General features: G+C 37.6%; 1 long non-coding RNA gene across 1 annotated transcript; it reads left to right on the top strand.

Moving 5' to 3' along the window:
• The first annotated feature begins 28,747 nt into the window (after positions 1-28,747).
• Positions 28,748-58,984, top strand: LOC123950933. The gene is made up of 3 exons (XR_006820318.1): positions 28,748-28,859; positions 29,221-29,322; positions 58,815-58,984. It is a non-coding gene; the product is annotated as an uncharacterized LOC123950933 (long non-coding RNA).
• The last annotated feature ends 13,105 nt before the right edge of the window (positions 58,985-72,089 follow it).

Below are 72,089 nucleotides of genomic sequence, written 5' to 3'. Positions count from 1 at the left end.
TCTGCCTGCCTGTGATCTCTGTCTGTCAAATAAATAAAATCTTTAAAAAAAAAAAAAAAAGAAGTGAAGAGTAAATATCAAAACCAAATATTAGATTGAATAAACAGAAATATTGCCTTGAGCATAATCTAAACCAAGACATTATAAAAACATACACACACATAATTTCATGGTATCTTTCATACCCATTTCTTATAGATTAGATATGAATTTAATCTTTAAAAGCTTTTGTTTTCTCAGTATCTGCAAATTACTTTTAACTGGAGAAATATGAGAAGGCAGAAGTACTTCCCATTTTATTATATTGGGCCTTTTAGTAAACTCTGGCTTTTAAAATTATTTAAAATATTAATGAAATATTATTTTACTGGGACGCCTGGGTGGCTCAGTGGGTTAAGCCGCTGCCTTCGGCTCAGGTCATGATCTCAGGGTCCTGGGATCGAGTCCCGCATCGGGCTCTCTGCTCAGCAGCGAGCCTGCTTCCCTCTCTCTCTCTGCCTGCCTCTCTGTCTGCTTGTGATCTCTCTCTGTCAAGTAAATAAATGAAATCTTTAAAAAAAAAAAAGTTTAAAACAAATATTATTTTACTTCACTATTCCTACATATCTTTTGATTTAAGAAACAATTTTAACACAAATACACAATTTAGCTTTGTTCTTGAATCTAGGTTAAAATACAGTGCCACAAATATCTTTATGAATACACAGAATATTTAACAGATCTTTCCCAATTTGCCACTTTTATTAAAACACACACGCACCTACACACACACACACGCGCGCGCACCTACAAACACCCACACACACACACACACACACACACACACACATCTGATCTCAGCAAACTAATAGTTCCTTTTGAAAACTTCAATTTGGAGTGGAAATGAGATTAAGTGGCAGACCAGAGGAAAGCCTGGCTTGGGTAGTAGTCGACAAAGGGCAGATCTAAATATTAGGCATGTGGTCAACTTTAGGATGGAGAGTGGGGAAAAGAAAGGGAGACAACCATCCCTCCTCTTCCTTCTCTCTTCCCCAGTTCCTCCTCTACCATCCCCACCAGCTCCCATACTCTTTCCTTCACAGATCAAAGGACTCCCCTCACTGCCTAGGAAAGGCCAGAAAATACCTTCTTTACACTGTTCCCAGTAATTAGCCACTGGCAGATTATTAGGGACTATCCTTAAAGACAGAAATATCCAGTGGTCTCAGTTTTAAATTAATCATACCCACGTTCTCAACTGAGGACACAAAATCACAAGTTTGGTCTTAGTAGTTAAGAACCTCTCTGATATTAGAATATATATCTAACTTAATATGTTTGGTTCAGAAGTATAAGAACAACTTGGCATGGACCTGCCTAAACTTAAACTGTTTGAGAAAGGAAGATGCTGGAACAAGGCAGACCTCGGACAAAGAAATGAAACTAACTTCATCATGGTTCCAGAGGACAAGGGCAGAAGTCTAAGTGAGACTCCAAAAAGGACATGAGAGGCCCATGTTAGCATCCATAAGCAATGGGACTAAAACTGTAGTAGAAAGCAAGCAAGAGTTCCAAGCAGGCCAGTCCTTGAGGACAGCCAGGTGGTAGCATTCTTCTGAAATATTTTTCTTATTTTGGTAAGTGATTCTATTTTGGGAATTGGAGCATAGACATATGATCCTCTGATAATAGTTTCTCCCAAGAAACATTTGGCACCTTTCCTCCTTTTGCTTTTCTTATGCCAAAACGCTCTCAAATTTTAGTTTAAATTCTCTTCTCCAGTCCGAGATCATCTTGACAGCCCCGCGTGCTGCAATGAGATGTTTCCTCCTCTTGACGGAACCACGTGTTTTTCATCACAAAGAATGGTATCAAAAAATTTATGTTCTTCAACATTATTTGTGAAGTCAGTGTTTCTCTTCCCTTATTCACCTTTTTACTCCAAATGCCTGACTTTCAAAAGCAGGAAGACATTTTTTCTTTTTCAATTCTGTCTGTAAACCCAAACTGTTCAGTTTGTTTGAACTAAAATTTACAAAAAATACACTCTGCATATTTTTCTCAGTGGTATCATTTTCTTCTTGGTGTATTAGAAGCATGTAGAAGTTGCTGAGTTGTAAGAATCTTAACATATCTTGTGATTTGCCATGGAGACCACAATTTTTTTCCCTAAAGCTAATGTCAAAGACTGCTGTCATTTTGTAGAATGTGGGAAGGTTCTGCTTCATGAAAAGGTCAGAGTTCATACTTTATGACAAGACCCTCATCTGACTCCAGAAGTAGTTTCTTCTTCAACTTTTTCTCTTTGACATAACATGTGCATTCACTTGCCAAGATTTTAACCTTAATATTTGTTTTCCTTCACCTCCTCAAACTATTACTTATGTTGTTTTGGGGTTTTTTGGTGTCTTAGCATTTTATCTAGGAGCTCATCATCCCCTTAAATGAATTAGAGCAAACCCAGTTCACTCCTCAAGATGTTTTTGGACATTCTATTGTGTTTTCCTCAATCACATAATGCTAACATTTTTATATACTTTATCACGTCATATATTTTAAGCTTTCCATATATCATGAAGCTCTCCCCGCATCTCTCCCAAAAGATTATATTCTCTTTAGAATATATTATTTAACTTTAAACCACCATGACAACCAACACCTCTAGGGAGCCTAACACAGGTGACATCAAATTGAGAGCCAACAGGTGTTCACTGAATTAGAAAACAACCAAGAACTATTTATTTTGTGGCCATAATTCTTTTAGCTCCAAATAGGTTAAACACTCCAAACACTACTGTAAATTCCTGAGTAATAAGGGGTCCTTTTGAAATCTGACTGTTTACCTCCTGGGTCCAAAAGCTATTAATCTTCTGAGTATTAGAAATTAGCACTGGTAGGGCGCCTGGGTAGCTCAGTCGGTTGAGCGTCCAACTCTTGGTTTTGGCTCAGATCATGATATCATGGGTTGTGGGACTCAGCTCAGCAATTGGGCTCTGCACTCAGCAGGGAGTCTGTTGGAAGATTCTCTCCCACTGCTGACCCTGACCCTTTCTCTCTCTAGAAAAGAAGAGAAAAAGAAAAAGAAAAAGAAAGAGAAAGAGAAAAAGAAAGATTCTCTCCCACTGCCCCCCACCCTTTCTCTCTCTAGAAAAAAAAAAAGAAAAAGAAAAGAAAGAAAAGAAATTAGCACTGATGTGCACCATCCACTGAGCCCAAACTCCTTCAATAACCACAACAGCATCCCGACATGCTTACCAGCAATGAAACAAAATATTTCATTCACCTCTTCCTGCCATTACCTATAGCTCTTATTGCTTTGAGGAAGTCAGAGTTTCAGGAATGTTATTTTAAATACTTGTTTGACTATTTCACCATCCCTTGATTCCTCTTGTTAGAAATTTTCTATTTCTAACTTAATATTAGATTCCAAAGAATAAGTAAACTTACTTTACTTATAATTATAAATCCCTGTGTAACATTTGATAATTGCACCTAGCTTTTCAAATATCTTTAAAAGTCTTTTCATATGTAACAATGGGAGAAAAAGATTAACAGATCCTTAAATGGGGACAGAGAAATAAAGTGTAAACTGTTGCAATTAGAACTGAAAATCAGGGGCACCTGGGTGGCTCAGTGGGTTAAGCCTCTGCCTTCAGCTCGGGTCATGATCTCATGGTCCTGGGATCGAGCCCCGGATCGGGCTCTCTCCTCGGCAGGGAGCCTGCTTCTTCCTCTCTCTCTGCCTGCCTCTCTGCCTACTTGTGATCTCTCTGTCAAATAAATAAATAAAACCTTAAAAAAAAAAAAAAGAGAACTGAAAATCAAACTCCAAGTCTACCATAATAAAATAAATGCTAAATATCAGCAAAATACTATTCATTGAAAGCTACTTGTTATTCCATAAATCTTTACAAAAATTATCCATCTTTGAACTTTAGGACCTAACATGGTGTCTAGTTTATAATATGTGAGTTTAACTAAATTATACACAGTATTGAATCAGGTACTAAGGAGAGTTATGACAAAATTGAGAAGATTTATTTATTAAGAAATTTGCACTTTAACAAAGCTGCAGTATGTAACAAATGTAACATGAGTACTGGAGCATTTATAAATAATACCGAATACAAAATTAGTTTTTTTACTGGAAAACTTCTTAGAACATTTAATGCACTCAAGTGCACTGAAAAATGTAGATAGAGTGAGCGTAACTACCCAAATTTAGTTGACCACTAATTTCTTTCCCTACACCTCCAAAAGAATACTTTTTAAAATCTTTCAAGAAAACAATTCTCCATTAAAAAAAAACTTTCGGAAAGTGACGAACCAATATAATGGGAGTGACTAAAACAAGACATAATTAAGCAAGAAAAGATTCACATATAGAAGTACTGAATTGAGTTTTGACATGTTTGGAGATGATGGAAGACAAGACTGGCATGGGTTCTTTAACTCTCACATAGTAGAGGTATAAAGAGTGGAGTAGAGGTTAGCTTGACCACTGTAGTATCAGTAAACCAAAGCTAGCAGGAAAGGAGTGTTTAGGTAGAACTTACTAGAGGAGGTGAGGAATAGTAGAATCTCTAAAACAGAGGTTTGACAAAGATTGTGCTTGTGGATACATTTATATTGATGTGATTATGGGTACACATTCAAACTATAAAAACATGAAAATAAATGCAGTTTGTTACTTACCCTAAGTCATATTAATCTAGTACTGTGTCTTACTACTTCAAAAGTGATTTCCCTTACCTGTTTGAGAGACTAAAGTCATCTTCCACACTGAGGGCCCATTTGTACAAGTTGAAATGCATTAGAGCTTTTGTACTTTTTCACCAGAAGGAGGAAATATGAAGTATGTGGGAGCTGGGGATTGGAAGAACCTAGGGAAAATCAGAGAAAAAAATGATAAATAATATGGTGCCTTGGTGTCACGCTGCCAGACAGTCTTAAGGACAGGTCTTGTAATGCATATGGATGAAAAATTACATTCAGAGCTAACGCTGGGTATTTTCCAGTAAAGCTCTGAGATTATAGGCTCTGGCATCTAAATGAAAATTTGAAATTAGTATGGAAAAAGAAGCCACTCCATCACTGGTCTAAATGAGAGTAGCCACATCTGGTGAGGCCTGCAGAGCACTGGCCAAGCAGTGGTAGACACCCTTGAGGCCAGTAGAGAGCCCGAAAGCTGCTTTCCCAGAAAGGCTTCAACTGCAGTGGTTACAATGCAATCCCTACCTCAAGTGACTTGCTGGCAGGATGGTTAAAGAAATGAGTGGGCTTTCTTTTTTTTTTTTCCTCTTGGACATATGAGACATCGTGGAGATTTTTTCAGAAATAAGTGGTGCTGAAGATGGGGAGTCATGCATATAGAAGAGCCTTAATTATTTTTTTTCTTGTCAAATTTTTATTTAAATTCTAGTTACTTAACATATAGTGCAACACCGGTTTCAGGAGTAGAAATCAGTGATTCATCACTTACATAAAACACCCAGTGCTCATCATAACAAGTGCCCTTCTTACTTAATACCCATCACCCATGTAGGCCAGACCCCACTTGCCTCCCTCCATCAGCCCTTCATTTGGAAGAACCATAATTATTTAGCATTATTTCTATAAGGTAAAGATACAGTGTTTCTATACAGTGTTTGAGGACATACTTCTAGATCTGTGCAATAAACATAAATGTGGGTGCCAGGTATGACACAATAGGTACAAAACACCTTGTGGGGTGCCTGGGTGGCTCAGTGGGTTGAGCCTCTGCCTTCAGCTCAGCTCATGATCTGAGATGGAGCCCCACACTGGGCTTTCTGCTCAGAGGGGAGCCTGCTTCCTCCCCCACCCCCCGCGCCTGCCTCTCTGCCTACTTGTGATCTCTCTCTATATATCAAATAAATAAATAAAATCTTAAAAAACAAAACTACCTTGTATTCAACCCAGCATCACTCTTGCTGGACGTTATGTTTTAAAACACTATCCAGGCATAACATGAAGGCTGTATAAAGCTAACAGTCCTCTACTGTTTCATCTTTGCTCTCAATGTTTCTCTTAATCCTTCAATTATTCCCCACATCTTACAAATAAAATCTACTTTCATTAGCATGTCACTGAAGGGTCCATCATAATTTACTCTCATCACTTTGTCTTCATTTCTCATTGCCCCTCATTTATACTCTAGAATCCAGCTAAAAATACATGATAAATGAATACATAATAAATTTTCTTTCCAAAACACTACTAAAAGCATGGATGTGACAAAACGTACATAACTTCTCATCAAGAATTTGATCCAACATTTCTCTGTGAAAGGGGCAGCGATTATAGAACAAGAATATGAACTAATTAATGCTACAAAAAAAAGAACAGCTCTATTATTATGTACCAAAACATACAACAGATAAGTACCCAAATACATAAAACAATTAATAACATAAAAGAATTATCTGAAACTAATATGATAATAATAGGTGACATTAACATCAATGGACAAATCACCTAAAGAGAAGATAAATAAGGTAACAGCGGTCTTGAGTGACACATTGGACCAGATGGATTTAAGAGATATATTCAGAACATTTCATCCTAATACACTAGAATACACATTCTTTTCACATTGAACATTCTCCAGAATAAATCACATATTAGAACACAAAACAGGCCTCAGCAAGTAAAAAAGGACTGAAGTCCTACCATACACCTTTTCTGATCACAATGCTAAAAAATTCAAAGTTAACCACAAGAAAAAACGTGGAAAACCCGCAAGTACATGGGGGTTAAACAATATGCTACTAAACAATGAATGAGTCAACTGAGAAATCACAGAATAAATTAAAAAAATATATATGAAAATGAAACACAACAGTCCAAAACCTTTAGGATAGAGCAAAAGCCATCCTAAGAGGGAAGGATATAGCAATACAGGCCGAACTCAAGAAACAAGAAAAATCTCAAATATACAACCTAACCTTACACTTAAAGGAGCTAGAAAAAGAACAATAAGTAAAGCCTACAGTCAGCAGAAGGAAGGAAATAATAAAGATTAGAGCAGAAATAAATGATACAGAAACTAAAAAGAAAAACAAGAAACAAAAACAAAAAAACCAAAAACCCAAAACAATAGAAGAGATCAATGAAACCAGGAGCGGACTCTTTGAAAAAATTAGTAAAGTTGATACCTCTAGCCAGACTTAACAAAAAGAAAGGAGAAATGATCCAAGTAATCACAAATAAGAGAATAATAACCCAACCAACATCACAGAAATATAAGCAATTAATTGCGAGAATATTATGAAAAACTGTATGTCAACAAATTGGATAAGCTAGAAGAAATGTATAAGTTACTAAAACTGAAACAGGAAGAAATACAAAACTTGAACAGACCAATAACCAGCAAAGGAATTGAATCAGTAATCAAAAATCTCCTAACAAACAAAACTCCAGGATCAGATGGCTCCACAGGCAAATTCTACAAAACATTTAAAGAAGTATTGATACCTATTCTTCTCAAACTTTTCCAAAAAATAAAAAAGAAAGGAAAATTTCCAAAGTAATTCTAGGAGGCCAGCATTATCCTGATACCAAAACCAGATAAAGACACCACTAGAAAAGAGAACTAAAGACCAATATCCCTGATGAAAACAGATATCAAAAATTCCCAATAAAATAGTAGCAAACCACATCCAACAATACATTAAAAATATCATTCACCATAATCAAGTGGGATTTATTCCTGGGTTGCAAGGTTGTTTCAATATTCACAAATCAATCAACAATATACATTACATTAATGAAAGAAAGGATAACCATATGATCATTTCAATAGATGCAGAAGAAACACTGACCAAAATACAACATCCATACATGATAAAAGTTCTCAACAAAGTAGGTTTAGAGGGAAGATACCTCAATGTAATAAAGGTCATATATGAGGGGTGCCTGGGTGGCTCAGTAGGTTAAGGCCTCTGCCTTCGGCTCAGGTCATGATCCCAGGGTTCTGGGATCAAGCCCCACATCAGGCTCTCTGCTCAGCAGGGAGCCTGCTCTCCCCCCACCCCCCACACTCTCTCTCTGCCTACTTGTGATCTCTGTCTGTTAAATAAATAAATAAAATCTTTAAAAAATAAGCAGAAGACATGAATAGATATTTTTCCAATGAATACTTACATATGGTCAACAGACACATGAAAAGATGCTCAACATCACTTACCATCAGGAAAATGTAAATCAAAACTAAATGAGATATCACCTCACACCTGTCTGTATGTGAAAATCAACAACACAAGAAGAAATAGGTGTCAGTGAGTATGTGGAAAAAGGGAAACCTTCTTGCACTATTGGTGGGAATGCAAACTGGTGCAGCCACTCTGAAAAATGGTATGGTGTTTCCCTGAAAGGTTAAAAATAGAACTAGCCTATGATCCAGCAATCTCACTCTTAGGTATTAGTAATACACTAATTCAAAATGGATACATGCACCCTAATGTTTATCATAGCATTATCTACAATAGCTAAATTATAGAAACAGCCCATTAAGTCCATCAATTAATGAATGGATAAAGAAGATGTGGTACACACACACACACAGGAATATTATTCAGCCATAAAAAAAGAATGAAATCATGCTATTTGCAATTACATGGATGGAGCTAGAGGGTATAGTGCTAAAGGAAATAAGTCTTTCACGGAAAGACAAATACCATACCATTTCACTCATATGCTGAGTTTAAGTAACAAACCAAATAAGCAAAGGGAGAAAAAAGAGAGAGGCAAACCAAGAAACAGACTCTTAACTATAGAGAACAAATTGGTGTTTACCAGGAGGGAGGTGGATGGGGGGATGAGTTAAATAGATGATAGAGAAAAGGAATGTACCAGTGATGAGCACAGGGTGATGTATGGAAGTACTGAATCACTACATTGTACACTTGAAACTCATATTACACTGTTAGCTAACTGGAATTTAAATAAAAACTTTTAAAAATTAAAAATGGGCAAAGAACTTGAAAAAATAAAGAATTCCAAAGAATATTAGGATTATTTTATATTTCTTTACTTGCCTATAAATATGATTTACATAGGGATGTTCATGTCATGGTAATTTTGAACATAATATCATCATGAGATGTAAAGCACTATATTCTGAGAACCTCTTCTGCAATGTTTGAACTAGAGTGGCCGTGTTACTTCTGAGAGGAAAACGAAGTTTCTCTGTGAAGGTCCAGGTGCAGTTTTTTTCCTTTTTTTTTTCTTATCTTTTATTCTTTTTTTTTCTTATCTTTTAATGTACAGTGGTGGCATAAATTCTGGTCAATGAACATGTCCCAGACTGATATTAACTCTGCTCACTCCAGGATTCAAGCTTGAGTGGGCATATTAGGGATTTGTAGGAACCCTCCTTCCCGGCCGAGGGACTAAGAATCTTCTCAGTAAACAATCAAAGAGAAAAGACAGCACAGCTATGTTTTAAGAGCAGTATGTCAGTTCCAGAGGAGCAAAGTTTCAAAGTATAGCATTCATTCAATAATTGTTTACTCTTCCCTTATTTTGTATCAGATGTTATGAAAGATGCCAGACATGCAAAGGTAAACGGGAGCCATTTCTGCCCTAATAAGTTCACAGTCCAAAATACTGGGGAGGTTACAATATGTCATATCATCATACTTTTTGTGGGGTTTAGAAGTAAGCCAAATGTTCTGTGAGAACACTAGGAGCAGCATCTCCCCAACACTGGGGCAGTCAAGGATTCGTTCCAATAGGAAGTCACCTCTGATCTGAATCTTGAAACAGAATTAAGAGTTATCCAGGCAAAAATAAGTAGGAAGAGCATCTCCAGCAGAGAAAACAAAATATGGCAGAGAGAAGACAACAGTTTCTACCATGGGATTGCCCTCTGTGTTGGGGCCATCAATTCACATAAGAGATTAATAATCAGAAAAAAATATAATCAATAAAGAAAGCTGTTTCTTAGAAATCTTCATGGATTATTAAGAACACAAAGTGTTAGCTTCATCAGTCCAATCATTTCTGCAGTAACAAGAACACAGTGCCCTGAAAATCCTTGAAGGATTCATGGGTATCAATAGTTATCTTAATGTTTTTAGCTGCCATTAATAACAAGTATGTAAAGAATCTGGCCTTGCCCAGAGAGAAAGATTGGCTTTGGTAGGTAACCTCAGATTCTGGGAGACCATCTCTCCTGATAGGACTGTCTTTATTAACTTTGGGACATCAGATCATGCTGGATAGTATGACAAAGTGATTTAGAGTGAGAAGGGGCCACACCCAATAGCATTTAGGGTTGGGGGTGACCATGTCTGAACAACAAACAATGCAATCTAGGGTAGAAGGGGCTTTTGGTCATGCCCAGATGGCCTGGAGACTAGAGACTGAGATCAACCACATGGCCATCAATCATGGCCTCATGACAAGCCCACAGTAGACACTCTGAACACCAAGGCTCAGATGGGCTTCCCTGGTTTACAATACTCTCTGTATGTGGACACACACTGATAGCAAGAGGGAAAGGCATCCTGACTCCAGAGGGAGGGAAAAACAGAAACTCTGTGTTTGGTGCTTCGTCTAGATTCTGCCCTGTGGGCTTCTTCATTTGGCTGATTTTAATTGGTATCCTTTCCCTCTCTTACATAAGATATAACCATAATAGTTTGCAGTGAGTTCTTGTTGCCCTTCTAGTAAGTTATCAAACCTGAGGGAAACCCCTAAGTTTATAGTTTGTGCCGTAAGTGAGGGTAGCATCATGTGGGAACTGTTCCTCTAACTTACATTGGACCAAAATTCTCACAAAGGAAAGAGTTAAGCAAACCAGAGAAAGAGAAAAGAAAATGAAATACCATTTACTGAGAGTAAATGAAACATCTACTGAGGATTTCCAAATAATTTGGGAGAAAATTGAGGGCTAAATTGAGGGCTAAAATTCCCCTTGAGTAGGTAATGGTGTGGCTAGAAATTACTTTAAAATTATTGCCATGGCTGTATTTAAACCATTTATCTGGTCTAGTCTGAGAAATACAGCATGCACATAACTGTGTACATTCTACTTCCTGTCATGACCAAATAAGCTCCTCTCAGGTAAACCTTCCATAGATAAAACTATAAAAATCAGCATAAAACAAAAAATAAAATTACTCGAAGGCTCTGGAGAGTGAACAAAAATAAGATGGTGAAGAGGATTCAATACTTAGATGAAGGAAATGTCATGATATGCTTCCTATTTTTTTACACAGGTTTTTTGGTTTGGTTTTGTTTGCTTGTTTGTTGTTAACCCAAATGCAGGCTGCTATGAGGGGCATAATATATGGGATGGCTAGAACTCAGATAGAAAGGCATGGTCTTAAGACTTAAACCACTGGACAAACTTTGGGACAATTACAACTGCTGGAAAGTGGGGATGGATTAAGAGAGAAAGCCCTCACTTCATATAAGGGAGCCTACAATTCAAATGACGGCCTACATCTTAGCAGAGACACTAGGGGCTAGGAATACTGACATCCTTCCTCCTTCATGAGTTGAAGGGAAAATAATTGGTGACACTGGAATTCTATATCTAGTGAAAATATCTTTAAAGAATGAAGACAAGAGGTGCCTGGGTGGCTCAGTGGGTTAAAGCCTCTGCCTTGGGCTTGGGTCATGATCCTGGGTTCCTAGGATCGAGCCCCATGTGTAGGGCTCCCTGCTCAGTGGGGAGCCTGATTCTCCCTCTCTCTCTCCCTCTGCTCTTTTTGCCCTGCTTGTGCACTCTCGCTTTCTCTGTCAAATAAATAAATAAAATCTTAAGAAAGAAAAAAAAGAACGAAGACAAGATCTATACAGGTGGATGCATACAATGAATGCCATGTAAGTACAGAATTACTTGCTGCTTTACCCCAACTTGATTCCCACACAAAATCTGTTTCTGAACTTGCCTCAAAAACTGTCGATTTATAACTGTTTATATAAAGCATTCTCCATCCTCCACTCAGTATCGTAAGGTTTACCTGCTGGTTTATCCATTATGTCAACATGCTTATAGACCTTATGGGATTGGGGATCCACCTTTTATATCTTTTAAATACCTGCCATGATTATGCCATTGCCTTTATGAACGTGACACACGTCACTGCCCTCAGCAGTGTTCTAATATCCTACCAGCAAGAAAGCAGACGATACTTTCCCTTAAAGAGTAAGGCAAGAAAAGAAAGGTTTGGGATTTCTTCAATATCTTGAGAGCCTTATGCAGAAGGACATCAGAATGTTGTTTACAGCAATGTTAAAAAATTAAACTGTTTGGCACTCCGATATAAACATAGAGCTTTAAATTTATATCAAGTGTTCTGAATTTCTTCGACAAAATAATCATGCAAATCTAGCATATTTAGATAAAATGATACCCTAAATAATCTACATGTCCTAGACAAGTTCAATATGATGATAAAAATCAATATAAACCTCGCTATATCCATTTTTTTCTTTCCCTTTCCTAAGTCTACCGAATTAACATTTTTTTTTTGAGAAATCTGATACAGAGACATTTTTGTTTTCTCTTGGCACAAATATTAATCCTTTATGAAACAAATATACTAAGTGTCGTTTATGCTTGGAATATTTGCTAAGACTCTTGAAGACTATTTTCCTTTCTTAAACATCTGGTGGTCAAACCAGAAATGCTAACCCACTTCCAAGTTTGAGAAGCAAAGTAAGTAGAAATCTTTTCACAATGATGCTTGTTTCTGTTTCAGGGAATTTCCATTAGCATTTCTGGTGGGAGTTCTGACTGCGGGACTGAGAAAGCCCTGTGGAGAATTCTGTTAACTACAAAGGGCTCAGCCAAATACTGTTTGGGGAGCTTGGACTTTGTGGCTTGGTTTTCTACATCAACCTTCTCATGTTACGTTCACTAGTCTTAACCCTGTTGTGAACTCTGTAAAATTGAAGAGTCATTTGAAATCAGCATTTTCCCACCATGTAAGAATTCTGTAATCACAACCCACACAGTACAATTGCACTTGATCTTGGCCAAAAGGCCAAGAAACGATACACACACTACAATTGATGTGTTTGCAAAGCTTCCCTCATATTGGTCATTTTCATCCTCTTAAGTCTCACTGCCCTGAGTGATCCAAGAAAGAGCCCCTCACTACTGGTATGAGATCATCAAATTATTTTTTCTTATTTAAAAATTTTTAAATCCAGCTCTGTTTTTGAAACTCCAGTTATATATTATAAAGTAGTTCAGTGTGATCACTGGAATTGAAACAATGTATGTAAAGACAGTAGCACTTAAAAGCTGCTTCTTGCTGCTCTCATCTATACCCTCCCTTCTCTTCTGCTTCACCAGACAATGTGTTTTATGCTTATCCAGTACCAGCTACCCCAGTAAGTCTTCCATATACCTCAGACTCACAATTCTAACATGGTATTATTTTTCCCACTTAAAGTTTAAAAAATGAAGACTTAGAGAAATAAAGCACAGTTAGGTTGCAAAGCGACTAAGGGCAAACCTAAGATCTACAACATTCCATTACTTATACTACACTGTTCCCCCATTGTCTCTCCTTTAATAGAACGAGGTAATATAGAATATTCAAATTCTGTGTATATATGTCTGTGTAAACTATGTAAACTGTGTAAACTATGTATGTTTACACAATTATACATTATAATCATACATTAGAAGCATATAATTATATGTATAATATACTCCTATAACATATATAATATGTATGTTATACTGTGAACCACATTAGATAAATATTAGAAATTATATAAGATTAAATTAGAAATTATATAAAAGATATTTAACATTAGAAATTACATAAATTTAATCCAATACATACATTATATATGCAATGCTTATATAATTACAGCATCTGATATCTAAGAAATTTATATATTTAATAATCTGAAAGTGTGAAGTCTTGAGAATCAAGGTGTTCTTTAGATATAACTGAATGGGAGTCAGTACATTTTAGTCCTATCTTATACTTTGAAAACATCCTTGTACCAGATCTGTATAGCACCTCACATTATGATTGCTTCTCCCCACAAGTCTGTCTGACTAATAATGGTCCGGTTAATTATGCCACCCTAGAAGAACTACAACTATTTCCACCAATAGTAGATGTGGCAATAATTTTTGTTAAAGAAAATTGTATTAATTACAATGGAAAGATAGAATAAAATTTTACTTATAGGGGCGCCTGGGTGGCTCAGTCGGTTAAAGCCTCTGCCTTCGGCTCAGGTCATGATCCCAGCGTCCTGGGATCGAGCCCCGCATCGGGCTCTCTGCTCCACATGGAGCCTGCTTCCTCCTCACTCTCTGCCTGCCTCTCTGCCTAGTTGTGATTTCTCTCTGTCAAATAAATAAAATATAAAAAAAAATTTTACTTATAAGGCTAGTCATTTTACTGAAAAGAATATTAAGCTATGGTTTGGTAACAGAAATATGATCGGCGCCTGGGTGGCTCAGTTGGTTTGGCGACGCCTTCAGCTCAGGTCATGATCCTGGAGTCCTGGGATTGAGTCTCACGTCGGGCTCCCAGCACGGGGAGTCTGCTTCTCCCTCTGACCTTCTCCTCGTTCATGCTCTCTCACTGTCAATCTCTCAAATAAATAAAATGTTTAAAAAAAAAAAACAGGGGCGCCTGGGTGGCTCAGTGGGTTGAGCCGCTGCCTTCGGCTCGGGTCATGATCTCAGGGTCCTGGGATCAAGTCCCGCATCGGGCTCTCTGCTCAGCAGCGAGCCTGCTTCCCTCTCTCTCTCTCTGCCTGCCTCTCTGTCTACTTGTGATCTCTCTCTGTCAAATAAATAAATAAAATCTTTAAAAAAAAAAAAAGTCTGAAAAAAAAAAAACAGAAATATGGTAACTTGCTGGCAAACGTATTGTTAATTTTTTGATGTTGATGGAGCTCTAACAGTATCACCCAGAAGAGTACACAGCAAATAATATGTATTCGCTATGATTAGTTGTTTCCTGTGCTATACTGGTTGGTAAGTATTTTTACTAGTAACCCTGTCACATAATATATACAGCTCGAATTTCCTGTGCTTGTGTGGTAGAGATAAAGTTTTAATAAATGGCCCTAACACACTTATTTTAAGCATTTTGTTTAGAAATAATAGCATATCTTTTTTTTGTGGCACCTTTAATTCATTTTTAATCTACATCAGGTTAATTTAATATTTGGGCTGGATAAACTTGTTTCTGCCCAGATAAAAGTGCACAGTCTAATGGAACATAGTATTTAAATAAGGGAGACTGAAGGCTATTTTTATTCAAGAACTTTTTATTTCAAAGGACTGAGATCAGCGTTAAAAAGATCATTTGATTTTTAATAGGCATGCACCAGCTTGGATATCCAAATACCTGCTTTGACAAATAGGTTTCCATTTTCTCTGACAGCAAAGAAGACTTAAAATGTAAATTTGACAATTTGAAACTTTTATTGGATAAGCTGATGCTTGGTTTTGGTTTTTGTATTATTTATTTATTTATTTTTATTAACATACAATGTATTATTAGCCCCAGTGGTACACGTCTGTGAATCAACAGTCTTACACACTTCACAGGACTCACCATAGCACATACCCTCCCCAATGTCCATAACCCAACCACCCTCTCCCTGCCAACCCTCAGTTTGTTTTTTGAGATTAAGAGTCTCTTATGGTTTGTCTCCCTCCTGACAAGACGGTTTTGTATTTTTTAAGCTGAGATCTTAATTTGCCAGAAATGGGCTATTTTTTCTTATCTTTACCATTTCGTAATAGTATAGAATATATAGCAATGATTCCAAATGGAAATGTTGTTTTCTACTTTGCTTTTTTGTATAGCAGACTATTCCCTGGACATGAAAAAAGTGATCCAGGCAGAGTATAAAGGAAGTAAAACTAATAAGCTCTAGTATTAAAAAAAAAAAAAAAAAAAAAAAAAAAAAAGGTGTGAAGCTAAGTTAGAAGTGAGTGAGAAAAATGTATACAAAATAAATACAAGGGCAAGCATGAGAAGATATGCAGGCATTAGTTTACTAATAGGTGTGAATATAACTTAAAATGCTTGCAGAAAAAAGTGTAAAACAGGGTGTAAAATAAATTAAATGCATGTTTGCAGCTGTGATTCCTAAAAAACAAACAAAAAAAAACCCCAAAAACCAAAAACAAAAAAAACACAAAACTCTTACCAACCACACTAAGAATCATTGGGCCTTAAAAATACTGCCTACTCAGAAATAATGTAATTTCCATGGTGATACTAGTAATATTAGTCTTTGAAAGGCTATACACATCCACATTGGGTTACTGACTAAGAGCCGCCTGGAGCTTCCAGCTGGGCCGTTTTGATATCCCAGAACTCTGCTGTGTTTGACTTACAGTTGAACCACAAAGAATGACACTATGCATTTCATTCCCAAGAGATAGAAAGTATGTGTAAGTGGGAAGACACAACTTAATTTATAATCTGGAAGGAGTGTGGGACATAGAATTTTAAATGATGGGTAAATATTTGAAATTTTTTAGTTCTTTTCTTTAGATTTGCTTTAATTTCTAAAGTAAGCTACAGTTAGATAAATTTCCATAAAGATTTTAGGTGCTTGCCTTTGAGGTTCTTTTCTACCATGTTAATTGAAACATTTCTGATATATGTTCTTGGTAAAATAAAGATCATGGGATTTGAAATCAGGAAAAGTGTTTAGTTCTGGCCAAACTCTAACAAATCATTTATTTTATGTGAATCTAAGTTTCTTGGAGCTAATAAAATTTCTCAAAATTGTTGAATGAGTTAGTCAGATGATAATCACAATTTAATTTAAAAGAAAATTTTTAACATATTTTCTAAAAAATTTTTTAATTTGAGAGAGAGAGAGGAAAGAGAGTACACATGTGAGCAGGGGGAGGGGCCAAGGGAAAAAGAAACTCCTGAAGCAGATTTCCCTATGAGCACAGAGGGGCTAGATCCCAGGACCTGAGATCATGACCTGAGTCAAAATGAAGAGTCAGCCACTTACCCACTGAGCCACCCAGGTGCCCTGATAATTACTATTAAAAAAAAAAAAGAAAGAAAGAAAGAAAAGAATGGCACTAGGCTTGGTGTTTTACTCTTGTAATTCTTTTAAACCTCAAAATTCCCAGGGTAAGGGTTCTTCAGATTTCACTTTTCTGATGAGAAATGAAGGCACAAAGAGATAACTAATCAGCCGCAGCTCACATAGGTGGTGGGGGTGGGAGCCACAAATTAAACCCAAACCTATTTTATTTCAAAGACTATACTCTTTTCACTATGCCACCTTACCCAAAGAATATGACGGCATTTTGTAAATTAAAGAACTTTATTAAATGTTATAATTGAATACAAGGGTTAGTGATTAGAATTACTTATCACCTAATATAATCAAAGAACCCTTTGCTTCATATTGTGAGCATGATGTGGTAATGCACAGTAGCCATTTTTTCTTTCCACTTTCTATCCTGATTGACACGTAAAGGAAAGTTCAGGAAGAAATCTGTGACAGTTATTTCCTTCCCTTTTGGGCCAACAGTCAGACTATGTTTCCCAGCATCCAGATCAGTTATAGTGGGCAATGTATTTAAAGTTCCAGATGACGAACTGTGGGCAGAACTAATGCACAGACCCTTCAGAGCTGACCCACAACACCTTCCATTTTTCTTTTTTCCCTTAGGTTCCCTTAGCTGTTCCAATGCCAGAGATCCAGGAGAGGATTCCAAAGCCCTTGAGGGGGGTGGGGGGTGGGGGGGTAGAACTAGACAAAAAGAATTATGTCCTTAAATAACTACATGAATTAGATCTTCTGCTCTACTCAGACCATGCCATCCACACTGCGCTGGAACTTGAGCAACACACCTTTCCTGTGTGAAGCCACTCAGATCTGGGAGTCATTCATTAGCATAATTAGTCTGCGCAGACTCATACAAGAGTATACCTAAGAAATGGTTTATTAAACCAAATCAGTGACCCATTTAGCTCAGGTACCTATCTCGCTTTTGCGCAGGGGCTGTTACGTAAGGATAATGTAGTAATAATAACAGCAGCTACCATTCTATAAAGTACTTGTTCTGTGCTAAGCTTGTATTTAAGTGGTAAGTATAAGCCACTAACCTCAGCTTTACATATATTATTTTACTAAATCCTCACCCTATTGTATAGGAACTATTCATTATTTTCACTTTACAAGAAAAAGAAGATTCTAATTTAGTTTGAGTAACTTGCTCAAATATAATTAATTCTGACACTCAAACTGAAAGCCTATATCCATTGTACAGGAAGGTTCTATTGGTCTGGAGTCTTTAAACAGTCTACCACAATGTATCATTATAAGTTCACCTCAACATTTAAACAATGTTTTTTAATATTGTCTCAGTTTGGACCACCACCATTTGGACCATTCCAACATTGGCTAATTTCTTGAGGTCTTCAAGCTTCTTGCTTGGAGCTCTAAGAAGCAAGTTGATGCAGCCACTTTGGAGAACAGTGTAGAGATTCCTTAAGAAATTAAAAATAGAGCTTCCCTAAGACCCTGCAATTGCACTACTGGGTATTTACCCCAAAGATACAGATGGAGTGAAAAGAAGGGCCACCTGTACCCCAATGTTTATAGCAGCAATGGCCACGGTCGCCAAACTGTGGAAAGAACCAAGATGCCCTTCAACGGACGAATGGATAAGGAAGATGTGGTCCATATACACTATGGAGTATTATGCCTCCATCAGAAAGGATGAATACCCAACTTTTGTAGCAACATGGACAGGACTGGAAGAGATTATGCTGAGTGAAATAAGTGGAACAGAGAGACTCAATTATCATATGGTTTCACTTATTTGTGGAGAATAACAAATAACATGGCGGACATGGGGAGATGGAGAGGAGAAGGGAGTTGAGGGAAATTGGAAGAGGATGTGAACCATGAGAGACTATGGACTCTGAAAAACAACCTGAGGGTCTTGAAGGGGCGGGGGTGTGGGAGGTTGGGGAGTCAGGTGGTGGGCATTAAGGAGGGCAAGTATTGCATGGAGCACTGGGTGTGGTGCAAAAACAATGAATATTGTTATGCTGAAAAGAAATTAAAAAAAAAAAAAAAGAAAAAAAAAAAGAAGTGACCCCTCATTCTCTGTAATTCCTTGGCTTTCTTCACTTGATCTTAGCCAAAATGTCGAGAAGCGATATTCCTTGGCTTTCTTTTTTTTTTTTTTTTTTTTAAAGATTTTATTTATTTATTTGACAGAGAGAGATCACAAGTAGACAGAGAGGCAGGCAGAGAGAGAGAGAGGGAAGCAGGCTCGCTGCTGAGCAGAGAGCCCGATGCGGGACTTGATCCCAGGACCCTGAGATCATGACCCGAGCCGAAGGCAGCAGCTCAACCCACTGAGCCACCCAGGCGCCCCTTCCTTGGCTTTCTTGATGGAAACATCCAAAATATAGATAACGGAGGTTTCAAAATTTCATTTTTAGAATGCTTTCGTAAAAATACTTTGGTTGACTTCAAAGAGCTTTTCTAATAACTTCCAGGATTTCCTTTTGATCGTGAAAGAATATTGAGTCAATTTTGACCACCACCAACACCAACAACAAAAAAATCATCTACAAGATGTCCATTACTTCAGAAATCAAGTTCTAATTATTCTCCATAAAGACAGCCTAATACTTGTCTATATCAAAACCACTGGCCATATTCTGCTCACTCTCAGAGTCTGCAGTTTTTTCTTCTCTCAGATTTTCCTAGCCAGAAAAGACTATATCATATATAAATTCAAACATTTACTCTGCCTTCTTTACTCCAGTACTCAATAAAACAATATCACCATCACCAATCTATAATGGACACTAGTGGTAGTGCTTTATATTTAAAGTAAAATCATTTCTTCCTTTTTTAAAACCAATCACCAACCACTGACAAAACAGCTTCTCCAACATATGTAGAGAGTTTTCGTGCCCACACAAAACCAGAGGAATGATGGGGAGAGAGAATGAGACAGTTGGGGAATATTTTGGTATTACCATTGAAATGGGTAATGAGAAAGCTGCAGAATTTTAGAAGATGTTTATCTCATGTAATTTAGGGCTCTCTGTAAATTGGTTTGTTCATAATGAAAAACACTATTAGTAACAAGATTCATACTTGTTCTTAGGCAATTTATTTTATTTTACTATTATTATTATTATTATTATTATTAGCCATAGGATAGCTTACAATTCTTTATGGTCAATAAAAAAAGTTTATTAACTTAGACTCTTCTACCTTACTTTTATAACTCTGTACATTTATCCTTTTTAGGTCTTCAATATGAATGTTAGAAACATAAATGACAGGGGTTTCTGGATGGCTCAGTCTGCTGAGTGTCTCTTTTGGTTTTGGCTCAGATCATGATCTCAGGGTGATGAGATCAAGCCCTGTGTCAGGCTCTGGCCTGAGTGTGGAGCCTGCTTGAGATTCTCTCTCTCCCTCTCTCCTTCTGCCCCTCCCCCTACTTGAACTCTCTATCTCTAAAATAAAGAGTCTCAAAAAAAAAAAAAAAGACATCTGATAAAAAATAAAAACAGGATTACCAAATCAATTAAATTAGTGACCCTTAAATGAGTTCCCCAAATCAAGATTTAGCCTCTGAAACAGCCACTCTCCAACAATAATTGTTAAGCCATTTTTACCTATGTGGTCCCCAAGGAACACAGTGTCCATTTTTCCCTAACTACAGGTGAAGCCTGAGAGGAAAATCTCATTACCTTCCCTATGACTGTGTTCTCTCCCCACCCCATCCTCCATAAGCTTCTCTATCCACAGAGAAGAGCAAAATTATCACGCAAAAAGGACAGAGCCATTTTTCGATTCCTCCCTTAATTTTCTGAAGATCTGTGAGGAGATTCTAAATTGTCCTAGAAAATAAGAGTTCTCTCTGTTTTTCGCATCATTTCCCTCAATTCCATCCTCCACAGAGACGGCAGGATAACCTATCTGACATGTAAGTAAGTTGCAGGTTGAAAACTCTAAAAGGCTTTTCCCCTTCCCCTTCCAAACAAAGTCCCACATAACCCCCACGCTCTTCCACAATCTCCTCTTGGCCTACTGATCCAGTCTTCCCACCTCAGACTCTGCACTGACAATACAGAACTAACACAGTCTGTCCCTTCTGGGCTTGGTTTATGGGTCTTTCACCCTTCATGGTACCTAACTCTTCAAAGTCAGACAATTCAATGGCACCTCCCCAGGAATCCTTCTTTACATCCTCACCTCCCCCACCCCCACCAACACCCTCCCCCCACCCACCCCAGCCGCATGTGCCTACAATTTCTCTCCCTTGGATGTCATAATAACCTGTGCCTAACACCATCACTGCCTTTGCCACGTTACATTTTAATTATTTGTGTATGAATCTGATTTCATCATTACACTGTGATCTGGAGGGCAGACTTTGTCTTTTATTTTTAAATCTGAATGTCTTAGATGTTCTGGCACAGAGCAACTGATACTTCGCCAATGAAAAAAACTAAATGTATTCAGAGTAAACTCATCTGAACCATCCAGATTTAACTCAACTCCGCTAATATGTCTGTGGATGCTGCTGCCTCAAATCTGGTCTTACAGCTTTCCTTTTTACTGAGCATTTCTTTTAAGCTGTGTGGTTTGTTTTTGTTTTTAATTGTCTACTGTTCTGCTTCTTCGAGGGTTTGGGGTGGGTTTTTTTTTTTGTTGTTGGTTTTTTTTTTTTCTGTATTTTGTTTTTGTATCTTACCAAACATTGTTTGTGTTGTTTTTTTTCCTCATTTTTTTTCCCTCTAAGTTCTCATAGAGTATTATGCAGTTAGTTGGTAATAGAGTAGAGTGGTTGGCAAAAAATACACAACGTACTTTTTTTAACAATTTTCCTCAAATAGCTGTAAATGCTATGTGGTTTTAATAACTGTGATTTAATCAACTTAAAATTATTTCAAAGCATGTGCATCCACACCCATTTGACCACCTATAGATTCAAAATCGATGTCAGTTTACAAATCAGTTTTACTGATTATTGGTTTCAGATTGTTAGTCCATGGGTATTTCAAATTTCTGCATTCTTAAAGCTCAGAGTTTCATCAACTTCCCTTCCTCAACCTCAAATTTTCATAACAAATTTTGCAGCAATTAAGGCGTATAGACAAATACACTGAAGGGCAGAACATTTGGATTGTTTATAATGCAGCAGAGTAGAAAGGTACTTAATCTGATGATTAAATTAAAGCCAAATATGGCTTCTTATGAAAGTTTTTAGCATCTAAAATTCTTCATCTCCCAAAGATGAAGAATATGGCAATGAAGAATATATGGCAATATAAAAGCCATATATATATTACTCTACAAGGCATACAAAACATACAAATAAAACAGGAAAAAAAACTTACATTGTACATACACACTACATATAAATGCTATAAAAAGAAATTGACAGTAGTGTCTTAAAGAAATAGGGCCTCGATTACATTTTAATGGTACACTAGCAATATGCAAAAATCAAAGTAAGACGTGACAATACCAAATTATATTTCTATGGTATAACTTAATAATATAATAAAATGCACTACACTAAGATGTTGTCTCTTTGAGTGTAAGAAATATAGGTTTAAAAAAAAAGAAATGAAATAAAATATAGGCTTTTTTTCTTCTTCCTGATTTTCTGGATTTTCCAGTTTTCCAAAATAGAGATCTATTCAAATAGAAAAAATTACTTCTGCTCAAAAAAAAAGAAATGAATAAGGATAGTATTTTTACCTTTCTGTGGTTCACACCTCTAACTATAAGCTCTACTGATTTGTAGCTTTTAAAGCATTTTCTCCTTTAATATGTCTTTTGATCCTCTCAAGAAAAGAGAATCCAACAAATGAGAAAAGTTAGCCTCAGATATAAAGAGAAATATCTTAAGATTGCCCAGATGTTAAGTGGCAGGGACACTTTTTATTTATTTTTGAGAGAGAGAGAGAGAGCAAGCACATGAGCAGGGGGAGAGAGAATCCCAAGCTGCACACCCAGCTCAGTGCAGAGCCCAACACGGGGCTCCATCTCATGACCCTGAGGTCATGACCTGAGCTGAAACCAAGAGTCAGATGCTTAACCCACTGAGCCACCCAGGCACCCCAGACTGGCAGGGACACTTTTTAAACAAATTCTTGTTGTATTTTGAGTACTGACTATTTTTTGAAAGGGGCAATGACTTGCGAAGAAGGTCATAACAGGAGGGGTTATCAGGAAAAAAACTAAGAACTAACACTGACTGAGTGTGGACTGCATGTCCCACTGTATTAAAAGGGCCGCAGAGAGACTGGCCTTTAATCTTCTATGATGTACTTAATATTACCATCTCCATTCTACAAATGGGGAAACTGAAGCACAGAGAGGCCAAGTAAGTGGGTCAAAGTCACAGAGAGGCAAGTGGCAGAGCTGGGATTCAAACCCACGCATTCTGACACATTCTGGGTGGGCAGATTCTAACTAAAGCGCTTTTCTAGCCTGTTGCCAGCATAAGCACACCAGTCACCAACAGAACTCATCAAGTGTCAGGTTTCCTTGAGATACCTGAGTGTTTAGGAATTGACCCATTTTCAATCAGTTCATCAAACTACAATCTTTTAAAACTCATCATTTTAAAAAATCACATTTTTTAAAAGCAACTTTTAGTTGCTTTTTAACAGGTAAGGGGAAAGCAAAGGATTCAATAGCAAAATGTATGCGCTTCAACAACCTTCTTTAAACCCTGACCTTTTGGGAGAAAAACTGATTTTATTGCATGAAAATACAAATCAGCTGGCTATATTAATCATGAACCAGATTCAATAGCAGAATCAACAATAACAGAATAACTACCGGATTCTGAGATTACAACATAGGAACCACTTCATCCCTTCCCATCCACCTATACAGCTAACACCCAGGCTTTGGTTTTCTTCTCTCTCAGAGCTGTAGCTGTCACCATTTTAAATGGGAGAGCAGGGAAAGGTATAGATGTACATGTCTGTGTGTATGTGTGTGTGTGTGTGTGTGTGTGTTTAACAAATACACATTGACAGAAAGAGAGGGACTTTTCACAGGACTTGTCTTCTTGTACCAAACCCACAAATGGGAAGGTTTTACCTTGGACCTCACTAGACTTTGCTGAAAATAGATTTTCTGGCCCATGACACCCATTGAGTCAAAAAAAGATTTTTTTTTTTAATCTTCAAGTTCTTTAACATTAGATATGAATTTAACCACTTAGCCATTCCAGATTACATTTCTACGTTCCTACTGGGTATAAACCAAGTGAATATAAATCATTATCTACTGCATTCACACTTGACCACAGTACACCCAATAAGAACAAGCACGAAACAGTACAACCAGATTCTAATGCAAACAGTAAACCTCGGGTTTGTTTTATTTCCTTCAGACGTCTACATGGAATTTAGCGAATCAATTATTAAATATTAGTGTCCCTCATGGAGTGAGATAATCTACTAGCTTCACTGTTCTAAGTATTACCTATTCACTTCCTTTGTCTGCACTGATTTTTCAGATAGAGACACAAGATAAATTGCCTGGCTAGGTTTTAAACTCTTTACCTTGAGGCATTTTCTTTGCTGTTCCTTTTCTTTCTTTTTTTTTTTTAATCCTTGCAAATTTAGACACCATAGAAAACTGTTATTTGCCTCATAATGGCCTCTTCAGCGTGTTTCACAGTCTTTTTGTGGAGAATAATGACATAATGATAGTGTTCTCAGACCTATATTTTCTACTTGATAAACTAGCAATTATATGATTAAAGCATTTTTAGAAACTCACATTAAGTATATGATACCCTAGAAACCAGTCCATCATGTAATTACAGTCAGGAGAGAAATAATTTACATAACTAAAAACCATCTGAAACAGTATTCATGACCAGTATGTGATTTTTTTCCAGCAGATTAAATATTGTAAAAATATTAATTTAATTACAATATACTTTTAATATTAGTTAGGATTATCAATTATGAATTTTATAAATTGTGTTTTACACTTTCATTTTCTGTCCTTCGTGAAAGGAAGTTATGCCAAGCTTTGCCAAAAACATGTGCTCATGTGCTGGATACATTAAGACCAAGACAGAAAAACCTTACGCTTTCTCTTCACAGATCACATACCTACAGCAAACAGAGAAAGGCAGGCAATGCCTAGTTATTCAAGCTCTATGAGGAACATTAAATTTTGCCCAGGACCTGTCTTACATCTATCTTACAGGAACATTTGACTAGATCTTTCTGATTTTTTTTTTTTTGAATGTCAGATCATTACACCTACATGGTGATCAGTTAGAGGAGATACAAATATATCCATTACCATTTTCTTGGGCAACAGGAAAGATGTTTAGTGGGCACCCAAGAGATTCAAACACCATAAACTGGGAGGACCCATCATTAAAACAGAATGCTTCTTTTTACTTTTTTGATCAATTTCTGGAAGAACCAGTTACCTTGCTTTCCCCGATATCACTGAGGAAAATGACAAAAAATTATAGAGTATATCCTGAAACCTAACCCTTCAAGGGAAAAGTTTCACACACCCAAACACAGGAGGGAGTATTGCCGAAAAAGTAAGTTATTAAGTAAAAGTAAGGGTGCCAAACCATGTGTATTATGTTGACAATTGTGTGTTTAAGAAAAACAATATATATTATTATCACTGTAAATATGCACAAGAAACCTGTGACAGGATTACCTTATTTGTGTCCATGGCAGAAAAAGATGTGTGTGAATTAAGCGTGCAGGCAGGAGGCCAAGAATGACTTTTCATGTGTTTTTGTATGCCTTCTGATTTTTGAATCATTTGAATGTATTATGGACTAAAAAAGCATGTTAACCTTAAAAAAAAAAAAAAAGGAAGAAGAAAAGGTCTTCTTGATCCATGTGTGGAGTAGGTAAGAAATGTAAACCAAGTATGTTCTTAGCTGTGATGCCAGCTGAGTTTTAAGAGCAAAAAGATAGCAGAATTAGATGCCTCTACTTACTGGGTTATTCCACCACCACTGTCAGCCCTCAATGACACTGGGTTCTGGGATTTTTAACTCTCAGAAGTTAGAAAACACACCATGTTCTATGTTTGATTTTATTTATTTACTTGATAGAGAGAGCACAAGCAGGGCAGCGGCAGAGGGGGAAGGAGAAGCAGACTCCCACTCACAGATCAAAGACACAGGACTCCATCCTAGGACTCTGAGATCATGACCTGAGCTGAAAGCAAACACTTAATAGAGTCACACAGGTGCCCTCACATTTTATGTTAATAATGATAACAACATAGCCGAATCAGACCACCACAAGGCATCTGGGCATCCATGTTTGATGCTCAGCAAAATCATAAATACTATTGACAGTTTCTAAGAGACATAAGGAGGAAACCAGCCACGACCAACAAGTAATCACCACCATCCTATATAAAAGCTTAACCTTGACCCTCAGCAAGGTAATATGGATACCCATTCTTAAAAACTCTGCTACCTAAAGCACCGAAAAGGGCTGGAAGTAAAAACAAAGACAGCAATGAAGAACATATACCGTAACAACATTGCTGATTTGACCAAACTTACGTGCAGTTAGCTGGTTTTTCCAGATCTGCACTTCCTGAGACATTCACTTTGCAACTGAGAACTCATCAACTCTGATGTTAGGACATGCAAAAAAAGAACTGTTAATTTGTGTAAAGGGTAAAAATGATGAAGATACCATCTGACACTGGCATAAGGCTTCACAGAACTCTCACTTAGAAAACCTCACGGCCCTGTGATAACTCAGGGAATTCGGTAGGCTGGGGATCGTGAACTACGCAGCAGGTGAAGGGCTGGTTTCAAGGCTGTTAAGTGGCAGGCCTAGGACTCCCTGCCAGGTCTTCTGAGCTCCTGTTCACTGCTCTGGTACACCTCCAGGCTGTCTTCTCAGCCTCTGAGTTTTCTCCTTCCTCACACAGCAAAGGCTTTCCAAGGTTGTGGAAAGTAAGATATATAATAAAGTTTATTGTTCTGCTGAGGAAGGAGTCCAAAAGCATTTTTGTTTGTTGGTTGGTTGGTTGGTTGGTCTCTCCTGAACTTTCTTTATAAAGGTCAAAACGGTTAAGAAGGAACTGCAGTATTTTGCAAAATGAAACACACATTGATTGCAACATTTGTGCTTTCAACTCAGAACTTAAGAACACCGTGTCCTGTAATTTTGATTTTAGATAACCAACTGTAACTACTGATATAACTCCCGGCTGACCTTGTCATTTTACATCTAGGGATGCTTTAATGAAAAAATACTGAAATGTTTCTTTACTCTATTTCTGCAGGCTCATAAAATTCCCGTCCTCCTAGCCACCATGGGAGATGATGTGGAAGCTTATCCATATAATACACTATAGAAAAGAATCAAAACTTGAGGGGAAATCTAAATCATTATAGTTTTGGCAATTCAAATAAGAAAAAAATACAACCTTGAAGAAGTCTGTTCTCAGTTTATCTGCCCTGCACTTTGGTATATGCTGATAGAATTTCACTGCACCCTCCAAGGCCTTCAAAGTAAAATCTTTGTGGAGGTCTTCAGGTCAGGCAGGCTACCCTGTTGTCACTAATTTCCTGTGTTAATGTTACACTGAAGGTATTTTGAATCGTTTGGTGTAAACAGAGCAAGATTAAAAAGGAAGCTTTTCAAAAATAGACTTTCAGAAAAGACAATAAACATGACATTAAAAATGTCAGCATTTGTGCCTTGATAATACAACCTATCATAAAAATGCCATTTTAATTGTTTTACCATATATTTAAACATTTTGTATTCACTGATTCCCAGCAGCTAACAATAAGAAAATAGTGTCAAGCTTGGTTTGAGACCATTTTTTACTAGAAATCATACTAATGAGCTGTATTGAAAATGTCACTAATCATACTTCCATTGCAGTCTTATAAAGTAATGACTAACATATAAAGATGGGGCACCTGGGTGGCTCAGTGGGTTAACACTTACATATAAAGTATACATAAAGTGAATGTGCATGTGTGTGTCTAACTTGATGGGTCAACTTTTTTGATAAAAAAGAAAAAATTTCAGTTTTTCTCTTTTCGTAAAAGAAACCATATCTAATGAATTTTAAATTCTACCGAGAGATGAAACAAAACAGAACACAATGCAACCAAGTATTTCAGCATATGCTGACTAGCGCACAGGTCCTGTCGTTGGAACCATGTCACAGCAGCAGATTATCCTGTGATCTGGGGGTAACCAAGAGGCCCTGTGATAACAAGCCTGTGTGCTGATCTTGGGGCCAGAAGATGGGGAGTGCAGCCCTGATCTAGCCATCCGCTTTATGCTTGAGAGCTGAATCCTCACCCTCACATCTTTAAAATGGATATCATAATTCTTATTTTAGGCAGTACTGGGAGAATTAAATTCAGCATGTAAATGAAAATACGTAATAAACTATAAAATGGCACATAAATGGAAGACATCATATTATTAATAATACCTGAATTTTAAAGCCAAGGACAATATTGGGATTGTGTTGTACAGATTCAAACAATACAAAAAATGTTAAAAGTGAGTAGACAGAATAAAATAGGCTGTTTTCCTTTTTATTCATTTTTTTAAAAAATGTAATACAGATGATATTCATACTGGGAGAGGAGCAAAACATTTGCACTCACTGTTTTTAAAAGATTGATTGATTGATTGATTGATTGAGAAAGAGAGTGCAGTGGGGAAGGGCAGAGGGTGAGAGAGAATGTCAGGCAGACTGCTCAGCAAACTGGATGTCTCGGCCCCAAGATCATGACCTCAGCTGAAACCAAGAGTTGAATGCTTAACAGAGTCACCCTACTTATTCCTAAAGATAAGTTTTCATCCCAGGCACTGCACTTATTTTCAAAGGTAAGCTTTCATCTCCTACTCCTACTTCTTAGGCAAAACACAAAATGTTCATCTTCTACTTGCTCAACAAAACAGGTATTAGTAATGTTATTTTTAATAAGGCAGTATAGGAGTTGGGTCTTTGACTCTTATGAACCTCTCGAATCCTCCTAATTCTGTGACTGTGGGTACGTTCCTTAACATGTTTTGGTTTCTTCACTTGTGAAAAACAGATTAATAATAGTACCAAAGCCTCAGAAGACTTATGAATATAAATGAGTTATCAAAGGTTTAGAGTTTAGTACACTGTCTGACACCTAGTAATATCTCAATAAATGTTTTTTGTTACAATATGAATATATATATATATTTCCTCCCATAGGCATTTCAGACATGCTGACTGCTTTTTAAACTCTATTTGTAAACACCAAGGAGGTCTTCCATCCAAGTACTAACCAGGCCTGACCCTGTAAACACCAAGGAGGTAAGAATGCACCCCAGATTCATCTTCTTTCATGACTCAGGGCACTTGCCCTGTAAAGTCTTTTCAGATGAAATCTAAGCGATCCTGCTTTCCAATGTAGCCAGTGAACTTGATAACTAAGATCAACTCACCAAGAAAAGCTCTAACACACTTTAATAGCTTAGGAGTCATATTTTCTAGTCTTAAACCATCACAACAGACTTAGTAAATGTTTATTCCAAATTCTTGCCATGTGGCTTCATTTCTTCATTCATTTAAAAAAATTTTTTTTTTTCTGGAGCCCCCTGTCACATTCCAAGCACTGTATTTGGTGTTGGGATATAAAGTCACACAAAAATAGTTTCTGCCTTCCTGTCTTAAGAAAGATGGATATTAATCCAAATCACTCCACAAAATGAATATAAAATTACAACTGTAAAATGTACTGTAGAGGAGAAAAATCTAGTGCTTGTGGGAGTCTGACATTAAAGGGAAAGGAACAAATTACATCCAAGGGGAAAGCTTCCCCGAGGAAATGAAAATTGAGTTAATATCAAAAGAAAGAGTAGAGTTAACAGGAGAAGTGTAAACTACTGCACTGCAAGTTTAAGGATCTGGGTATAGGTAGGAGGGACCTTGGGCCCTTGCAGGCCTGAAGGGAAACAGGGGAGACTTGACTTCGGAGAAGGAGAAGCTTGGGGTGGATGGCATGAAGCTGGGGGCTGAGCCGGGCCATGAAAGCCATGATAAGAAACAAAGGAAAACCACTGAGGAATTTTAAGCCTGAGTACATGGTTGGTTTTGAGGAGAGGAAGAGGTTGATAGGATCCAATATGAATTATATGTGTGAACAGTTTAGAGGGGGTCAGAGCAGATGTGGAGAACTATTTACATGACTGTTGCTGGGGCTCAAGAAAGAGAGTGTGAAAGCTTAGATTAGGGCAGCTGAGCTCCATGTGTTTACAAGTGATAAAGGAAGAGTTTGGTTTTCCAGAAAACATACGTTCTCCAATTGCGCAGTCACATTTTTCGTGTAAAGACATTTTTTCTTTTGAAATCCTCCAGAGAATCCAAGTAAAGGCTAATGGTGGGTAAAGGATTTTTGCAGACATTTGAGTTCAATGAGGGAACTATCAAAATGCCCATTTCTAAATAATCAGTACCATCTCCCTCTGGTGAAAGCCAAAGTATTACTGTAAAACACGTACTGAAAATGAACCAAAGGAAGTAATTTCCATTGAAATACTCTTTTTAGCACAAAACGCCATGGGTAAACAATCGCTTATGAAAAATGAGATCAAAGAGCAGTAATACCTTTGAACTGAAGCTGAAAGAAAGACAAACAGTAGGAAACAGATCCAGGAGTAATAATTCTAAAACAGCCAATGGCATCATTTTTAGAATCTGCCAGAAGACTATCTACTGCCAGAGGAAAAATACCTCCCATAGTTTGGCCACTAAGCAACCATACCTAAGACATAAAAGTAACATATACGATAGCCACGGCACCTTCATAGTATCTCACACCCACTGAATTAATGCAGAAATACACACATCCCCCCCCCCACACACACAGACACATACACACCAGCACACAAATAGCACTGAAATGAATGAAGCTCACACATATCAAAGGATTAAGCAGAAAAACAAAAAGGACAGCCCAAAACATATCTTCATTCTGCAAAACAGACACTCAGGAACATCCATTACAATTTTCTCTAAGACAAATTGTATCTCTCAACTAAGAGGGGAAAAAAAATGAAATCATTGGCAGCCTAGTTCTCCCTGAGTAGAAGTGATACATTAATTTAGATCACTGTGCACACTGAAAAGTTATTGCACTGCAGGGATTTCCAATTACATAATGCAGAATCAGAACTCTGTTTGGGTGTCACTTGGCTGCCAGCATCCATGGGTGAGCTGTGTAACACTCCTCTGTCATGTAGCTCATGTGAGAAAAGAATTTTGCTGTTCCAAGAAATGGCACTCATCTTGGAGACCTTCCCAGTTACACAAAAGAGCATAATTCCCACATTATCCCCAGGCATACTGTCTAGGATGATAACTCTATGATAGCTTTATGTGTAAATTATATACACAGTTCTACTAACGAAAGGCATGTGGGACTGCTTTTTGGTGGTGGCAGTGCAGACATACAAAATCAATTTGTTTTCCAATTTTTAAAAGTGACACCTGAGCTATCTCTAATACTCAAGTGAGACCATGAGGTTAGATGGTAGATAGGGTAATAATTGCACTATGATTATCTAACAGATCAAACCTGGAGTTGGAAAACAATGTTGATGCAGACCTACCAACCACCAGATACCTGGTTTATTTCAGTACTTCAGTTTTAAGTCCTTCAAACTTTTAACTCCACACTAATCTGTTTTTCATCAGGAACTGCACTCTCGCATTCAGGCTTAATTTTTCTACATATGAAAGCACACTTACAGAAAAAGAGACCAGAAGTTTTTTTTAAAAAAAGGTTAATACTTTTATATTTATTATCTATTTGGTGCCAAAATTCCATATGTAGTACACAGTGTGTGCCAGACGCGAGATAACCTGGAGGACAAGACAGTGTACTTTCCCTCTAGGACCTCAAGCCTCTTTTACTAAGAAGTCCAAAATATGAAAGTTTCTGTGTACTAGTAACCAATAGCATTTGGAAGATTTTTTTTTCTTGTACTAAATTCAATCATTTTAAAACAAATGAAGAACCAAGATTAGAAAACTGAGGTAGGCATAAGAACACCTTGTGTTTGTTGAGATTTTACTATATATACAAGTTACACACATACCCACACCTAATGACAATCTTGTCATTGGATTGTTATGATCTCCACTTTAAAGATGAGGAAACTGTGGGGTACACAAGTTATAACACAAGATCACAGGTCTAATAAGTACAGTATGAATTCAAACCAACATGATCTGATTCCTCAGTGCTCTCTCATTCATTTCTGTATACTGCTTCATTTTAACATTTATGATAACCTCAACATTTAGCACTAGTGTCTCAGTTGTTCTTTTTTAAGTATAGTTGACAGACAATGTTACATGAGTTTCAGGTGTATAACATAGTGATTCCACAGGTCTGGATGTTATACCATGCAGACTACAAGTATAGCTATCATCCGTCACCATACAACACTATTACAATACCACTGGCAGGGTCTCGAGTTTTGCTTAATTTCATTGCTTGATTAGGAAACTTTAATTTTTTTTAATCCATTCTCCTTCCATTATATCTAGAAGATCTTAATGGAGGAAATTAACCAAGCATTTTTCTGGGTTATTTCAGTGTAGTTGAATATAGGACCATGTTGCTCTCTCAAACTCTTCTTCTATTGCTTTCAGGATAAAATTAATTTACCGAGTACCTGTTATAGGCCAAGCCTGTCTTACGAGATTTATGAGTCAAGATACGGTCTTTGCTCTATACTTACAGGAAAAACAAAACAAAAGATCTAGTGAGTGATCCCGTAGAAAAAGAGTGCAGGCTGCTAAGGAAGCAATGGCCAGCAGGGGGCTCAGGTGAGGCTTCCTGTAAGAAGTGGTGGAAATGTCACCTGAAACTTTAGTATCTGGACCAGCTTCGATCTTTATTTCTTCCACTTTGAACTATCTCCCAGAATGTGGCTTTTCTCCATATTGTTCAACTGAAGTGGCATTCTCATTGGACTCCTACCATCACCTAATTTCCAAATAGAAGCTAGGCTCTCCTGAACTCTCCTCTTTTTAAAATTCATTAAACTATTTCCTCACCTCTTTATGTTGATTTTCTATAGCACAGATAATGTTAATATATGTTTGCATGTAGAACATATAATGTAGGGACATCTGGATGGTTCAGTCCGTTTAAGGTCTGCCTTTGGCTCAAGTCATGATCCCAAAGTCCTGGTATTGAGTGCTGCGTTGGGCTCCCTGCCCAGTGGGGAGCCTGCTTCTCCCTCTGCCTGCTGCTCCCGCTGCGTATGCACACACACTCTCTCTCTCTCTGACAAATAAAATATTTTAAAAGTATATAATGTAGTATATTAACTGTATGTGACATTAATAAAAAATTATAAATTTAGTTTAAATGTTTAAAATTATATACCTGTCTTTAAAAAATTTTCTGCTACGTTACAGGATTCATTTTTGTATTATATGTGGAATTAACATTTTTTGATTTTTTAAAGAGCAAATAGATTACCTACGCTTGGAAATAACAGTAAAAAGGGAATTACAAAGAAAAATAAATACAAAGTGTTCATAGTCAAATAAGTATTATTTACTTATAATAAACAAGTGTTCATAGTCAAAATGCCACTGATCCCCTGGTTTTCCTTTTGATCTATCAAGGGACAGAGACATTAATCTTCTTTGACTGGACTGGGGCCAGAGGAAACAGTGGCATTTTTTTCACAATTACTAAAATTGAGGTATATGTTACTGTCTTCTCAGATAATAAACTTCATACAGAAATTGCTATGGCTTCCCAACAGTGCCACCACTCAAAAGTATCAGACTACATGAGATAAAAGAACAAAATGTTTATTTTCTCAAAAAGGTGAAAATACAAATATTTCGTGAAATTAGTTGAAAAAAGACTTTGAAACTGAGAATGTATCTGAGATTACATTTACACAATTTACTATGGAAAATGTAATCATAAGACTGATGTGAGTTAAAACTGCATCGGCTTCTTAAATTTGTCATCCTTGTAGGTTCAAGAAGAACACTCAGAATTATGAATGTTAACAGTTCATTAAAAGGTCATGGAATATATTCTATACCTGAATACATTTAATCTTTCTCTCCTTGCCTCCTTCCTTCCTTCTTAGTGAGGTAGGAGTTGATAGGAGAGTGATAGGACCGTATTGGTCCAGCCCAGTGCACGGTATTGTGGTGTTGGAGCCCAGAAGGGACTAGGAGGTTGACTACGAGGAAGGGGAGATGGTGGTCACCAGCCTGGAGCATAGTTGGAGCCTGAGGAGAAGTTAAGGAAGTTACTGTCTAGGGGGTAGTGGTAGTGAGATTATGGAGGTAGGAGATTTTACATACAAGGGAGATCATATTAGTATGGTGAGCCAGGTTTCTCACTATATGTACAATTTCCATATGGAAAGGGAGAACACTGAAATGAACTTCATGGTACTGGACTAGAATTAGAGTATCAGTGCAAACTCAGGTTTTCAATAGTCACTGACAGATGTGAAAATACAAAATAAGTGTAAATACACAATAATTTATTATATATGATTATAATAAATATATATATGCATATATTCCCTAATACTGTTGACTAGGAGAACCTGGGAGAATTGACACTCCAGCAACAATAAACACATCTAACACCCAGATGTTGGTTTCTAAATACTATCCTTTATAAAAGGAAGCAGAGATGCTTAGAGAAAAGCTAACTTCAGGGCCACGGCAGAGAAAGTACAAGATGTGCCTCCTTGTGCCTTCAAGTAAGAAAGTCCTCAGTGAATTAAATGAATATGCTAAAAATACATAGAAACCAGATTAGACTCCCACTGGCCAAATCTGGGACAAAATAATCATCAAAATAAGTAATCATATTAGTAAATGATAAATCATTGAATAAAATAAGAACCCATGAATTCATAGTAATAAAAATAGATAAATGATTAAATGGGGGAAAACAAAGATTTTTCTTATGGTAGACTACAGCTAATAAAGGCAGAATAAATGGTAGAATTAGAAAAGCACCATTTGTCAACCATCATTATAGTAATTCAGTAAAGAAACATGAACGAGGGGTGTCTGGGTCGTTCAGTTGTTAAAACAACTGCCTTCAGCTCAGGTCATGATCCCAGGGTCCTGGGATCAAGCCCCTCTTCTGGCTCCCTGCTGCGCAGGGAGTTTGCTTCTCCCTCTCCCCACCTCTCCCACTGCTTGTGCTTGTTTGCTTTGTCAAATAAATAAATAAAATCCTTTTTTTTTTAAAAATTTTATTTATTTATTTATTTGACAGAGAGAGACACAGTGAGAGGGAAGATAAGCAGCAGGAGTGGGAGAGGGAGATGCAGGCTTCCCAATGAGTGGGGAGCCCAATGTGGGGCTTGATTCCAGGACCTGAGCCAAAGGCAGATGCTTAATGACTGAGGGACCCAGGCAACCCTAAATAAATAAAATCTTAAAAAACAAACATGAATGAATGCTAACGCTAGGGAAAGAGAGAGTTCAATAAAGAATGAGATATTTGCATAGTTTCTAATTATCTCCAAACAAATAGTGATTAAATTATGAAAGGAAATGAGTAACTTCACACCAGAGAAAACTAACAAACACAACCTTCACTAACAGACCAAGTTACATCACCAGTACTGAGATAAATAATGTGAAGCATTGGGCTATGCAATATCCTGTAACAGGGTACAAAAACAGAGCATCCCTTCTTGTGATATTCACACCAAAATTGCATAAGCTAGGGGTGCCTGGGTGGCTCAGTCAGTTAAGCATCCAACTCTTGACTTCAGCTCAGGTCCTGATCACAGGGTCCTAGAATTGAGCCCTTGCTGGGCATAGCTCAGTGGGAAGTCTGCTTGAGACTCCTCCTCTCCAAACCCTCCCCACTGCCCCACTCATGCTATCTCTAAAATAATATCTTTTTTAAAAAACTGCACAATCTAAATCTAATACTGAGGAAACATCAAACATACTCAACTGGAAAAGTCTACAAAATAGGAGACCAGTGTCTAGGTTACGAAAATCAATGAATCACTAAAGAACTCTTCCAGATAGGAACTTCAAGAAGTGTGACCTTTAAATACATCACATGATCCTACATCAGATTCTCTGAGATAACTGGTGAGACTTGAATAGGTTCTGTGGACTAAATGGTAGTAACGTATCAGTGTTAATTTCTTGACTTTGATGGTTGTACTATAGTAATGCAGGAGAATATCCTTGTTTATCTGAATTACACACTAAGGTGTTTGGGGGTGATGCTGCAACATGGTGTCAACTTACTCTCAGAAAAGTTCTTTGTACTGGAGTTGTAACTTTTCAGTAAATTCCGTATTATTTCAAAATAAACTTACACACATACACATATTTATGTGTGTATATATGTAGGTATACCTACACACACACACACACACACACACACACACAGGAAATACATGAGAGTCATTTTTTGACAAGTCTTTTTCTTTCTCTCACAAATATTTGCACTTAACATTGGAAAAAATGTGTTACTTTTTCACACCTAAACTTGTGGACACATACGTATACCGGCTTAAAGTAGAAACCATTTTGCATTAATTTCTGTCATTTGCTAATAACATTTTCCGTTCTGAAGAAAAGTTCTATCCACAAAAGAAGGCCAGACAAATACCACTAATATAGAAATACATGGATATTCTTATTCTTTTATTGGCATATACTTTTCTATAAGGCACAAATAGGTATTTCTTCTGTTTGAGCAAGGAAGAGTGGCCACTAAAAACTGAGAGAAAACTCCACAGTTTGGGGAAAAGGGGAATTTCCTCAAGGGAAAAAACTGCTAATTCAGCGCAGAGGTCATGCACAATGATCAGACATAAAGAGAGCCCAAAATTTGCTTTGCAGTGATGGATAAGCTAAAATACTCCAGAAAAGAGCTATCTGCGTGGATTCTATTGTTGTCACGAATGAGAATCTTCTAAATGACCCTAATGCTTAAAAATCAAAGACCCAGGGACACTTGGGTAGCTTGGTAGGTTGAACCTCAGGTCATGATTCCGGAGTTCCGGGATTGAGCCCCAAGTCAGGCTCCCTGCTTCTCCCTCTGCCTGACGCTCCTCCCCTACTCATGCACTCATGCTCGCTCGCTCTCTCTCTCCCTCTCTCTCAAATAAATAAAATCTTAAAAAAAAAAATCAAATAATCTTAAAAAAATCAAAATCTTAAAAATCTTAAAAAAATAAAAATAAAAGGTCCCATATGCATATTCTTGTCATTTTCTCTTCAACTGACTTCGCTCAAGCTTTGGCCTCGACCATTTTACCCAAACCGCTATTTCCAAGACCACCAAGGACCCCCAAATTGCTTTATGCACTAATTAGTGTTCAGCTTCTTCTCATTGATTCTATAAGCAAAATTTTACAATGGTGATCACCTCTTCCCCCTTTCTTCACCTTGCTTTCAAGTCAACACTAATCTTCCCCTTCATCTATTTAGATGACTTTGCAACCTTGGAACACCCCAGAGCTCAGACCTTAGACACCTTATCTATCTGTATGTATTTTTTTTAAGTGACCTCATTCAGTCTCACAGCTCCCAATACAATCTATTCAGGCTGGACCCCTCCCTTGGTTCCAAATTCTAACTGAAAAACTGCTGACTTAAGACCTATTAAACATCCAGGCGAGGTGCATCTGGGTGGGTCAGTCTTTAATCGAGTTGCATCTGGGTGGGTCAGTCTTTAATCGTCTGCCTTCGGCTCAGACGCTGATCTCAGGGTCCTGAGATGGAGCCCCACATCGGGCTCCCTGCTCATTAGGAAGCCTGCTTCTCCATCTCCCACTCCCCCTGTTTGTGTTCCCTCTCTCACTCTCTCTTTCTGTCTGTGTGTAAAATAAATAAATAAAACCTTAAAAAAAATAAAACAACAAGACAACAACAACAAAAAACATCCAGGTGGGTTATCTCCACTTTAACATGTCCAGACTCCTGAGCCTTCCCTCGGAGAGCTGCTCTTATGTCTTCCCACCTCTGTTAATGGCAAATCCACCTTGCTAGTGGATCAAAACAAAAAATCTTGGAGTCATTCTTGCCTTGCCCTTTCTTTAGTACCCATATCAAATCTAGTGCAAATCCTGTCAGCTCTACCTTCAAAATATACCCAGAAGCTCACAGCGTTTGATGATTTTCTCTGTCGCCTTCCAGGCTCCAGCCCCCTTCATCTTGTCTTTAACACTAAAATAGCCTCTTAAGTGGCCTCACTGCTTCAACCTTGGCCCCCAGAGTCTATTTTCAACACAGAGGCCAAAATGATCCTTTAAAATTAATATTATATCACTGCTCTGGTGAAAACCTTCTAATGGCCTCTTATTTCAAGAGTAAAAGCCAAAGTATTTACAATGCTGTATAAAGCCTACACCATCTATTATTCTGTGTATGTGTGTGTGTGTGTTTTCTTAACTCCACCTTACACTTCCTTCTACTTGCTCACTCTACCCTCCCCTCTAACCTCCTTGCTGCATCTGGCATATTCCTGGTATGCACTGACCTCAGAGCACGTGCTGTTTCCTCTAACAGGAAAGCTCTTGCCCAGACACCTACATGGAGCCTTCCGTTACCTCTCATCATCTTTTCTGTGATGCCTTCCCTGATTATCCTATTTAGAATTGCGGCCCTTCCCATCTCAAACCACTCCAGGCTCTCGAATTCCCCCTTCCTCCTATATTTTCTAACATTAACACTCTCTAACATGCTATATCACTTCCTTATTTGTCTTGTTTCATGTTTATCTCCCTGCTAGAACATAAATCACAAAAACATATTTTTATCTTTTAGCTTACTACCCATATATCTAGCACTAAAAACCTGGCACACGGTACTCACTCCATAGATATTTATGAATGGATGAAACTTCATGGGAAAACAAGAAACTAAAGTAGGTCACCCTGCAGCTAGAACTTGATGGACAATGTAGTAAGGTAGGAAAGAGAGAAAATAGAAATTACACCTCTATACAGCAGAGATACCAACCTCAACTTGGCAATAAGATCAGCCCACCCAACTGTAGCTGTTTGAAAGCTTCTTGGGCATCAAGGTATCTGAGAGTGAATAAAGATTAAACCCTAGTTACTTCTAATCTAGTCAGTGCAATCTGTTATGTACGAAAAGGAAAAAAGGGCCAAGAACTTAGATAAAAAACTTTGACAAACTAAGGTCCGCACAGAATTTCAGATATTAAAAGTTAATAATACTCTGCACAAAGGCTGATATTAGCTTAATAACTGTGCTTTTAGCAATTCTAAATATCACAGGAGTGAGGGACTTGTAATTAGCTAATGTTAGCTACTGAAGATTTGGCAAGTAACAGAATCTTGACAATTTTTATACATAAGAATAGCACTTCTAATATGAGAGCTCTCTTAGAATAAGAGCTGTACTCTTGAACATACACAAACAACAGCCTGATCTCTCAGCCGTGTCTCTTGTCTGTCATAGTGCCTATATTTTGAAGATTCTTTGTAGACATCTGGAAAAAGACTTCAAGAATTCCAGGTTGTCTGGCACTAGGACTGAGCAACAAAAGCTCATACTATGAAGGCAAGTATTAGTTTCATGACTTTGAGGGAAGAGTACAATCTTCTGAACTTCATTTCCCATCTATAATATGGAAATAATATAGCTAACTTTTGCACTGGGTTATGAAAATTAAATGAGATATAGTAGCTATTATATAAACATTAACTATACTACAGCCACTGGAACATATAAATATAAATATAGAAATAATATAATGGGGCACCTGGATGTCTCAGGAGGTTACGCACCCAACTCTTATTTCAGCTCAGATCATGATTTCAGGGTCATGAAAGCAAGCCCCGTGATGGGCTCCATCTGCTCTATCACTCAGCAGAGTCTGCTTGAGATTCTCTCTCTCTCTCTCTTGCTTCCTGTGTCCCTCCCACTACTCATGCTTGCTCTCCCTCTAAAATAAATCAATAAAATCTTTTGAAAAATAATATAATGATTAGGATTCACCTAAGTGAGTAAATAAGACATAATTTGTGTTTGTATTTTATGTCCCAAAATCTTTTTTTCCCCTTTCTTCCACTCTCCCATTCTTTCTCCCCTGAATATCCTCCTCATTTTCACATATTTACAGTACCCACATATTTACTCTACCCTCTGATTTCTATCCTAAGGAAATGATCTCATAAATGAAAATCTAAAAAGTGTAATTTTTTTCCAAAGTACTAACTCTTAAAGAGATTATTCTCTAATTGTGGGAATTTAGCAATTTATAAAAAGTAGCAACAATAATTTTTCTAGCATAGGAAACCACAACAAATGTGATTTCAACTCAATCATTTTCTTCAATTGATCAGCAATATTGAATACCTGCTATGTGACAAGCAGTGCTAAGTAGTGGGTATACAGCAGTGAGCAAAGAGATATGGTTCAGACCTCCCAAAGTTTATAATCTAGTAGAAACAGACATAAAATATGTTAATAGCTACATAATTACAGAATTGAGTTCCATGAAGATAACAGGCGGGGTATGATGACAGAAAACAAAGTACTTAAATGGAAAAGTTAGTGGAAGCTTGTCTGCAGAGTTATTATTAGTTAAGCTGAGACATGAAAAATGAGAGAGCATCAGTCATACTGCAAAACTAAGAAAAAAACATTCCACATGGTGGCAGGGCTCTAAGGTAGGAAAAGAGTTTGGAGTTTTCTAGAAAGTAAAGATGCTAGTGTAGCTGGATCATAGTTAAGAAGGATGTGAATGGGGCACCTGGGTGGCTCAGTGGGTTAAAGCCTCTGCCTTCGGCTCAGGTCATGATCCCAGGGTCCTAGGATCGAGCCCCACGTCTGGCTCTCTGCGCAGCAGGGGGCCTGCTTCCTCCTCTCTCTCTGTCTGCCTCTCTGCCTACTTCTGATCTCTATCTGTCAAATAAATAAATAAAATCTTTAAAAAAAAAAAAAGGATGTGAATAGTTCAAGGTAAAGTTGGTCAATCTTTTGTATCATGTAAGACATTATAAGGAGCTTGGATTTTTATTTTCTGTACAATAAGGACTTTCAAGGATTTTTAAAATGTGATTTGACTTAGATTACAGTTTTTAAAGTTCACAACAATGTCATATAATGAACGATTATGGTGGGATAAAGGAAGAAGCAAAGAGGAAACATGGAAATCAGTTAGGAGACTATTACAAGAACCTCAGTGAAAGATGACTGTACCCTCAATGAGATCACGGAGTAGAGATGATGAGAAATGAATGGATTGAAGGTATAATATGGAGGTGTAATCTATGTCTTGCTGAAGGACTGGGTGTTGGTCATGAAGAAGGAGAAATCAGAAATGACTTCTAGGTTTCAAGTTGGAGCAACTTGTGGTTGGTGATATATACTGATATGGGAAAAGAAGAGTTTTAATAGAAGGTAGAGTTCTCATTTGGATATATTAAATTTAAGACAACTGTGAATCAACCAAGGAGAGAGATCCAAAAGCTAGCTAGAGAAGGCTTCCACATACAATCAAAATAGAACGAAATAACCTAACAAATACATAGAAGAACTGTTTTCAAGACCCTTGATATCAGGCAACAGAAGAGTAATCCCTATGATACAGGAAATATATGAGGTAAGTCTTAAGATGATCTTACTTAAATCCCCAAGAAAGTTCCCACAAGGTGGCACAGGGAAGGGAAATCTGGTAGATGCCCTGAGTGGAGCAAATGAAGCTATGAGTAAGTCCAGAAAAATCAAGAAGGCTAGAATTCACAGGACAAAAAACTGAAGAAAAGACAGCAGCACTGAGAGAGAATTCTGGAAATCTATAGAGAATTCCTTTATTTAGTAGTGCACTGACCATCACATGTATTTGAAGAAACTACCTGAGCACTGAGAAAAAACCACCTAAAGGTTGAGAGGTAATTTAACTTAGAGTTTACATGGGCAGGGAATAGTCCTATACACAACAGTAGGACTGGAAAATAATGATTTATGGGGCATTAGGTAAGTCCTCAGAGGTATCCTGCTATAGTAATGGTCATTGCCTTCAACAGTGCTCTGATCCCATCTAATAAATCTTTAAAGATTTAAAAGAATCAAATATTTTCCAATAAAGCTCAAAAATATTTATAGGAATAAAAAATATCTAACATAAACAAGGTAAAATTTACAATGCCTGGCATCAATTCAAAAATTACCAGGCATGCAAAGCATCAGGAAAGTCTCATCCATCATAAGGAAAAAAATAAAAATGAATCAAAACCAATAAATGAAAAAAAAAAAATAAATAAATGAAACTAACCTAAAAATGACACAGATGATAGAATTAGCAGTCAAGTATATTAAAATGATTATTATAGAATTTTTTTTCCATATATTCAAAAACTCAAGGAGAGACATGGAAGATACAATAAAAGACAAAACTTCTGGAGATGAAAACCACAATGTGATGAAAAATATACTGAATTGTATGAATAGGAGGTTAGTCTTTGCAAAAGAAAAGGCAGAGTGGACTGAAAGATATGGCAACTAATAAGAATCATCAAAATGAAGGAATGAGGAAAAAAAGAGAATCACAAAATAGAGTTTCACTGAGGTCATTCTAAAATTCATATGGAAATGAAAAGACCTAGAAAAGCCAAAACAACTTTGGGGGTAAAATGTTATAAGATTAACACTACCTGATTTCAATATGGATATAAACTACTTAAGGAAAGTAGTGTCATATTGGCATGAAAATAAATACGTCAATAAAATAGAAGAGAATCCAGAAATAGATCTACACATGGACAAACAGGGTTTGTTTTTTTACAAAGGTGAAAAAGCATCTCATTGAGAAAGGATGGTCTTTCAAAAAGTGGTCCCATGCATATGTAGAAACTAGATATCCATAGGCAGAAAAATGAACTTTGATCCATAACTTATACCAAAAAGGAAAAAAAAAATTCAAAACAGACCCTACACTTAAATGTAGAACATACCATTATAAAACTTCTGGAAGCAAATATAGGAGAAAATTGTTGTAACTCTGGTTTAGGCAAATATTTTAAAAATATGACATCAAAAGTATCAAATAAAAGACAACTGCTCTGTGAAAGACACTGTTGAGAATGAAAACACAAGCCACAGACTGGGAAAAAGTATTTGCAAATCATATATCTAGTAATGGATTTGTATCACAGTAAGATACAACCCAATTAAAAAATAAGCAAAAGATACTTCACCAAAAGTGATATACATGTAGGAAAAAAACACAGAAAAATGACACTCAACATCATGTTACTAGGAATATACAAATTAAAACTACAATGAGGTAACAGAACACACATATTAGATTTAAAATTAAAACACTGACCATACCAAGTGTTGACAAGTATGAGGAATAACTAGAGCTCTCATACCCTGGTGGTGGGATTAAAAATGGCACAACTGCAGGGCACCTGGGTGGCTCAGTGGATTAAAGCCTCTGCCTTCAGCTGGGTCATGATCCTGGGATTGAGCCCTGGGCCTTCTCTTAGTGTCTCTGCTCAGCAGGGAGCCTGCTTCCCTTCCTCTCTCTCTGCCTGCCTCTGCCTACTTGTGATCTCTATCAAATAAATAAATAAAATCTTTAAAAAAAAATGGTATGACCGCATTAGAAATCAGTTCGGCTGCTTCCCCCAATTTAGTATACACCTACCATGTGATCCAGCCATTCCAACCCTCAGTATTTACCCAAGATCAGTTAAAACGTATGTCCATACCAAGGCTTATGCAAATATGTATAGCAGTTTTATCTGTAACAGGCAAAATTTGGAACAACTCAAATACCCATCAGTAGGTGAATGGATATTCATACAATGGAAAACCAGTACAATGGAATACTACTGTTGAGCAATCAAAAGCAATGAAAATGCAGCAACATGGCTGAATCAGAGCAATCAATATGAGTGAAAAAAACGCCAGATTTAAAAAAAAAAAAGATTGAAAAATTTATTTCAAATAGCTCTTTAAAGTAACCTTGCTTATTTGTGCTTTGTCATTTTTAAAGCTACAGCACTGAAACCTTTTAAATGCTAAAGGATCGTTTCACTGTTTATACCAAATCACTGCATTTGTGTAAGATTCTAGAATATGTAAACCAATACACAGTGACAAAATAGGTATTTGGTCACCGGAGGACTAGTGACGGGGTGGGGAAAAAGGTATGAGCAAGTTTTTGGGAGGGATCAGTATAGTCACTATTTTATTTGTGATGCTGGTTTCATGGGCAAATACATATGTCAAAACTTACCAAATTACACATTTTAAATATGGGCCATTTATTGCATGCCAATTATTATTTCTTGATTAAGCTGTGAGAAGAAAAAGGAGGAGATGCAGGAGGACAAGGAGGGAAAGGAAGCAGACAATGAGTTTGGCGCAGCAGTGTTTGTTGCAGATACAGATGTGGTAGTCATTAGTGTGTACACGATACTCCAAACCTTGGGAACAAATGAAGCCACACAGGGAAAGAGTACTCCCAAGAGAGATGGGGACCTAGGATACTGCCTTCAGAAAAACCAAAAGTTGGATGTTTAGGAGGAAGTAGCTCCTGACAAACACTTTTGTTTTTTTAAGTTGCTTAAATCCAGCCAATATCAAGTTTGAAGCATCTCATCATCATACAGGCTGAACCAGTAGGAATACAGATTTATTTAAGAGAATGTAAAACTTAACTGTTCTTTTGTCTTTTTACATGTGTTCCTTTTTTAGTCCCTAGTATTTATTTAACATGACTATTACTGATCTTAATTTACAGAAGTTGTCTTTTGTTCCCCCCAATGTTATTTTCAGAAGTTCCATTCAAAACTCTCCATTATAGAGAAAATATTTTCTTATATTTCTATGACACATGCTAGCATATTTTTTAAAGGATTTATTTATTTTGAGAGAGAGAGAAAGGGAGAGTGCACGCACACAGGGGTGGAGTGGCAGAGGGAGAAGAAGAGAGAATATTAAGCAGACTCCACACTGAGCACAGAGTTCAGCTTGGGGCTCTATATCATGACCCTGAGATCATGACCTGAGCTGCAAACATGAGTCAGTGCTGTAACCAACTGTGCCATCCAGGCACCCCTGAAACATGCTAGCATATTCTGAAGACAAAATGCATTTTAATCTAATGTTGAAGTATAAGAGCATTATACTTGTCATGTATCATCAACAGAGTACTGATACAAAGTATTCACAGGAACAGAAAGTGTGAACATTGTCATTTTAACTGATATTCATAAGTGTCAGTGTATCCTAAATTAAGCTCATTAGAGTTCATAAATAAATAAATTTTGTGTCTAAGCTTAATATAATTTATGTCAAGTGACTTAAATTAACTTTTTCTATTTTGTTCATTTCTGTTTTGTTATATTAAAGTAAAAGCCCTGAGACCTTCTAGATGAAATCCTCATATTTTTATCAGAATTGGAATTTTATTACCAGGAACAAAAAAATCCAATGTACCTCTTCCCTCAGTTTTTCCTCAGACGGGGAAGTCGCTTCACTTCCAGTCCTCTCAGCTCCTCTGAAACTGCTCTCTGGAAGTCCCTGTGAAATCTTAGGCGCCAGCTTCCCTGAGCTTGCTTGTCTGTTCTCCCTGCTCTCCCGTTCCTAAGCTTGTTGCAACGCTTGACACTACAGATGGCTCCAATCTTCTCACAGCTCCCCTCGTCCTTCTGGGATCCCACCTCTCTGTGCTGGCTATTCCTTTTCAGTTTCTGAGTCTTTCCTTCTCGGCTTAAATTTTGAATCAGCAGGCTGCTATTTTGTACCCTTTTCTTTATCTTCCCTCTTCCTGGACAGTATTATCCCTGTCCATGTTTCTCCCTCCAGCTCCATAAGTTATGTGCATTTCCATGAAAGAAAGACTGTTCTTTCTCTTGGGAGCCAGAAACACCCTTGCCCAGCCCAGCTGCTTGGTTAATTCATACTGGATCTGGAAGACGGAGATCAAGACAGTATATTATTTTTAATGGCTTAGAAGTCATGTCCACTCAACAATAAGCAAGTCTGTTAGCAAAGGATAAACTTCACTAAATACAGATTCCCCCCACTACCTGAAAGTAGAGTGTGCCCATGAAATTTTATAAGCCAGAGTGGAGAAAAGGCAAAGATGCAATTACTACTAATTTATAGGGAAAAGATTTTGAGCATTCCCAGACCCCCCCAAAAAAACCTCTCTTAGGCCACATCTTACTAATGGAAAGAAAAAACAAATCTAGATAAAGTCAGATACTCTCAGACACAGTTCAAAGCTATGGCAGCTTGACACTGAGATGTTGGATGTGGTTCCTGAAGAAGCTGGTGGGGTCACTCTCGCAGCTGGGGTAAACACCGCTTCTGTCTATCCTGTCTCATTCACTGCAAAACAAAGGCTGAATGCTATTTTTGTTCCTTGTCCCCCTTTTTTTTTGTAAAAGCAAAAATTCCTTTCGGATTTCTCTCAGTGGAAACAGATACCAACGTATATCTTAAGTAAAAGCAAAGCAGCACAAACAGACCATTCAAAATAATAAATATAATAAACTAATAATGACAGGGAAAGAGACAATCAGACAATCTGTTCCAATTTCTAACACATTTACTTTGGGGGGGGTTCAGGAAAAAAAAAAAGCAAATATAAACTTGTGGTTGTTGGTTACAGAGCAATACATAAAAATTGTGGGGGAAAGCTCTAGAAAGTAAAATACAAGAAAGGATTTGAACTTTCTCGTGGCCAAGAGCCGGGGCTCATTCTACATGAATCTTACAGACATCCTGTCTAGTTGAAAGTAAACAAAAGTAAATGAAGGTATAATCTGCAACCAGAGGTTACAGCATTATGCTGAAGCCCAGAGAAGCTCTATTCCTCACATTAGGGACTCGTCACTGTCCTAGATGAAGCCAACTTAACATGCTGACTCTTGCAGCATCATCCGCCCGGGACAAGGCCCAGACAGATTTACAATGAGATCCACTTTATTGGTTAGGGAACCCAGAGGATTTGCAAAGTCTTTATTCACACAGATGCCACTAATGGAAGAATGTGTCTCATTGTCACAAAAGCAAATTGCATTTCATTTCTATATAAAGTTATTCACTGAAGAAATTCGTCATCAAAATCACAGTTTATGAATAATTTTGGTGTATATAATTTGTATCCATATGTTCCATAATCATGTAAAATTAGCCTGCACAAAGTAATTATTTTTTCACTTCTGAGGAATACTTCCTTTGTATTTTCTAAATAAAATTCTAGTGTTTATAGCTGCCATTATCTGAAATTATATACTGACCTCAATCTTTCAATTTTCACCAGAATATTCCATGTTTGTATTTAGTAAAGAGAAAAGTGTGTGTGTGTATGTGTCAGTATACAGAAAGAAAATATAAGAGAATGGAATTAAGAGATGGTACAGAAATTAAACATTTATGCAAATTAATTTTATAATAAAATAATGTATGGATCATAAAATATTAAAATAATAAAATATTAAAATATTAAAAGTTTTACTCCACTCAGTAAATTTTAGTTATGAATTTTTAAAATGCTTATTTTCAAGATCTCCATATTCACAGGTGAAAATACTTACATATTGCTCATTATGTTCCTGGTAACCTGCCTATTTTTATTTTTTTAGTTTCATGATTTTCATATCTGAATCATGTTAAAACATTTAGTGAGCTCTCCAAGTGAAATTATTTCTCAACTTATTTCTCAGCACTTCCTATTGTTTCTAGAGTAGCAGATAACATCAGTTCATATGTATAGTTAAAAGAAAGACATTCTGTTTATTATTCTTTGGTGACATTTTATTGGAAATGAATTATATTCATGTAGTTTTAACATGAGAACAGAAAATTATAAACCTTAGAAGAGAATAGAAATATGGAGTAGATAGGTCAATAACATTTATAAAGAATATTATCTTAAAGAGCTGTCCATTAATATGCTTCTGAGCGTATTGCTTGGCAGACACATTTATAATACAGGGAAGAGCTCGCTAAGGCTTTTATTTCAATTACTGTGAAGATTCTCCAGGGTGACTCTAGGTGTTCAGGATGAAAGGCCATTGTAGTTAGCCAATACGTTTTCTGCTACTAATTTTCTCTACTAATAAGATTGAAGTACATTATTTAATTGTCTTAGGTTCCAAGATCTTAAAAAGGGTAAAGATGTTAGACTTTACAATGAAGCAAAACCCTAGGGTGCTAGAGGGTTTGCTCTATAGAAACAGGTCTTGTCAGGAGTCATTGAACTAATGTCTAATATCTATACTGACTTTTATCAGAACACAAGTGGAATGACTGTAGCATGATAATACTGAAAGTGAGCTTCTCAGCTAATCAACACATGTAAACTTCCCCCATAATTCTAATAACATGGGCTTTCAGCATGGTTTCTTATTCAAGTCTAGCTCATGAATCTTGAAAAGGACACTACAAAACCTCCCAACCCTTTCTTCCTCGCCCCCCCCATACAAACAGCTTTTCAGAGGAGTTAAGCAACAGAAGGTGAAAGATCAATCATGAGAACACAGAAAGAGCAGAAGTCTGACCTAATGCCCTTTATGTACTACTGATTTCCTCCAACATAACTTAAAAAAAAAAGTGAAAAGGGTATTTCCATTTTTTTGATTTATTAATATACTTCTTTTGAGTTTTGCTAGTTCACACAATCAAGAGACTTCTGTTCTAAGCAAGTGACTATCAAATCCCAGCATTTGTAGTGAAAGAAAACAATTACTAATAACTGCAATTTGTTGTTGGTTGATGATTATTAAGCATGCATGTTTGAAATTCAGAATTTTTACATGATGTTAGTCTATCACCCCCTATGTCTCCTCTACATATTTTGTACTTTTTTTTTTTTTGAAAAAAAGGAAGAGTTGGGTTTTATAAATATGTTGATGGAAGAAACTGCTCAAGAAAACCTACGTCTCAGAAAAATATTCTTAGAAATTTTTCTCAACTTCAGAATTTAAACATCTTTTTCTCCTCTCAGGAAAATAATTTTGAACTAACTTAAAAATGTCCAAAATGGCTTGTGGCATGTGTTGGCCCAGTTTCTTTTTGTACTAGGATAATTTTTGATGCCTTTCTCAAGTTATACCATTGATGTTCATCTTTAAACAGTAATAAGCTAGAAACTCTGTAAAGATAGAAGTAATAGCACACTTATATTGTAGCAAAACCATTTGTGTCTTCTAAAATCAGTCACTATGAAATGCTATTTTGCCTTCAGGGAGCCTAAGTTTAGAATTAGCATCCCTAAATTATTATATTTAAAGTGAAGACAAATGGATGAATGTAAACTGCCATCCAATGTCAGTAAAAACGGGACACAATCCCATCCTTAGAGCTGGTAGAAAATACAATCAGACTAATAAATATAAAGCTCAGATGACTGAACCCTATGATAAAGGGGATATATTCTTACCTAAAAATATGGTTTTTTTTTTCCTGGTCATTAATTATACTGTTAATGATTTAAACCATATATTTTGCCTTTGCTTTCTTGTATTTCTAAGGTAATGCTGCTTTATTTTCAAAATGTTTATCACTTCTGGGGCACCTGGGTGGCTCAGTGGGCTAAAGCCTCTGCCTTTGGCTAGGGTCATGATCTCAAGGTCCTGGGATAGAGCCCTGCAGCAGGCTCTCTGCTCAGCGGGGAGCCTGCTTCCTCCTCTCTCTCTGCCTGCCTCTCTGCCTACTTGTGATCTCTGTCAAATAAATAAATAAATAAATAAACAAATAAAAAATGTTTATCATTTCTATTTGATATTTTTTCTCCCAAATTTCTGAGAGCTCCACAGAGTTCCCTATATGTATGCAAATGTATGCAAAGCACATTACCATCCTCCCAGGTACACTTCTCTGGCTCAGGAGCCTTATGGGCCCTAGTGAACAGAAAAGGCCCAAGCAGTCAGGAATCAATTTCATAGTGTTTCTTCAGAACCTCGGAAAGGTGATAAGTAACCACAGAGCATCAAGGACTCCTTGCATGAAAAACAAAAGTAAAGTACTCAGTAAAAGACAAATAGCTTTCTCAGAGAATGTAAGATTTCAAGTGATAGGCGAGGGCAAGACTTGAGTACACTTCCTGGAACCTCTACCAGACCATCAACACTGACTCCTAAAGGAGAGTACTGAACTGGGGTGAATCGGCCACCTGGTGTCAGAGCCTGACATTAAGCCTCAGTGGGAGTAGGGGTGGAGAAGGATTTGACTGAAGCTGGTGTGAAGCTGGATCCCATATTGGCAATCATTTTATTTGCCTTTCCTCCAACTTTTAGCTTTCTGGCTCCCTTTCTACATCCTGCTCAACAATCATCCTGTACACTCTTCCCTAGATAATCAACATTTACAACCTGGCGAGTGTGTTTCTGTACCCATTCCCATGAAATCATGTATAGATATAAGGTTTGATCACTGCTTCTGCTTGGGGCCGTATTATATACACATTTCTGTTCCTGTACCTCTTCCTTAATACATTTTAGAAACCCCTCAATGATATAGCTCTAATTCATTCTTCTCAGGAGTTGGTAATACTTCATGTTATTGATATATCACAGTTCATCACCATTCTCTTACCTTTGCTTATTTGTTCATTTGCTACTACAAAAAATTCATTCAGGCAACATGTCTTTATCAAATGCCCTCTAGTACCAGCTGGTCTGACTCCAGGAACAGCAGTGAACAAAGTCCCCGCCCTCACAGAACATCCATTCTAGAAGAGGGGATAGACAACACTTTATTATGTAACATAATGTGGTATTTTTCTAAAGCTAAATAAGGAAATAGAAGGTTACAGGAAATTACTTATTACTTTAAACGCAGAGGTAGGGGGAAACCGCTCTCAGACACCTGATCAGAAACCTGAAAGGTTTGAGAGAGTAAACAAGGAGGAGTGTTAGAAGAGCAATCAAGTAGACAGAACAGCACCAAGTCTCTGAAAGGAGAGCGCATGCACAGAGTGACTGAGAATAGAACAGTACGGATGGTCTGAAGGGAGAGCATGCGCAGAGTGACTGAAGACAAAGGGCAACACGGCAACGCCATTGTGACTGGTGTGCAATGAGCACTAGGATGGAGGCAGACAAAGGCATCAGCAAGATATGGTGCCTAGGGCCCGGATGCTGTAGGGCGTGGTAGGCTATGGTAGGCACTTTAGAAAATGCCACAATAAACGTCACAGACCTTGCTAGATTGGTTTCCGAACAGGTTGTCACAATTGACATTTCTACAAGCTGTCTATAAGTATATGGTTCCCTGATACCAAGTCCAATTTTCTAACTTTTAATAATTTGATGTGTGTAAAGTGGTATCTTTTGTTACTTTAATTTTCATTTCCCCATCTGTTAGGGAAGTTGAACACTTGCTTATTTTGTTTGATAAGAAGGTAAAGAGTCCTTACTATGTGACATGCGCTATTATTAACACTTTACATGAATTTTCTCATTTAACAACCCAGTGTGATAGAAACCATTAGTTTACAGATGAGGAAACTAAGGCAGAAGGCAGTTATGTAACTTGCATAAGGTCTCATAACTAGGTAGTAGTGGGTTAGGAATTTAAATGTAGGCAGCCTGGCTCTATAGAGTCCACACAGCTGTTTGCCAGCATTTGAGTTTGCTATTTTATAAAATCTGCTGATAACCTGAAAGAGTATTAGGAGAAGAGAAAATATGTACAGAAAAGCTATACATATGCAGACTCTTCTCCTTAGCTTATCATGTCCGTCAAACCCAAACAGAGTTGTAGATATTAGAGCCACTGGTGAGAAATAGGACAGTTTCACTATGTGAACAACAGTATCATCTCAGGTTGAGAATAAAAATGAAATTCTGGTGTCATCTCGGGTCCATTGGCCTCTGTGGTAATAGATACCAGAGCCAGAACTGGAGACTTTAAATTGGCACAAATATAACACAAAGCTCCTGGCCAGGAGAACTTGCTACAACACATATCAACACAAGATATAATTGTCTAGGTTGATAGGAAATAGTCTTTGAAATATGCCAAAATGCGGACTTTCAAGTGTAATGATAATAAACTAGTTTATAGCAATAAAAATGTGTAAGATGTGTAAACATCAACACTGAAAGGACCCTTTGTAGTTATCATTGTCCAGTCTTTACACAGAACCTCTGGATTTCTTTCTCACTTGATCTACCTTACATTGTATGAGGGAGGAAAGGGGAAAAGTGGAAGCAGCCTGGAAAAAGCATAAAAGCCCTGAAGCTCAGTGGGAGACAGGGTCTTGAAGAACACAAACCGCAAATAACCTGCCAAGTCTGTGTTCCTTTTTCATGAAAAAAGGTTTAAGGATGCCTTAGTAATCTAATACTGACAATATGGGAAAAAGAAATGATTTCAAACATTGAAACATACACAGCATTTTAAATGAGTATCAAACCCCCATTTAAAATAGCTACATACTCTGTGTTCACCAAAAGGAGAGTAAGAAAAATCTTAGACATGGTCTTGAATCCACCCCAAATTTACAACTCCTTACGTGGGAAGAAAAAGAGGATCCCTGCTGAGCAACAGGCCTGTATCTCTGTGGATCACTTCTTAAGTTTAAATTTCCACTTTGGACTTAAAGACAGACTTTCAGAATGAAACAGAAAGAAGAAATAAAACATCAATTATATTTTCTAGTCCTATCATTTGACTTTTAAAATTCCAATCATCTTCCATCAAAAAAATAACGCATTTCCTCTTGTCTAGACAACATAACCTGCTTCCTTCTCAGACACGCCACTTGGGACCCCAGGCTCTGTCTCACTTCACTCACACCATCTTTAATTCCACCAAATCCAGGGCTATACGTCCCTTCCACACCCCAAAACCAGGGAACTCTGCAAAGTGGTGCTTATCATTCTTGAGCCAGCGCTTTCACCAGATTCTGTTTTGAAAAGCATTTGTTCCTGTTTTGTTTTGTTTTGTTTTGTTTTGTTTTAACTTACCTTGTGAAGTCTCATTCCCTGTGACATCTGACGGTGGCTTTGGGTGTAGGCTAACTCGAAAAAAGAAAGCAAGTAGTGGTTAGGGAGGTGGCTTTCTGTGGAGCAGACAGGTTGAGCAATCTAACACAGAACGTGGTAAGTTCAGGTCAGCCACCAATTAGTAAAACTGAGAAGTCAACGGTAGTGTTTAACACTAGTCAGCTTACTGTTCCCACTACTTCCACACATGGAGTAGTGAAGCATTCTGACTGCATAATTTTAACCACAGAGTTCTGCTTTTTAAAAATATTTTAAAATAAAAATATTTCTTCCACCTTACCAAGACTGTGTTTTTGAGAAAGGAAGGCTTCTTCCTTTAAGATCTATTATCCAGGAACCACACCATGCATGTCTTAGAATGCATCACTACTGCATCGTGTAAGCACCTTCAGGACAGGATTCAGCTCATATTTCTTTGCATTCCTCACAATACTAGCACAACGTGTTCCTAGGGGGTGAAGGTGTGCACGCCTATGTCGTTTATTTGATCATCCACTCATCCATTTATTCACTCATCTAAATTATTAGATGTATGTATATTAAGCTTTTCTTCTTCATGCCCTGAGGATACAACGACAAATAAGACACAGTCCCTGCCCTGTGCCCTGGAGGAGTCCTATGCCCTGGAGGTCGTAAAATCTAGCTGGGAAAAGAAATCTGAGCAAGTAACTGTGACCAGCATATGAGAGGATAATAAAAGTTAATATAGACTATATTGGGCCCCAGTGGGGAGATGGGCAATCTAACTGGGAGTGAAAGAATTGATCAAAGGAGATTTTTGAACTGTAAGAACATCTCGTGGGCATTTTCCATGCAAGGAAATGCATTCCCCACTGGAAGCCCAGCATATGCAAAGATCCAGAGGCACAATATAGTACAGTATGTTCTGAGAACAGCAGCCAGCTCATATTGATGGAGTACAGAGGATCCTGACCAGGGATGAGATGGAGACATTAACAAGATGATTTTTAACTTCAGGAGCCATTTCTTTCACAATAAAAATAAATAGCAAGCATATCCATGTAATACTTCTTCAGAAATATTTTAAAGACTGATCACTTAAAAGAGAAGTGTTAACAAAATCTATCAAGGTGCTAATATATATAGTTCATGCCCAAGGAGAAAAAAAAGGATATTAACAGAGTTTCACAATGGTGAATGTTCTAAATGCTAACTCGTGAAATAGAAAGAGATTTTAAAATACTAATCCCTTTTGAAGAAAGTATATCCACTCCATTTTCATTTAACATAATGACTTAGACCTAAGAGAGAATTATAGCAGCTTTAGTAGTATCTGGCACACTGCAGATACTCAACAAATAGATGTTAATGGAACTACCACATAGGGCTGCAATTAGCAAATAAAGAAACTCTTTGCTTTGCGTACTGAGGCCAGCTCCCAGGCCATAGCTGCTACTGCTCCTTTGATAAGCAGTCTTTTTCCCCTGGGATCCCTAGAGGCACCTTCACTAGGTCTCCTTCTGGTCCCTGCTCTTAACTAACCTTCCCTCTGCCCCACACAGAGCTGGACATACTTGAAAACGTGGTCTCTAGGTGCGACTGGGAACTTTGAAGGAAATAGTCCTCAAGCTATGGGCCTTGGACATGCAAACCAAAGGAGCAGAGCTGCAGTTACCACCAACAGCAATTCAAACTATGCAAATCTAAAAGGGAAAAGCACGTCTCTGGGAAGCAGATAAGCCATTTCTTCTGTGCTCTGATCTTTACTGTCCGGTACTACATTGTTGGGGAGGGAAAAGAGGGGGCAGAGAAAGGACCCTGAAGGAAGTGAGGGAGAGAGAAGAAAGTTGTTAGGGAACAGGTGTACTATAACAGAAGGCAGTCTGATGGAGCGGTGCCAATTCTCAGGCCAGACCCAGATGCCATTTCAAACTCCAGAAATGCCCCTCTAGACACACCTGCCTCTCCTTAATTCACCACTTCTTGTTATGCTGCCAATCACTCCCCCTCCCTTCTGGTCCTCTTTAGAACCCCCTTTCCTTGGACTCCTCCCATCCCTTTGTTTGGCAACTACCCCACTACCCTCCTTTCATCAAAATGGATCCCTTAGAAACAATGAGATGGATGGAATTTTGGAAACCACCCAACACAAACTCCTTATTTCACATCTGAAGAATGGAAAAGACATATGAAGACAGGAAAAGTCTAACTTCTCCTCCAAAACCATATTTCTGGAGTGTAGCAGAGATGAACCTCTGTCTCCTGACCACCTCCCCTCCTTCCCCCACCAAATTCAGGGCCATTCCACCATAAGAGGTTATCACTGCTCCTATCAGCTTATTAGTGGATGATTATGGCTTTAATGTAAGTATCACACACTAAACCTGGACTCTGCCCTCTTTCCAATAAATCATCCATTGGTACTGAGTCCTTTTATTGCCCATGCTCTGTGCTTCTGTTCTACTTTCCTCAAATACTTTACATGCCAGCCTCAGTTACCCTGCCCTTTCATGGATCAATCTATCTCAGTGCTGCTACAGCACTCCTTCCCTCCACTGAACTCCAGCCCCTCTCATCTAAAATTCATTTTGAAAGCATTTATTTACTTTCTTGACTAAGCTCTTTAATTTCTATTTGACTTATTCTTATCTTTTGTTCTAACCTAGAAAATCTTTTTTTTAGGGAGGAAAGAGGTAGAGGGAGGGAAGAGGGAGAATACCAAGCAGGTTCTACGCCCAGCAGGGAGCTGACATGAGGCTTGATCTCATGACCCTGAGATCACGACCTGAGCCAAAATCAAGAGGCAGATGCTTAACCAACTGAGCCACCCATGCACCCCCAGAAAAAAATTGCCTTGAAAGAAGAAACCCCATTTTATTTACTTCTGTATTTACCCATCAGCTAAGACTATACAGTGCACAGGACAGAAATTTGAGAGATATTTGCACAATGAGTAGACTCCACTAACAGAATGGATGCTTTAATGAAAGAAGGTCTCAATAAGAAATAAATATTTCTTAGCATGTAGGCTTCAAATATTCTGTAAATCTTGCTATATAACTAGCTTGGACCATACCAAGAAGATAAATGGGCCAGGCAAAGCTGTAAAGATTCTTTAGCCCTAACCTGTGTTTGTGAATTAAAGAAAGAGGGAGGAAAAAGAGCTTCATTCAGTTGATTCAAATTAGAAGGATATGCCTAACTTGGTGATCTTGGAAGTCCTACCCAGCTCTTAAACTCTTAAGTACTACAATCTATCCCAATCGCTGGAATTTGGAATGCTTACATTTATAGCAGTCTTCAAAGTGTTTTCCCAAAATTACACTGCAAATCTTAAAAAAAAAAAAAAGATTTCTTTTAGAGACAGAGAGCTTGCATGCACTCGGGGCTGAGGAGTGGTGTGGGAGGAGTGGTGTGGTAGGAGTGCATGTAGGGGGAGGGACAAAAGGAGAGGGAGAGAGTCCCAAGAAGATTCCTCCCTGAGCCCAACCACCGCTCAATCTCAAGAGCCTGAGGTCACAACCTGAGCGGAAACTAAGAGTGTGGGGCTTAATAGACTCTACCACCCAGGCGTCCCCATCTCCTACTGCCATGCTCCACTGCAAATCTAAGCAAATAACCTCATCCTTCGGCTCTTTCCTTGATGAACCTCTGTCTTATTCCTGAGAAAATATGAGAGGATGTGGTCTAAACTATTTTGGGTTTTGGTTTGTTTGCTTGCTTTATGTCAAGACTGGAGGTCCAGGTGCAAGTATGCTCCAGGAAATTACCTTGGTACTCGGGATGTTTTTCCTCTCTAATCAACGATACATAGAAAGTAGAGCCTAAAACACTGTAGGTAAAGTAAAAAATAGGTAAATTATAGGTAAAATAAATTTTACTATTTAGACTGAGGATAAAGCTACTACCACTTGAATTTTATATATGGAAATTTGAATATCAAATTACAAATAAACATGTGGAACAAAGTCTGCTCATATATTAGAGAATGTTCCCAGCTACGTTTTATCCAGTAAAATCAATGTTCTTAAACTTATTTTTCTAAATAGAATATGGTTAAACGTTTGAGTGTATCTCTAGTCTTTCCTTAATTGGGCCCATAAAGAAGGGACCAAGCTTAACATCTCATCTCTTTCCAATTTCTTTTTTTTTTTTTTAAGATTTTATTTATGTATTTGACAGAGAGAAATCACAAGTAGGCAGAGACAGAGGAGGAAGCAGGATCCCGGACAAGCAGAGAGCCGGACTCAGGGTTCGATCCCAGGACCCTGGGATTATGACCTGAGCTGAAGGCAGAGGCTTTAACCCACTAAGCCACTCAGGCGTCCCTCATCTCTTTCCAATTTCTTTGCAGAATGTTTTTGTTTCCTTGGGAAGAAATCAACTACCACATAGTACCTAATAGATGTTATCTCTCTGGAAAAAATTCACTTCCATACATGAAAATTTTAAACCTTGAAGTATTCCTTTTAATTGAAGCTTTAGTTACTTATATTTATTTTTAACTGAAATAAAACTTGTTTACTTAGCTCAGTTTAAACTAAATTACCTCAACTGGAAACAAGTAATGTTTTTAGTTTAGTTTAATAGCTTGCCCTTAGTTTTAGTTTAGTTTAATAGCTTGCCCTTACCTAGAATTGTATCTTATCTAAAAAAGTGGCTGGTGTATTTCCTACACACCTCTCTATACGAAAGTGCAACAACACAGGTTTTCTTCTAATTTAACAAACTATCAAGCATCAATTTCACATAGGAACATATACCAATCTAATGTCAGAGGCCACTGAGTTTAAAATAGATTTTCTCTACTCTCAGGCAAGTTTCATCGCTTGCTAGGGCATATCTGATATCTTTATCCACATTACTCAGATGGAATATCAGCAAAAATTTAACTCAACTCTTTAGTGCAAAATTTCCAGGAAGCATTATAGTAGCAGCATGACACAGAAGCACATATTCGGTCTTTGGAGACAGGGAGGGATTTTAATTCTGTCTCTGTCCCCTATCAGCTGTGTGATTTGGAACAAATTAATTAACCTCTCTACGCCACAGTGTCTTTATCTGTAAAATAATACCTACCACTAGGATGTTCAGCCACCAGAGTTGACACAGTTAATAAATAATTGAAGCACTTCCCTATATTGGTAAATGGCTACTGCCCAAATCCTGCCAATCCCCATACCTGTCCCCCTACACCAGGATCCTGGGCCTCCCCCAAATTCAGGAACCAAAGGGTCAAACGTCACCAAGCAGAGAGACTTCTGGGATTCTACTCCAGTGCTGCTATTCTGATTGGTCAGTGCCCTTGCTCTACTGCTTCTTACACATAAAATCATAAACATAAAATACCTCGCAGTTACTCTTAGGATTTAGTAGGAGAGAAATGCTTAACATTTAGCAGGGATTTGGGTCCTATGCCGTCAACTGTTCTATCTATACTCAACCTCACAATGCTGAATGTGTCTGCTGTGGCTTATCAAGAAAATTTCTCACTTCATAAGATCATAGAAGCTTTCCCCCTCAAATTACCTCTTCCTTTCTTTGATCGCTGGCAATTCTGACTCACACATCCTTAGTATGCATGTATTTAGTAATCTTAAAATGCAGGAGAAATAAAGGGTTTCTAAACTACATCAAAATGGTTTAGTAAATGGACTTTGGCTTTCAAGATGACTTTTTTTGACCTTCATAACAATTAAATTACTTAAAGTCTGTACATTGTTTCTATATGTATATGGTTTGTTTGACATTATAGAATCACATACATATAATATTAAGGAAAAAAATAAAGTTTGCAATTTGGTTTACTCTGAAGTAGGAATCCAAATAATTTTAATTTCCTTGTTTCAGGCAAAGAAATGTTCAGTTCTCAGAAGAAACCATAAAATACATTCCTTTGATGCAACTTGACAGCTGAAAAAAATGGCTAATTCAGAAAAACCAACACGTAAGATCTATAAAAATTTTTGACTTTGAAATGACCAAGTGTGAAAAAAAAGAGTAAACAGATGCATTGCCAAGATTTTTTTTTTTCTTTCCCTGGTTTGCTGCTCATCCCTTTAGCAGGGTATGAAAATGTGACCATGCATCCCTACATCCCTACATTTTCCTCCTCACAACTGACCTGTGTACATTGGGGAAGAAGCATTTCTGCTCCTCTCTATTGCTGTTAGTCTGATTGGGCATAATTAGCATAGAATACTAGGTAGGGCAAAGAGCAGGTAGCTTGCCAATCGGATTTACTACTGAAACAGTGGGTGTTGCCACTTCTAGCCATTTGTGACGGTACTGTTAGGAATTAAATCATGGCATCAGCCGTGCTATTTGGCCGTGGAAACCTAGTAGGTCATCAGTTTATGCCCCCACCCTCCAGACAAGTGGCAGGTGGAGCACCACTGGCCCCTGCTAGTGCCATGAGCTGGAGGCTCTGGCCCGTAGATGAGACTTTACAGGGTTTTGTTTTTTTTTAATTCATCAGGCCATATGCTGCCAGGCTCTCATGCAAATAGACAAAATTACAAATAATAAAAGAGAACCAACTGTTTTAGTGGTTGGCTGTTTTGTGTCACTATTGCCATCGATGTGAGAGGCCAGTTAATGAAAGAGGAGTCTTGGACTCCCAGTGACATCAACCTAAAGGGATGGATACTTCGAAATCCAAGTTTCATTCAAACCATGTTAAACCTCTGCCCTAGGGTATCTCAGCGCCAGTGTCTATCTGGCTGAAAAGCAGGGAAGCCTGGCCTTCCAGCTGGCCTAGAGACTGGGCAAGCTTCTCTAATGCTCCGTGCAGCTGAGACCCCATTGTCCACTCGTGTGAGAAGGGAGAAAAGGTTAAGTTTCATTTAGGTTGGGTTAAGTCGGGGCTCCTGAGTTTATCAGATTCAGGCACACTTAGAATAAGCAGCTTTTGAAATAAAAGAGATTAGTCAAGGCAATTTTCTGTTTAAAAATTACAAGAAAATTAGCATTTATAAAAGCTGGTTGGAAATCCCTAACTTTTTAGTATCGAAGACTGCAAGGAAAGCTCTCCAAGCAGATTTAAACTCTTCTCCTGAAATACTTGCATTTAAAATTTAAATGTTGCTAAACTTTTGTATAATTTCTGCTATTTCCAGATTCATAATTATTACCAAGTTTCCAGTCTGTACAAATGGAGGATTTCACACCCTTGATAGTATTCACACATTTATTTCCCATTTTAAGGCAGTAAACTCCCGACCAAAAAATGAAGTAGACGGACTCGGAATTCACATCTATATATGTATATTTAAAACGATTCTATTTTAGAAATGTTGTGCTAACGTTCAATTGCACCTCTATCGGGTCACTTTGAAGCCATAATTTGCACCTTTCTAAAGGCAATTCAGAACCAGTTGTACTCAATTAATATGCAGTGGGTTGCCTTTCCAGAATTGTCAAAATCCAAGTCCATGGGAATACATAGACACTCCTGTGTGACACTGGCTGAAGTTTGTCATGACAGTCTCTTGTTCGACTCCTGCTACACAGCAAGGATGTACTGATGAGCGTGTTTGCCCACAGTGGTTGAGGCACAGCAAAGGTCTTACAGGCAAAAAAAAAATGCAAATAATTTTCCTTCTTTTTTCCCTGACCATGCCACCAAAACCCGTGTTCCTTAGAACGTCACTGGGTTTGTTCTTACCTCCTGGTGAATTTCTAATCTCAAGTGTGCTTATGAAACCCACATGGGCTTAGCTCTACTTCTGGGGAATGGTTCCCAGATCTACTGAGGGGGCGAATCATAATCAGAGGCTGCAAAGGTTTGTCTCCAAAAATGTCATAAATCCATTTTTATCAAAATCTGACAGCTCTTCCATAAGGAAAAAATGTTAGTTCATAGATTAAATGAACACTGTGAGAAAAACTATTTCATGTTGTGTATAAACAAGGACAATGAAAGATAATGCTCCATTTAACTGTTCAAAAGAGAGTGATTATAGAGTCCTATGATGGGTAGTAATAAACTCTATTGTCATTGCTATTAGAATCCTGTATTCTAACACAACTGACATTTCTTTTCTCATTTGAAAGGATTCACTGCCCTAGGAGGCAAGGCCCATAGTATCATGTCTCACAAAGAAAGGTCTACCTTTGCCACAAATTCACAGCTCAGAAAACAGCACGCACATTGACCTTAACTTGAACATATGTTGAAGCAAGGAGTAATCCAGCCAGTTCATGGATAAATGATAAGGTTTTCCAACGTTTTCATGTTATGAGAGATTACATAAGTGAAGTATGGAAGAACAGGTGATGTTCTAATAGGTTGGTAGGAGATTACAAGATGTACTACTTTCCACGATGAATTCTAAAATTTACCATTCACATTTCGTGGTGCTAAAAATTCCTCTTGCACATGAAAATGCATGCCCCCAACAGGCAAATTTATTTACATCATCCAAAAATGTACCTAGACATTATCATGTACTCAGGTATGACAGCTAATCATAAATTTTAGGAACAAAATGGCTAATTAAATTTAGTTGCTAAAAACACAAACACATGAACAACTTACTGATGAAAATTCCACTTTTGATTAGCTAAAGTGATAAGCCATAAATAAATAAAATGCAGGTGGTATGTATGTATATGTGTGTGTGTGTGTGTGTGTATATATATATATCTCAAAACATTCAATCATATCCTCGAGTAATTGTTTTACATAAATGGTAGTTTCAACCACATCTTTATTCCACTGAACTCCAAGTGAAGTTGTTTTAAAGGGTAAAGAGGCTGTACTTTGGGGACAGGGCTGAATTCATGTACTCATTCATTCATTCAGCAAGTATTTCTTGGACTCCTCATGTGGCAGGCACTCAGTTTTTCTAAGCACTGGGCATCAATATGTGAACAAGAGAGTTTCCAGCCTCATGGAGAGGCAAACCCCAAACAGGAGAATAAATGAATAAACAAGATAATTATAGGCTGTGGTAAAAGCTATAAAGAAAATGAATAGGTTATATAATCTAGAATAACTGGCTAAAAAGAGCCATTTCAGATAGCTGAAGATGATTCTTTCCCTGGTGTAAATAATGTAGTATCATTCACTTATGACATATTCAGAAACACACAAAATCACAGAGCCAAATCCTTTCAGAGCTAAAAATGGCCTTAGAGATCATAAAACATAACTCCCTTATTCTATACAATAAAACCAAAGTTCAGGTATGTTAAACGACTCCCTTAATGTCCCACGACTTAAGCTGAACAATTAGCGTTCACGGTTAAAGAGTAAAGGGAAAAGTTTTGTTGGTGTACATTGTCTAATTATTCCATGTTGGTGAGACATACATCTAGGTGGCATAACCAAATCTGGTTATCAATCTAGTTATGAAAAGAAACCATATAAATGGTCTTCACCTAATTAGAATGCTTCATAACTCTTATATAGCATGCAGACCTGAATATTTGATATCAAGTTTCCGAATTTATCCCTTCATAATGATTTTTTCTTCATGAATGATCTAAGAAGACTCTATTGCTTAAGCACAAGATACATGATAGCTGCAGAAAAGACATTAGCAATAAAATATTCCCCTAAACTTTGTAGGAAAGGCAACATAATATTAAAATCTATAGGGCTAGATAAGATCCTAAAGTCTATTTAATAAATCATCAACATCATCATCTCAATCTTCACATATTTCTACTAGAACACCCATCCCCTCACAAACACATATTACAAAGCCTCTCGGTACTTAACATGGTACCAAGATCCAGGACAGAAAAGAAGAGACATGTTCTTTATCCTTCAGCAGTTCATAGTGTAAATGTACACACACACACACATACACACACACCAAAATATATCAGCTTGCTTGAACAATGAAAGAAGCAATGGCCCTCAGCGGCCAGCTCTTTCTTCACAGCTTCTCACCCACACACATTTCCCTCTTAAAATGTCCCATCAGTAAATTCTCAGACATGAAAGTATTAGTAGTTCCCAGGGTTAGAGCACTATCTGGCTAGCTTGTCTCCCAGCTTTCTGAGGGCCATATTAAAGAATACACCAAAGAAGTGCACATGCAGAATTGTAACAGACTAATTTGCTTCTACCATTAAAATAAATGCCATATATTTAAACTATAATGGACAAACAGAGGCAGCCTGAGCTCAAGAAGTGCTCCCAGCATCAGAATGGTATCATTAAGTAGGAAATGTGTCACACCAGGCTAAAGAAATCCACTATAGAAAGATTGATTAGTCCATCACCTTGTGGCCAATATTGCTATTATGTGAGTCTCACTCAGTACCACATCCCTAACTGCAGATGAGCTAGCCATTGGGATTGCAACTGCTTGTGCAGAGGCTTGCATGGAAAGGTCAAAAATGGCCCATTACATCAGGTGGTTCGGAGGCATTTCACAATCCCAACTTCCAGAACAAGCATAGATAATTAATAAGGCTGACAGAGCCCATTATTTTTACACTCAAGTGCATCACATTAAATTAACAGACAGAGGCCACATGATGTGTGACATTTTTTCCACCGATAATCATTCACGTGGTGCCACTTTTGCTACCACATTTTTCTCTTTCACTGGCTGAACTCCAACAGCCAGTCACGATGCAGCCTTTCTATCAGCACCCAGTTTTTTGTTCTGTTGTGTTTTGATTCTCCTTGACTGGGAAAGCTATTTTGAGTCAGTCTCACTGGTGGGACTTTGACACGGTAGGAAAGAAGCTTGACACCAAATATTAGCATAAAGACAGACAAAATACAGAGCTGACACGGTCTCAGCCAAACGAAGTCCAGTGTAGACAGGGAAAAAATATGGCCTCGGAGTTTCTATTAGCAAAGAATGGACTCTACCTTCATATTTTCAGAGATGGTATTATATTTGTTGATTTTAATGAATTACTTCATAAAATGCAGCGATTCTTTGAGGAATTAAAAAAAAATTCTTACTTGCTCTGTACTTTCCAATTACATGAAGTGTTGTAAATTCTTGTTCTCATACATAAAAAATCTACCTTAGAACTTCTGTTATCAGTAATGATAGATATGGTTCACCTGTATATTTAGTTGGCTGTCATTATAGAAATTATAATTAAATACTTGCTAAAATTAAGTAATTCATATGCATTAAATCTGACTGAAAAACAATGAAACCCATTTTGGACAAATGCACTGAAAGAGGTATATTCAACTGTTTGCTGCCATCACAGTCTCTCTGGAAGGAATTGTGAGGCCAATGCCTCTACCACTTGGAAATAAGCAAGAATTTTCTACGTAAGTATAAAATTGTTCTTCGTAGTTACATTATCTTTTTTTCCTTCCCTTCTCTTTCCTTCCTTCCATTCACCCTTCCTTCCATCTTTCTTTTGACTTAAGACAGTTTGTTAGAAATTGACCACCTAAGTAATTTTCATATATGGCTCCAGATGATCTTCATAAGTAAAATAACAATCTTAATCTACCTTCAATATCAAAAAACAGCCACCAGCAAAATACTCACCCACCAGATAGCTCATATTTGTAATGCAACACGCCTTCTATGGAACTCAAAATTATGACACGTATTATTGACCTTTAAACACTATCCATTTACTAATGTTCAATATAGCTAAGAATTCATTTGATGAGGGGACATTTCTATGGCTATGTAGAGAGTGTTCACCCAAAAACAGTCTATCTAAATTACAATAAAATAATTTCACTTGGAAGATACTATTCCAAATTATTAGATCAATTAATCTTGCAATTTGCTACAAAACTGTCCCCTATGGACCTTACCTCCACTTAAAAACTCTTCTTCCAAATCCCTACATAGTCACAATTACTTCTCCAGGTTCCTGTGTTTGTGGTTAAAGTTGTTTTGAGACATTCTACTCAGACTAAAGAATACCTTCTCATCATTCTGCTGATACATTTGAAACAAGAGCACTGAAAATTCTCCGATAGCGTTCTCTGAGCTTTTTGTAAGGTCAACTCTGTCCTGCATGCTGCTCTAGGCTCTGTCTCACTGATTGAGTCTGCCATTTATTGGAGAGCTGCAGGCTTCTCCCTGTCAGCTCAGGTTTGTGTGCAGATAAGTCACGTGTGTAAAGCACATGGAATGCCACACTAACAGATGTCCATAAAACATGAGATATGGATGTCATTTCCAAACATCTCAGAAACAAAATAATCTGCTGAGGTGGTCTTAAGAATCCGATAAGCAAAGGTAAAGTTTTTTGATTGTCATAGGGTTGACTGGAGTCGGCCCCTCAAATTCTTACAAAACTGAGAATGGGAGGGTCCCTGTGTAGAGGACAGACCATACATGAGGGCAGAAACCATGTGGCACAGTGTAGTTCAAAAAGATGTACTTGGTTTGGTCATCAGTCCCTCCCTGTATTACCCTTATTGGCCTTTGCCATAATGCTATCTTCATTTTCTCATGTGTTAAAGACCAGAGAGTTTGGGTGGGTGAGGGGGGCAGGTAAAAGGAAGGATGACCGAAGTAGATAAAGGCTTTACAGATAAAATTCATTTTCTCATACTCTTGTGGAGGACCTCGCTTGATTATAAAGATAGACCTCTATGTAAAAATGTAAACAGTCTTTCCCCCCCCTTAATAACACCTTCCATTAATTTAGAAGCAAGACTACTGATCCCAATACCCCCTTTTTCTCCCATACCTAAGGTCTACTAAATTAGATGTGTTTTAGAAAAATTGATGTATATACAAAATGCTATACCATGGCGCCTGGGTGGCTCAGTGGGTTAAGTCTCTGCCTTTGGCTCAGGTCATGATCCCAGGGTCCTGGGATCAAGCCCCACATCGGGTTCTCTGTTCAGTGGGGAGCCTGCTTCCCTTCCTCTCTCTCTGCCTGCCTCTCTGCCTGCTTGTGATCTCTGTCAAATAAATAAAATCTTTAAAAAAAATAAAAAAAAATAAAATGCTATACCTTGATTTGTATCTACTTATTAACTAACACTATAATTTTGGGATTCAAAAACATCAGGCCAAAATACTAATTTTAAAGTCACCTTTTAGAGTATTAATGGTTACCGCCACAGGCTCTGGATAAGAAGTTCCTATTACCAGAGACTGCATTACAACTGGCAACCCATCCCTACTTCTAGTGTCTAGAATCTAAACCATTCTCCTCCCTCCCAGTTTTGAATTTCCTATTATCATGTTATCAATCTTTATTCTCTGTGGATCATCACAAATTACAGGATCATGAAAGAGCTAGCTTCCAAAACTTCCCTTCTTTAATCGTATTCAGATTATATCTATTCCCCTCTGCTATCACAGAATATTTATGTCCCCTCAAAATTCATGTTGAAACCTATTCCCCAGTGTGATGGTATTAGAAGAGAGGGCCTTCGGGAGGTGATGAGGTCATGCAAGAAGACTCCTCACGAATAGGATTAGTGCCCTTATAAAGAGACCCTAGAGAGTCCCATTGCTCCTTTTGCCCTGTGAGGTCACAGAGATGACAGAGATCTATGAACCAGGAAGCAAGCCCACATCAGTCACCATATCTCCTGGGGCCTTGATCTTGGAATCCCAGCTTCCAGAACTGTGTGAAATAAACTTCTGTTGTTTATTATATATTTAATATATATTATATTATAAAGTCACCTGGTCTATGATATTTTGATATAAGAGTAAAAAAAGGACCTTAACCTGCCTCAATTTGCCTTCCCTCCTCTTTTAGTAAGGCTTGGTGACGCCTTCCTATTTCAACTCCTGTACAGAGCATTCTACACTCCTTGTAGCCAGTGCTTTTAAAACTTCACTTCAAGTCACTTGGGCATCTGGTTAAAATGCAGATCTGGATTCAACAGATCTGGATGGGGCCTGAGATCTTGCATTTCTCACCAGCCCCTGGGGTAAACCTGAGCTGAGGATCCGTGGCTGTGCTCTGAGTAAAAAAATTCTCTCCTACGAGGGTATCTACTTCCTCTAAAAAGAGCAGACAGGCACCATGTATGATTTATTCATGTTTATATCTCCAGTGAATCACACTGTACTTGACACATCACAACACTCAATAAATATTTGTTGAGTCAATGATTGACTGAATGAATAAGTGTGTAACATTCACTCTGGCACTTAGAAAATTCTGCTTAAAATGGAATATTTTTATATATATTTTTCCTTTGGCTGAAATTTAGTCGAGGGTGGGTATCACAGTGTACTTCTTTGTGTCCTTAAAGGGCAGTATATGCCCTGTGTGTCCACAGAAAACAGGCACTCAGTAGAATACAGATTATACAGTCAGTTGATAAAAAGGAATTGATGGAATAAGTATCTGGCCTAAGAGAGGCATCAGGTGTAGCCTGCACATGAGGCACCTGGAATGCAGAGGTCATTTGACAAGCTTGCTATATAATACAGAGAAGGCTTCGAGTCCAGCAAAAGGCAGAGTAAGGGGGCAAAAATACGAAAATGAGCAACCAGGAGAAAAGGCCCTTTGTAGACACAGACACACTCTAATGAGAAAAGTGCTTCAGTTAGTTAAAATGCCAAGCCAGTGGTTGATATGCTTGGGAATAAAACCAAGCATTATTACATGGGTAGGCAGATGGTGCATTTTTTTTTTCTTAATTCAAAGCTTCACTTTTGTAAATAACAATGGAAATTGAACAACTGGCACATACCAAGCTTTGCAGACTGTGTTAAGGGTTTTCAGAAATGAATTTCCTCAACAATTTCTGCCTTTGGAGTGTTTAAATGTATACTGACTCGCAGTATTATTTATTCAATATTTCACATCTGTACATTCTCTTCTCAATCAGGCTACAGCTACAGCCACCCAGGGGTAGGGAGGGACCTTATCTATGCATATGGTGGCCCACGGTGATGTTTGCCCAATTAATAAAATACTTAGAAGAGCTTGGATGGCACACCACTCTGTTTCCCAATATGCATCTAGTATCAAGCAGAGAAGAGCAGGACGGCTCAGGAAGTGGAATCTGAGGCATGTAACTTCAGTGGAGTCCCAGACTCAAGAGGGACTTCAAATGCACTTGACGTGGATTTCTTTGCTTTCTTTCCTTCCTCCTTTCCTTCCCCCTTTCCTTTCCCTTTCTTTCCCTTCCCTTTCTTTTCCTTTTTTATTTACATTCCCAGAAAATGAACTTAGAATTCTGCCAGTGACTGGTTCTTAAAAATATCAAGTCAGGTAAACAGATGACAACAGCCTTACCCCGGAGGTTTCCGAAGCATTTCACCAAACATTGACGGCCACCAGATTACAAGTAGGCCAGACACAAACAGCTTCTCAGTTGTGGCAGTGTGTTATTATTTTCTGACTACATTATATTTGTCAGAAAAGTAATTAAGGTCTCGAATCTTAGAAATACACATAAACGAACGCATGCACTTAAAGCTGCAGATAGCTATATGGTTCAAAATTTGCCTAAACTGCTTCAGATTCATGCTTTAATCTATTAATTACCTATTTTATAATTACTTAGACAATTGTGCTTTAATTCTTCTTTAAAAGGATTCTGGAAGAACAAAGGGGCTTCTCATAGAGTATTTAAAATAGAATGGAATTAGCAATCTGTAACTTAAAATTATACATGACATTTAGCTTCATTTAAAATTAGAGCGCCAGAAGAAGCAGATTTCCATGGCATTTTCATTATGCAGAGAGGTAAACAACAAATAAATAAGCCATACATGAATATGAAATTAACAGCATGATAATTGCTTTACTCCTAGAGTGTATATGATATTAAATCCTCAAATAAACACTTACTTAACCTCATTCTCACATATGCCTACTGCTTTTATCAAAAGCAGCCTACCTGGAAAGCTCCAACTAAGGCGGCTTCCACAATGAGGTACAAAGTCCACAGAAATGACTGCCATCTCCTGGAAATTTCAGAGTGATTTTTTTCTAAGATCTAGTATCAGACATATAGTTGAGAACCCATAAAAATGAGAGGAAATTTAGAAGTGGACTTTAAAAAGGCATTTCACATATCACAATTATTTTGCATATGACATCATACTTCACTTCTCTGTTAAGTTCTTCAAAGAGTCTCAACCAGATCCTGAGCTGGACCAATCCAGGGAAATGCGACCCTCCACTTGAGACCAGACCCAAAATTTCCCTAACAGGACATGTTGTTAGTCCTTGTTTGTCCCTGCTCACTTGTTTGACAATATTTATGCATGAAACTGATCGACCTTACTTCTGAACTGTTCCTTCTCTGCGGTAAAGAGAAAACTTTCGTAGTTTCCTTATGTCTCTTAATAACAGCTAAATCCTATCTTATGCTCTGGGCCCAGCCTTGCCCTAACTTTAACCCCGAGGAATGGTTTCTCTAACTTACTCAGAGCCTGAAACTGACTCATTTATAAAGAGGCTTCTGGCACTGTTGGGAGTTTTCCAGTAAGCAAGAGTTAAAGGCCCAGTAATAACGTTACCTCTCCCCTTACGAGTGTGAAACTGCTGAGTTTCACAGAGTTCAAAGTTGTTCGATAGAACTTGAAAAAAAATGGCTTATCATTTTCCATCATGGACTCAAAGGTAAGGTTTGTAAGGGACATATGGCTTGTATCCAGATGACACGGTCTTTCCTTGAAGGAAAGACCAACCACTTCACTGGAAGCCAGTGACTAAAAAATAAAAGAAACGCGGGGCGGGGGGGGGAGGGAGAAAGAAAGAAAAAAAAAAAAGAAAACAATTACGAAGTCCAAAAAAACCAAAACCAAAAACCAAAAAAAAAAAAACCTTGTTGTCTCAAATAAGCAGCTTTAAAAATTACTAAGTTCTGTTGGCCCAGTGATGAAATTGGTATGTCTTTGTTGATCTGAACCTCAATTGGACACAATGGGTAAATTGAAGCCTGAGGCTTCAATGCCATTATCAGAGCCCTCTGTCAGTGAGTGCTTTAACCTAATTACATTTGATGCAGCAAATCAGCAAAGCCACTGCTGGTTATGACCTCTGCCAAGAGCACTAGCGAGCTAGACAAATGGAGCTTAAGATGCTATTAGTTGTTCTGTTGCAAACTTCCAGATACAACCCGACAGGAGGCAGTTGCGGGGCCTGGGTGTGCACCCTCCAGATGGCATTCTGCATTGGCTTGTGGCAAAGCTCACAGGGATACTGGCACATTTTCTCTGTCAAAATGAAAGTTTTCCAATTACAAGGAGATAATGTGAGGAAATGCAAACTTAATCTCTTGAACAAAAGGTTGCAAGCTGTGTCATAGCCATTTCAGGGGAGAGATTTCAGGATCGTTCAATTGATTTAAACATTACAGATCACAGAATGGGCTGTCTTTCCTAATAAAACCACGGAATCGGCTGTAGTTGATTTTATTTCCTCGAACAATGTTGTAACACTTTCATTATCTAAGGGAGGCTCTTTTAAATTAGTGCTCTTCCACTGAATTGGACTCTGTGATTTTCTTTTTTTTTTTTTTCCCCTAATGTGTTAACAGGTACTAAGAAGCCATTTCTCCTTTTAGTTAAACCCCAAATGCCTTACATGAAGGCTTTCGGTGTAATGTTCTAACAGACCGTGATTGGATACCAGATCATAGAACTTCATTAGGAAGACTGCACGTGTTAAATGGCAAGACAGCACTATTATCATCAAAACCTGTGAGATAATTGAGCTAAAATGTTTGCTTCTTCATTGGCTAACTCAGCAAGCTCTAGTAAAACTGATATGTACAACTATCCACAGCTATGGAAATAAGGTGATGGGCCTCGACGCTCGTCCAAAAATAGCCAGCCCATCAAAGCAAGTCTATAGAAACTTTGTTAGAAGGTTACTTCCTGGGAAGATGAGGATTTGCCACTTGACAAGATACCCTGTGACAGAGGGGAGCCATTGTCTATCTACCTCTTTGAACCAACAGGGACCCAAACAGGATGAGGGCGTCCACGTGCCAGCTTCAAGCAGAATGTTCCCAGGTAGCTGCAACCACACCTCGGTACTGAATCTGTGATACAGAATTTCAGCAGAAGGTATATGCAAATGATCACATGATTCCAATGGAAGCAGAGATCCTTCAATATTTATGCTGGTTTCCTTTGTGTGTGTGTGATTTAAGGGGAACTAACCAATCCAAAATTTCTAAGCAGAAATTCAGAATATTAAAAGCAACAAGGTAGAGGGGCACCAGGGTGGCTCAGTCAGTTAAAAGGGACAAGGTAGACTTTCAAAAATTAATTAAGCTAACCCACACACAGAAGACACTTTCATATCAAATTCTGAAATAATTTTAAATACATGTTTAACTCATTTAGATGAAGATCAATGTTGCGAGGTTGAATAAAACACCAGATTGCTATCGATAGGGTAAAACCATAGTAAGCAGATGCCTTTTGTCGTTTCCATAGGAAGTAGCTAGGAAACTGTCATTTCTTTACTGAAAATTCAGTCAGCTAAATAAAGCAGGATTATAAATTCTAAGTAGTCTCCACTGTAACATTGTAAGATGTGTAAATCAGTCAGAAATATAAGCAAGCCCTTCAAATCACTCAGAAAACTTAACAGATTCCTACAGAAGAGTTAACATTTTCAAGCAATGAGCATTTTTAAGAAGTCTCAACATCAACATAAAGTGGTCCAGAACAGCTGTTGTAAAGCTCAACATCAATTTTATGTCGGCTCAACTGCTAAACAGCAATCACAATGACATCCCTTAGGAGGCATTTAAGGGCCCAAGTGTATAGCAATTTAAAAACTGAGCAGGAAATCAAAACTAATTCCACGTCTGTTTACGAAAATACTTCTCCCTATGTTCTCGTACCACCACCTAGTGGTTACATAGCTCTCAATTGGCCCATTAATAAAAACCAAACAGTAGCTGTTGGGATATTTTAAAATGAAAAGGAGAAATAAAGAAAGAGGAGAGGGATTAAAGGAAGGAAGGCGTGAGAAAAGAAGAAAGGGAGGAGGAAAAAAGTGACAAGAGAATATAAAAAGAAAAAAGGAAAGAAAAAAGAAATAAAAACAAATACACATAATATTTCTAGGTCTTATGATCTACTTCTTCATAAAATTCATAGAATGTTATCAACTAAAGTTAAAACATTATTTAAAAAACCATTTTTGCTTTTTGCATTTATCAAGTACATGGAAATTCTATGGTTGACTTAACAACTGCCAGTTTAAAAAAAAAAAAAAAAG

The sequence above is a fragment of the Meles meles genome, chromosome 9 (assembly GCF_922984935.1).
Source record: "Meles meles chromosome 9, mMelMel3.1 paternal haplotype, whole genome shotgun sequence".
NCBI lineage: Eukaryota > Metazoa > Chordata > Mammalia > Carnivora > Mustelidae > Meles > Meles meles.
Note: the sequence above shows the minus strand (reverse complement) of the source record. Positions and strands in the feature narration are given on the sequence as shown.